Genomic DNA, 72,089 nt, shown 5'->3' on the forward strand with positions numbered 1-72,089 from the left:
ATACAGGTGATTGTATGACCCTATGGCAGGAAAACAAACTGTTTAGACAGTAAGCACATACCGTAAAGGATAATGTTCATAAATTTCACTACATTAGTGCTGAAAATATTTGTACAACTATAGATCACATTGTAAGCTAAGTCACACACTGGAGAGGTTTGAATGATTTATATCAGAATTTACAAAATAAAAATTAAAACAGTAAAACAGATCAGAAATTTAAGATGAAAAAAAGACAAAATATATAAACAGGCAATTCATGGACAAAGGAAGCTTAGTGGCCAAGCACTATAAGCAAAGACACCGAGTCTTGTTGGTAATTAGGGAAATGCAAATAAAACTACAATGACATACAATTCCCATCAGAGTGGCAAAAAGTACAAAGTCTCATAATGCCACGTATTGTCAAGATAATGGAGTGATGGGTGTACCGGTGTATTTATAAATTGGTTCATTCCCTTTATAATGCTAATCGTTGAAGATGCCTCTTTTCTACAGCAAGTACTTTCATGTCTGTGTTTTAATCCTGGAGAAACTCTCTCACATGTGCTCAAGTACACACATTTTCTCCTTGAAGCATTTAATTTTTTGTTGTTATCCAGGGCTTAAAATGAATTGACTAGAGCTATAATGTCAACTCAGACAAACCTCAGCAGTAGAATAAAGCAAGTTTTAGAATGACATTTTATGTGTGTATGTATATACATATGTATGTGTATACATATATTTATATAGAGGGATATCACTTAGATAGAATTTGAAAGATATTAAATATTACTGTATTGTTTATAGATCTATACATATGAGTAAAGCTATAAAAATGCGGAGAAGTGATTCAAGGTAAATTCAATATGGTTGTTCGTTCTGGGGAGAGAGGGAAGGAGATAGGATTTGGGAAGATCACACAAGTGATTCAACAGTATTTTTGAAGTTTTTGTATTGTTTGATTTACTTTGCTCTAATTTGCTTTGTTTTAATATTTAAAGCAGCATGGCAAAACATGAAGATTATTAAAGTTAGTTGGTCCATGAGTATTTATTTTATTACTTTAGGGTTTTCTGGATGTTTAAAATATTTCACGATAAAACTATAATTTATTTTAAAGCACTGACCTAAAATAAAATGAGGAACAAAGCAAACTTTCAAGCTAGGTGCCAAAAGTAGATTCAAGAGACTGGCTGACTTAAGAGTTCAACTGAAAGAGTCTCATGGCATTTAATTAACTGTACATCTCTAGAGATCAAAACTAAAATAAATGCAGTCAACTCAGTAGAGATAGATTTTGGGGTCAAAAAAGAAAGAATTTGATTGTCCATACTGGATGGCTAAGGGCAGGAAGTGACCTCCTCATTCTCAGAAGTGTTCAAACACAGCCCATGACACAGTCAGTTGTTAGGGGTCGTGGTGGTATGTTGGGTGCAATAGTGAATGAGATGAGTATTAAGGTCTCTTCCAACAATTACTGATAAAAATGATCTTTTTTTCTTTGCTGATTAAACAGGAACTCTTATAGGGTTTTAGGGTCATCTCTTTCCACATGAATTAGTCATTATTCTGTGACTGCAAACTTTTTATATTGTTATTTTAGAGGGTCTCAAGTTTTGACCAAGCTTTGTAGCAGTCAAACATTATTCTTTTTTAAATAAGAGGCTTAATTCTTTTTTTTTTTAATTTTTATTGGGGAATATTGGGGAACAGTGTGTTTCTCCAGGGCCCATCAGCTCCCAATTATTGTCCTTCAATCCAGTTGTGGAGGGTGCAGCTCAGCTCCAAGTCCAGTTGCCGTTTTCAATCTTTAGTTGCAAGGGGCGCAGCCCACCATCCCATGTGGGAATTGAACTGGCAACCTTGTTGTTCAGAGCTCGCACTCTAACCAACTGAGCCATTTGGCTGCCCCACATTATTCTTTCTTTAATGAGCAGATTTTGGCTTTAGAAAAGTCTGGTAAAATCATTACTATTTATTCAATAAAATTTAATAAGCACTTACTGAGTGTCATACTCTATGATACTATACTGCTACTCTCCAAGCTTTGTCTAAGTTATCTCCAAAATTAGAGTTTTTAAGTCAGGCATATTCAAGTTTTATTCATTTATATTATTGTTCAATTGTTAAATCAAGTTATTTAATGGTATTAAAAATTAGCAGTATCAATATTATTGAATTGTTTTAGAGATAGAAGTACAACACTTAGCATTGCTTGTAGCTTAACCTGCAATTTATTTTTCTATTTGGGTTAGAAATAGAGAAGCTGACCTTGGCCTCTGTCTCGAGAGAGCACTTCAAAGAAACAAAGGCTTGGTCTGCTAAGGTCACCCTAAAAATCCATTAAAAATTTATTAAAGACTTGAGTCAGTAGTAGGCAGATGGAAAATATAAGTATCCAAATAGAAAATAGAATATTGTGGTGCAGCAGGAAACATAGGTGTATAGCCATGAGAAATCAATGGAAGTAACTTAAAAAGGTAATAAATCTCTCTTAAGGAATATTGTCATGTTGTCTGAGCCTGCAACTATAAACTTTTTATCTGACGAGTTAAAAGTTCCTTGCACTTTCACATCTAGTAACAAATTAAGAGTATTTTTTTTCCTTTTCAGTGATTGAGTGATAAGATGGAATTTTTTTTTTTTTTAAGAAAAATCATTGATTGAAGCCCTGTGTAATTGTTCTGATACTATCTTCGCTGCAGCAAAAACAGGAAGAACTATGTAATTGGTTTCTAGCTTTTATGAGCAAGGATATAGTGAGTGACCCCACTGGTCATATCCTCTTTACATTCCATGATTCAGAAGGAATGTCTGTCTATTCCATAGCCCATATCTCCAGATCATAAATGCATAATTAGAGAAGTATTACCTGCTTGTTTGAATCAGAAAACATAAAAATGGTGGTAGGGTAAGGTGATGAAAGTGGAGTGGATGTCAATGTATACTACAGAGTGAACTCTAAATAAAAAGGAGAAATAATTTTTGGAATGTCTGAAAATTAGGTCCTTTTTCATACAAGGTCCAAAAAGAGGTTTATTCATTTTGCTTGATGGTATTGGTCGGTGTTTTTTATTCCAGCCAAGAATTACAAACACATTTTCCACTAGAAACAATTTTAGAATTTGTATCTAAATGAGAAACTAGAGTCTTTAGGAGTCACACTCCCTAGACTGTACAACATTTGTGTCTGTAAGTTTTGGTGCTTGTATTTGCAATGGTGACTTACCTACTCAGAGAGCTACTACACTACAGACTTTTTGTTAGTGATTTTAAAATTTATTTTATAAAATGTGATATCTTAAGAGAACTCACCACTTCAGAACCATACTTTGTGTCTAGAATTTCCAGGTGGCTCTAAGCTGTTTCTAAATTGCTTTGGATTACTAAAAACCTGGTGGCTTTTTTGAAAGTAATGGAGTGAAACCTTCCAAATAGTTTGACAAAATTGGCAGTGCTTCAGAAAGAAGAGAACCAAATGGAAATGCTCCTGTGGAAAATGTTCTGCTCAGACAGTTGGAATATAGTGGATCAGGGCAGGACAATGCATATCATGTTTTCCTTATGTATCAAGACCAGGGAAAGAAATGTTTTTTTGTGATCTTTTGTTATGAACCAAATTTGTACTGTATATTGACACTTCTAATGTAGATACCTGGACATAATAGATTCATTACCCTTTCAGTTTCCTACTCTGAAAATAATCTAAACATTTTTTCTTCAATATTATTGGAATTAGGTTGCTTGTGAATAAAATATATGTTGGTTTTACATGTATACCTTGTTTTGGCAAATACAGCTATGATTCATAACTGAGATTTTGACACTGAAATGTAACAACTATATTTCTATTGTGTCCAGAAGTTATTCTAGACAAGCAAATGTTATGAAAAGGTACTTTCTATTTTATCCATTTGTGACAGAAAATTTATCAAAATTTTATTATTTTATATTATGTTTTGGCATGTCATTCTCAAGAAACTTTTTCCTGTTGATCTTAATATCATTAAAGGTGAGAGAGACTTTCTAGTTGTCTTATGATATTTAATACATCATTCATGACCTGCTCTTTGGAGCAAAACTGCCAGTTTTTTGTTTGTTTGTTTGTTTGTTTGTTTGTTTGTTTTATTTTGTTTTTTACCTGTATGTGTAAGTGGAAAACAAAAACACGTACTTTGTTTTAATTCTTCTACAGCCCATGGAAGTCAAATTATGGAGTGGTCTGGGATTGAATTTCTAGCACTAAAATAAAATTTGGTAGAAATTTAACATCTTGTAATTCAGAGGACAGATTCCATACTAGTGTATGAAGTGCTTTAAAAAAAACAATTTGTGTTTTTTTCAAAAAATTCTTGGGCAGGAGAAAGAGGCAGGCATAGAAGTGACCACAGAGGATAGATTTGATTTGACTTTGTCCCCAACATGGCCAAAGAGTGTGATTCTCTGCCTTTAGGAAAACTTACTTTAGGGGAGACTGGCCTCTGTATCTGAGTAGAAATAAGCATGAAACAGATTAGTCATTTTTTTCCTATTTGGTCTTGTTTACGTTTTTGAATTATATTTTGTAGTGTATACTAACAGACTTTGGTATTCCCTTTGATGGTTATGGAAAGAAGATAAACTTCATGATGGCTTCCTTTTCATAAATTTCTCCTCTTTCTTTTAAAGAGAAAGTTACATCAACATATGTACACACAAATACACACTAAATACTAGAGCAGTGCTTACAGTAGACAGATAGTCTCCTACCTTATACCTCCTCGCTTCTACTCTCAGAGCTCCAGAGACAATGACTTCTGGCTCTTTGTAACTTCTTTGGGTGGTTATTTTCACCTCATTAATAAATGTTTATGGACCTATTTCTAGATTTAGACATTAAGCTTCCTATTATGCTAAAAATTTAGCTTCACTATACTTTCTATCACTTCTTTTCCCTCCTCTTCTTGGTGTAGTTATAAAACTGTTCAGTTGCTTTGTTAGTTTTATATCTTCAAATGTATAATTTAACTTCTATGTCTTGTTTCACCAACTACAGAAAATATTTCTCCTCTTATGTGTGTTCATTTTTATAATCATAGTTGACTTATTACCCAGGGTCAAAAGGGAAGGTTCAAAACAAATTTATTTAGCAGGTGTCTCTACTAATGTCAGCCTTCTCAGTATGCTGATTTTCACATGGCATTCTGTGGATCACTGGGAACACTTTTCGGGGTTTCACAAAGAAAATGAACCTTTTATTCTGCCATTCAGCAGATCATCCATCTTTTTGTTTTTCTGTGTCACACATTTGAATTTTTGTTTAAGAATGGGATCAGTTTCCAGGCGACTTGAGTTTTAGCCCAGCTCTTCTAGTAGCTTGCTTCTCTCTTGGTTAGCCTCTATTTTTACCCCCTAGCTTGTATGCTCACTGAAAATCATAAACTTTCAGTCATAGATTAGCATACAAGACTATCATATGTTGGGTGGTTAAATTCTAATATGAACCAAGGACAATTGGAAACCCAGCCCAGGTTTGTCCAACATGAAAAAAATTCTTGGAATGAACGTTTGGGATGGCAATGGATCATAATTTTATACTGTAAATATAAACAAGTGATTAAAGAAAGACTAACTTACCATATTTAACTCACCAGACTTAGAATATGATCCTGAATTTTACTCTGTCCTAGGCAAACTTTAATATCCTCTCCTTAAAATTATAGAGCTAGTTATCTTTTAAATACACCCTGAAAATATAAGACAAACTGTCTATTAAATTTGTGGGCATAGATCTCTTGCTATAATTGCATATCCAACGCGAAGAAGCGTTCAGATATATAAAAGGTACCTTCCCCATTGTTTTATATTAAATCTTTTGCATATTTATAAAAGATCTTATTTTTATTTAGTCTGATAATTTTAAGTGGGATATTTAGCTCATTAACATTTAATGTAATTATTAATATAATGCAGTTGAGTTTAAGTTGACTCTATTTGTCCCAATGTTTGCTCTTTTGTTCCTCCTTTCTTGAGGGCTAACCAAATAACTTTGAGTATTCAATTTTATCTGTTGGCTTTGTAGCTATACTTCTTTTGTATTTTTTTAAGAAGTCGTTGTAGGGATAACAATATCACATATAATTTAACACAGTTTATTTTGAGTAAATATACTACTTTACATATCATATAGCAAAACAGTATAATTTCATTCATCTTCTTCCCTCATTTGTGCTAGAAGTTATGTATTTCACTTCTAGATTTATGTTCCATATAGTGTAATACTCACAGGTGTTGGAGAATAGGGCTCAGATATATCTTCTGGGGGCCACCATTTAGCCCACCATACCACGTCTCTGTTTAAACCCCTCCTGTTCCTTCATACTCATATGTAACTCAGAGTAAAAGGCAAAGTCTTTAGAATGCACTGCGTGTTTTTGTACACTATGCCTTCTCCCTGTCTTTCTTAGTTGACTCATGTCTAATTTTCTTTTTTCTCTCTCTACTCCAGGCACACTAGCATCTTTGGTTTTGGAACACAGCAGTCATGTTCCTCTCAGAACAATAAATTTCATGGAAGACTTCTGCTTCAAATTCCAAGTTCACTCCCGCATTTCAGAGCTTAAATCAAAAGTTTCCTTCTCATTCAGGTTTTTCCTGACTTTTTTTTTTAAATTAAAGTATATTTGGGTGACAATTATTAGTAAAGTTATATAGGTTTCAGGTGTACAATTCTGTATTACATCATCTATTTATCACATTGTGTGTTCACCATCTAGAGTCAGTTCTCCTTCCATCACCATACGTTTGATCCCTGTACCTTCATCTACCACACCCCTCCCTCTTTCCCCGCTGGTAACCACTAAACTATTGTCTGTGTCTGTGATGTGGAGGTTCCTCAAAAAATTAAGGCTAGAATTACCATATGACCTAGCAATCCCTCTCCTGAGTATATGCCCCAAAAATCTGAAAACATTTATCCGTAAAGGTATATGTGCTCCGATGTACATTGCAGCTTTGTTTACGGTGGCCAAGACATGGAAACAGCCAAAGTGTCCTTCAATAGATGATTGGATAAAGAAGATGTGGTATATATACACAATGGAATGCTATTCTTCCATAAGAAAAGATGAAATAGTGCCATTTGGGACAACATGGATAGATCTTGAGATTATTATGCTAAGCGAAATGAGTCATACAGAAAGAGTAGAGAACCATATGATTTCACTCATATGTGGAATATAAAACTGAAAGCAACAAAAGAATAAGACAAACAAAGGAAGGAACAAAAACTCATAGACATAGACAATAGTTTAGGGGTTACCAGAGGGTAAGGGGGAGAGAGGCTCAAGAAGAGGACAAACAGGGTCTAATACATAGTGATGGAAAGAGAACTGACTCTGGGTGGTGAACACGCAATGTGAGATATAGATGATATAATACAGAATTGTGCACCTGAAATCTATGTAACTTTACTAACAATTGTCACCCCAATAAACTTTAATTTTAAAAAAAGCAAAAAAACCCCAAAAAACCCAAACAATAAAAAGCACTGAAAGCAACAAAGAAACAAGACAAATGCAGAAACAAAAACTCATAGACTTTCTTTTTAAAATTGCAACTTCTCCAAGCATCCTTCCCTATTTTCCACAATCAGCCACTGTCTTTTCCATCTCTTCAAAAAATTTTTCTACAATATATCTCTTATAACTATTAATAATATATGTTTTATTTTTTTGCTTATTTTCAGCCTCCAATCATTAAAATGTAAGTTCTGCGAAGGCAGAAATTTTTGTTTATTTTGTTTAATGTTTAATCTATAGCACATATCAAATACTAAAGAAATACTTGTTGAATGGATGAATAGATGTCTTATGGCTTCTAGTTTAGCTGTTGAAAAATCTGTCAGTTTGGTTGTTTTTATTTTTTGGAAAATACTTTCCAATTATTTATTTCTATATATTCTGATTAGTACAGGTTATACTTCCTCACTTCTGGATTCATTTCTTTCTTCAGCCCTAGAAAATTTGTAGCCATTATTGCTCTAAATGTAGCTTCTCATCTGTTCTATCTCTTCTCACCTCTGGAATTCTGAATGGTATCCTCTTTCCATTCATTAATTTTCTCCACAGCAACTATCATCATCTGATCTACTTTCCGTCTATTTGCTACTTAATTTATATCTTTTCTCTCTCGTTTTTCCTGAGACTAGAAAATGCCTAATGCACAATTGACACTTAATGAATGCATGTTGAATGTTTAAAGAATGAATGAATTAATAAATGCCAGCTCTTCTCTTTCTATCCTCCGTATATCTTAACCTCCCTTTCAAATTTTCCATCTGCTCTTCTCTCTGTGATACATTTGGAATAATTTGTTTAGCAATGTCTCTGCATTAATGACTTTTGCCTATTCTGATATTGACCTATTAGTATTTTTATTTCATCTAGGTTTTTTCATTTCTTTTTTTCTTAAAAGCAGCTGTATTGAAATATAAGTGATATACATAAACTTCACATATTTAATGTATAGAATTTGATGAGTTTGGATATATACATATACCCATGAAACCATCACCACAATCAAGGTAATAAACATATCTATCACCTCCAAAGTTTCCTTGAGTTTAACTATGAGTTTAACTATTTTAGGTGCCTTATATAAAGGGAATCATGCAGTATTTGTCCTTCTGTGACTACTTTTTTTTACTAATGTCCTTTATGTTCACCTATGTTGTTGCAAACGACAGGATTTCCTTTTTTCTTAAGGCTGAATAGTATTCTACTGTATGTATATACTATATTTTCTTTATATATTCATCTGTTTGTGGACATTTGTGTTGTTTCTATATATATTTTTATTTCTATGTAGTTACTTTTTGTTCAGGTTTGCCTACTTCTGATAGGATTTTATAGCTTGCTCGTTCTAAAAATTCAATTATTTCTTTAAAGATTTAATTATAGGTATTTTACAATCTCTAGTTGACAATTACAATACTTCAAGTTCTTGGATATCTAAAACTGTTGCCTATACTTTTGTTGATTTACATTCATGTAGGCTTGTGTTTTTGCACGTGTGGTGATTCTGATTGTGTGTATATATAATGGTTTATGATCTATCAAAATGTATGACGTAAAACCTGTAAACCTGATGTAGAAACTTTCCTCATAGAGGATTTGCATTTGTTCAACCTGGCAGCAGGAAATGTGCAAATCTTTAGCCCTCTTTCAGGGTCCCTGGCGTAATCCAGGAATCTTGTGTTAGTTCTCCCTTTTCCTTTCTCTACTAAGGCTCAGCGTCTTAATTGCAATGCTGATATTGACATTTCAGAGCAATTTTGACTTTCACGTTTACTTCCTACTTTCAGCTTTGGTTTTAGTTCTCTTTTTTGTTTTTGTCTCCTTGATGTATCCTTTATCTCCTCCAAGGCCACGAATGTAATACGCATTATGGATAAATGTATTTATCTATCTATTTCTGTGTCTCTCTCTGTGTGTATTTATCTTTGTTCTCTCATGGGCTTCTATTTAGCTAGAAAAATGGATCGGTGTGCTTTCTCTACTTTTGAATTTCTTATGGAATTGATAAGGGTTTCAAGTCAGGAGATATCAATACTCAGATAAATATAGTTGAAATAATAAATGTTGAAGCATTACTCTGCAAGTCTATCAGTTATTTGCATCATTAATGGTCAATACCCATGTGCTTCATGATTTCATGTCTACCACTATAAGAACATTATAGTTCCATTTGTATACCCACAGAATATTCTTGACAAGGAAATTAAAATTTATTTTTCTGTTAAACTTCTTTTTAGTGAGATGTGTTTAATTATTTTTCTTTGGTGGGAAAAATTATCAGTATGTCCCCCTTGAAAAGCACTCTGGATCTAATACCTATGATGCTACTTGTTGCTATGGAAACATGATCCTGTAACTTTGTGATATTAGTTGAGGCTAGGTATTTCCTCCTCATATTTCTATTTTTTTTCTGTCTATTGTCTGAAAATGCATCCTAATTTAGCAGCACTTAACAACCTAGTGCAGATTTTAGACTTGGGAAAAACTTTGGGATAAATTCTTGCTATGCACTAGTAAAAGGGGTTAAGACCTGTAGAGGAAGTCAATGGATTTTTATGCAGCAGAATGCCTCATGTTGAAAATAGAGGCCCTGGTAGTTGCTGGTGGTGTCACAGTCATGGGTCTTATACCAATTTCACATGAAGCATTTTGTACAGTTTTGGTAAAATTATGCTGATAGGCTTCCTGACCTAAAATCAATCTCTCTTCCATCATCTAAGAAATTCACTGACATTTAATTTTATTTTTATTAAATAAGAGCAAGCAATTATTTAGGATATAGTGTATGAAGTCTTTAGAAATCTTTTAAGCTTTACCTATAAAAATCTTTGACCTGAGAGTGCTTACTGCTAGAATTCAAATGTTTCCATTTTCTCTGTGTTGTACTTGGAGATGATTAACAGTGTGGGGGTTAGGGATGGCAGAGGGTTGAAGAGCAGGATAGAAGGAACTGCACAATATCATACTGAGGAAAGAAGAGCCTGCACTCAGAAACATCTGGAGAAAAAGTGGAAAAACAAAATCTGGCGTCTCCAATCTTGTGCATATTAGAAACGTTCGATTAAAATGGTGAAATAAATGACAATATTTTTCCATTTTTTTAGTCAGATGCGCTATGTGTTTAAGTGAACAATCTTAATTTTTATTTAGAACTGTTAGAGTGTGCTATCATCAAAACCTTTCAAGTAACACATTTAAAGATGAATGTTTACTTTTAAATCATGGAGATTTGGCTTTTTTGCTTAAGACTGTCATTCCCCAACATAATACCTAATTTCATCCCACAGTATGTAATTTAAAATGCCAGATAACACCTACAGGTGTTACCCAGAAGGAAGAAGTTTTGAATCTGTTTTTTTACACATGAAGAGGAACTCAAGAAAGTTGATGAAGAGGATAGGAAAAGAAATGCAAGATTATGATTCTTGAAAGGGTCAGTGATGAAAACTATTCTCCTCCTACAATCCAAAAGTTGATACCATTTTGGGCTTGTAGAAAATGTAGTCAGGGCGAGGGTTGGGGCCTTTAGCATACTCTAAGGAAACGTTGTTCTCTTTGGAATTCCAAAGGCAGAAATTATCTGGTAAATCTGGGCATATTGGTTCTTATTGATGTGTTCACTGTTTGCATAAAAGTAACTAAAATTCTCAATTTATGGTTCCAATCTCTAATTACAATTCATTTCTGAACTCATGAAAACTTTCCCAAACCTGTTCTCCTTTCATTATTTCTTCTCACTTCCTTTTCCTCTATCTACCTTCTGGGTTTTGTTGTTGTTTGTTTCCATTATAGTCAGTGACTTGGAGGTTGTAGTCAAAGGCAGGGAAATAGCAGGCAACGGAATGGGGAAACTCAGATTCTTTTCTCTTCTTAAGCTTGAATTTGTATTCAACTTTGGGGAGCTTTTATAAAAATAGGGTCAGTAATGCCTCAAAGACCACTTATTGGGATCTTCTTTTAATATTTCTTCTTATTTTTATGAAATTTATTGGGGGTGACATGGGTTAGTAAAATTATATAGGTTTTAAGTGTACAATTCAATAATACATCATCTATATATTGCATTGTGTGTTCAGCACCCAGAATCAGTTCTCCTTCCATCATTATATATTTGACCCCCTTTACCCTCTTCTACCACCTCCCACCCCCCTCTTAACCTCTGGTAACTACTGAACTGTTGTTTGTATCTATGAGTTTTTCTTGTTTGTTTGTTGCTTTCAGTTTTATATCCCATATATGAGTGAAATCATATGGTTCTCGACTTTTTCTGTCTGACTTATTTCGCTTAGCATAATAATCTCAAGATCCAACCATGTTGTTGCAAATGCCAATATTTCCTCTTATGACTGAGCAGTATTCCATTGTTCATACTTATCACATCTTCTTTATCTAATCATCTATCAAAGGACACTTTTGGCTGTTTCCCTTTCTTGGCCACTGAGAATAATACTGCAATAAACATAGGAGTATATATATCTTTACAGATAAATGTTTTCAGATGTTTGGGTAGATAATCAGAAGAGGGATTGTTGGTCATATGGTAATTCTATTTTTAATTTTCTTTAAAAAGTCATCTTTATTCAGCATCATGATCAGACTATTACATTTAGCAATCAACAGCATGGGTGCAAAAAAAAACAACAACAAAAAAAACTACATTAAAACCCTTTGTTGAAGTGCTTTATACTTTCCACAGAACAGAAACTAAAATAACCTGTTATACAATTAGTCACAGATACAGTCCTTGAGTTCTTTGCCCATACACATGAGTATTGTCTAAAACGTATCTCCTTTATAGCAGCTAGACCCTGCCACCACTTTGCTTGGCTGAGTTCACAAATCTCTGTAACCTGTATCTTCCCTGTCACTTCTCTGGCTCTCCTCTCCCGCTGAGCTTTGTTTCCTGGCAGTAATTAAAACCTTCTGCCACTAGTATAGCTGCTCCTGCCACTGGAACCGCCATAGCCACCTTGGTTTGGCAAAGTATTGGCCTTCACCATCATAAGAGCCAGAGCTTCTGCCTCCAAAGTCTCCTCCTTTCATGGGTCCAAAATTTGAAGACTGATTGTTGTAGTTGCCAAAATCGTTGTAGCTTCCGCCACCTCCACAATTGCTTCCATCATTACCAAACCCATTATCGCCATCCCCACTGCCACCATACCCTCCACCATCACGACTGACCAAAGCCACCTCGACCACTGACGTTTCCTTCATGACCAAAGTTGTCATTCCCACCAAAACCACCTCTTCAACCACCACCGAGTTTCCAGAACAACTTCGACCTCTTTGGCTGGATGAAGCACTAGCCATGTCTTGCTTAGACAGGGCTTTCCTCATGTCACAGTTGTGGCCATTCACAGTGTGGTATTTCTGAATGACAGTCTTGTCTACAGAGTCATGGTCATCAAAGGTGAGAAAAGCAGAGCCTCTCTCCTTGCCACGCCTCGGTCAGTCATGATTTCAGTCACTTTCGTTTTCCCACTGTTCAAAATCATCTCTTAGGTGATGTTCTTTAGAGTCTTCTTTAATACCACCCACAAAAATCTTTTCCACAGTGCAGTGGGCACCAGGTCTTTGAGAGTCTTCTCCTGAGACAGCCCTCTGTTCCCACAACTCTTCATCTACCTGTGTGGCCTTGTATTCACGGCTGCATCCACCTCCTCCATGATAGCACAACGTGACAAACCCAAAGCCTCTGGAGCACTGGTGTTTGGGTCTCTCATCACCACACAGTCTGTGAATGTATCCTGTTGTTCTCCAGACTCTCATCGATTGTCTCAAAGCTCAAACCTCCAAAAAAGAGCTTCTGCATCTGTTCAGGCTCCTTGGGAGACTCTGACTTAGACAGGATGACCGGGGGAGGGGAGACTTCAACAATGCTTACTCGGCGGCGTCCACCGACAGAAAGGAGTGATCTAATGAACGTATCTCTATTTTCAATTTTTTGAGGAACCACCATACTGTTCTCCATAGTGGCTAAACCAATTTACATTCTCACCAGAGTGTGTGAGTGTTCCTTTTTCTCTACAACTTCTCCAACACTCATTATTGCTTGTCTTGTTCATAATAGCCAGTCTAATAGGTGTGAGGTAGTATTTCAGTGTGGTTTTAATTTGCATTTCCTCAGTAACTAGTGAAGTTGAGCTTTTTTTTTCATGTATCTGTTGGTCATTTGTCTTCTTGGGAGAAATGTCTCTTCAGGTCCTCTGCCCATTTTTTAATTGGATTGTTTTTGTTGTTGTTATTGTTATGTGAGTTCTTTATGTATTTTGGATATTAGTTCCTTATTGGAGGTGTTGTTTGCAAGTATCTTCTCCCATTCAGTTGGTTGCCTCTTTGTTTTATTGATGGTTTCTTTTGCTGTGCATAAAATTTTTAGTTTGGTATAGGCCCATTCATTTATTTTTGCTTTTATTTCCCTTGCCTTTGAGGTCAAATTCATAAAATCTTCTCTGAACCCAAGGTCCATAAGATTAGTACCTATGCTTTTTTTTCTATGCAATTTATTATTTCAGGTCTTCGATCTATTGCTTAGGCCTTTGATCCCTTTTGAGTTAATTTTGGCACCTGGTGACAGACAACACTGTAGTTTCATTCTTTTGCACATGGCTTTCCAATATTCCCAGCACCATTTATTGAAGAGGCTTTCTTTTCTCCATTGTATGTTTTTGGCTCCTTTGTTGAAATTTATCTTCCCATGTATTTGTGGGTTTATTTCTGGGTTCTCAATTCTATTCCATTAATCTGTGTGCCTGCTTTTCTGCCAATACTATCCTGTTTTGATTGTTGTTGCTTTGTAGTATAAATTGAAGTCAGGGAGTGTGATACCTCCAGCCTTGTTCTTTTTTCTCAGGATTGCTTTGGTTGTTCTGGGTCTTTTGTAATTCCATACAAATCTGATGACTTTTTGGTCTATTTCTTTAAAAAATGCCATTGGGATTTTGATGGGGATTGCATTAAATCTGTATATTGCTTTGGGTAATATGGCCATTTTAATTATGTTAATTTTTCTAATCCATGAACATGGAATATCTTCCAATTTCTTTGTGTTTTCTTCAATTTCTTTTAATAATGTCTTACAGTTTTCAGTGTATAAGTTCTTTACATCCTTTTTCAAGTTTATTCTAGGTGTTTAAGGCTTTTTGTTGTATTTGCAGAAGGAATTTATTTTTTCATTTCTCTTTCTGAAATTTCATTGTTAGTATATAGGAACGCAATGGATTTTTGTACCTTGATTTTGTATTCTGCAACTTCACTGTATTTGTCTATTGTTTCTAATAGTTTATTTGATGGAGTCTTTAGAGTTTTCTATATAAAGAATCACGTCATTGGCCAAAAATTACAATTTGACTTCTTCATTCCCAATTTGGATGCCTTTTATTTTTTTCTTTTGCCTGATTGTTCTGGCTAAAACTTCCAATACTATGCTGAATAACAGTGGTGAAAGGAGACATCCTTGCCTTGTTCCTAATCATAGAGGAAAAGCTTTCAGTTTTTCACCATTTACTATGATATTAGCTAAGGGCTTGGCATATAAACCCTTTATTATGTTGAGGTAATTTCCTTCATTACCCATTTTATTAAGAGTTTTAATCATCAATGGATGTTGTATCTTGTCAAATGTCTTTTCTGGATCTGTTGCTATGATCATATGATTTCTATCCTTTATTTTGTCTATGTGGTGTATGACATTGATCTATTTGCATATGTTGAACAATTCTTGCGCCCCTGGAATGAACCCCACTTGATCATGATATATAGTCTTTTTAATGTATTGTTATATTCTATATGCTAGTCTTTTGTTTAGGACTTTTGCGTCTGTATTCATCTGAGATATTGATCTGTAGTTTTATTATTTTGTATTATCCTTACTAGGTTTAAATTTCAGAGTAATGTTGGCCCACCTTTGGGTGTTTCAATGTGTGGATCTCTCAGTCGTGTTTGTGTGGTGCACAGGGAGCTCTTTGTTGAATTATAACTGTTCAAGTTGTAACTTCAAGGGGAGAAATCAAGAGGGACCCCTCATACTGCCGTGTTTCTGATGTCACCCTACAACTTCAGATCTCCCCTTGATAAGAATACATTGAAGGTGAGAACAAAAGGCAAAGTGGGCTCTCCATAATTTGGAAGGTGGTGCCTGATGTCGTAAATTGTATGTAGAAAATATATTTGTCCTCCCTCATTAAATGGTAACAGCATTACCAAAGAATTATGTCATGGACCTCAACTTCCCGGGCATCCTCCCTTTTGGAGATGGTATTTCTATATTATTTTAAGCATTGAAGTTATGTAAATACTTGGTTATTAAAAGGTCATTGTCTTTGGAGTCAGAACAGGGTAAAGTTAGTTTTCATCTTTATGAATGAAGTTACTGGACAAGTTAGTTTTCATCTTTATACCTTAGTGGTGATCTGTAAAATCAGGATGAAAATCCCCAACTTATAAGATTTTGGGGGATGTTAAATGAAAATAAGTATTTATAACACATAATACAGTTTAATAAATTAGTTTTATTCTTCTTAATAAGGGCCTGATAAGGGATGAGCTATACTAACCCATAAGTGGAATGAGCAAAGTCATAGAGTACAATTTCCTATAAAAAGCCATGTTTGGGAAGGGCAAACTTTGTTTTGTTTTAGCTATGAGAACGCAATTATGTACCTTCCTCACATTAGTGATATGGGATGTAAGTATGCCTGTATTTGCCTGTATTAGTCTGCTTAGGTCTCCTTAAGCTTAAATGTATCTGTATCTGTCCATACATAGTGCACAATGTCTAGATGAAAAGGTGGAAAAGTTTAATGAAAGAACTGGGTATTTACAAAGCTTAGACATTGGGATAATAAAGTCATAGTCTTTTTGGCTAATGTTTTTCATTTTAATGTGGAGGTGTCCATGACCACAGCTGTGTGAGGTCCTGTCTATGCAAAGGATGGTCACAGCATTGGTGGTGATCTGACTGACTTGTCTTAGTATGTTTCTAAATCTTTGGATTTACCAAACTTCTTAAATGTGTTTAATTGAAAAGAAATAAAATCTGTACGTTTGCTTTTTTTTTTTTTTTTTTTTTTGGCAATACACTTGATAGACATTTAACCTCTGAGTGTTCTTTCTAGTGTCAAAACTATGTGAACTGCCTTTTCATGTGCTTTCAAAATCTTGACTCATTGGTTGACAGTGTTGGTCTTTTTCTAAAAATTTCCTAGACTTGCTGAAAGTTCAAAATGACTGAAATTAACTTTATCCATTGAAAACTCCCTCTAGAGATATAATTTCATGCAGACGAATGTCAAATCTCATGCCAACAGTAAATTAGAGGTGGTGCGAACCTACTCCATTATTAAATCCATCCAAGTAGCGAGGAAGGTATGTACCTGACAGTGCATTATTTTAGTATATGATTTACCTCATAACAACACTTGGAAGAACTTCCAGTGCTTCTGCAAAATTGTCATGTGTCAGGGTGACTTTATTTTTAATATATTTTTTAACAGTTATCTAAAGTGAAGAATGTGAATGTGTAAATTAGTTAATTTAAGTTGACACATGCAGAGTAAAAGGGAAGGAGCACCGGCACAGACAGTGGGCTGAGAAAAAGAAGCCATGTGAGATCCTACAACCTGTATTCAGTTCTATACCTTGTCACTTAATAGTCAGATTAACACAGATGAAACTGATGAACCCATAACAAGCACTCAATTAATGTAGCTCTTGATATACGTTTACGAGGTCTGACAATTAAATTCACAAACTCATCCTGGAAAAAGTACTACATTCCTCATTGCTGAATATCACCACAGTCACCTTCGAAGTACTTTCCTTGGGAAGCTATGCACCAATGCCAGCACCTAGTCCACCCTTGAAAGCAATTTTGGAACTCTTTTTCTGGAGTGGCCATCAGAGCTGTCGTCGTATTACCCTGATGTCCTTAATGTCATCAAAATATCTTCCTTTTAATATTCCCTTTATCTTTGTTTGAGTAGAGAAAGAAGTCATTGGGAGCCAGATCAGGTGAGTAGGGAGTGTGTTCCAATACAGTGATTTATTTACTGGCTAAAATCTCCCTCATGAACAGTGCCATGTGAACTGGGGCATTGTTGTGATGCAAGAGCCATGAATTGTTGGCAAAAAGTTCAGGTCATCTAACTTTCAGGCAGTCTTGTCAGCACTTCCAAATAGTAACTTGGTTAATTTAACTGTCCAGTTGGTACAAATTCATAATGAATAATCCCTCTGATGTCAAAAAAGGTTAGCAATATCGTTGCATCAAGTTTGCAAACTTAATTGTTATACCTTATATATGGTAAGGTAATCACAGTAGTGACTTCCTATCACCTTTGCCATATAACGTAATCTAGTTCCGGGGTGACATTTCATCACCAGTGCCATGTTCTATTGGTTAGAAGCAATAGGTTCCACAGCCAAAAAAAGAGATTATACAAAGGTGTAAATTACCACGTGCTGGAGTCATTGAGAGATACCTCAAGGACTGTCTGCCACAACTGTCATCACTTGCCTAGATTTTCGAAATAGCCTCCTGACTTATTCCTGCTTCTACCTTCTCTGGTCTTCACTCATTAGTTAGAATGATCTTTTAAAAAATTAAGCCACCTCACATCATTCCTGGGCTGAAAACATTAAATGGCTTTTATTTTAATCACAGTAAAGGACAGGTCTTTCTAAGGTCATGCGTGATCTGAACATTTACCTGTCTGAACTCATCTTCAGAGGACACTGGTTATTCTCAGTTGAAGTGTTTTTTCCAAGTGAGCTATATGTATTACTCTTTTATTTATTTCAAGTCTTTGCTTAAACGCTATCCTTTCAGTGAGGACTTACGAGAACCCCTATTCCTTATTTAAAATTGTGAGCTCCTCTTCCTTCTCTTCCCCACTCAGCCATTTCTTTTCTTTGTTCCATTTTCCTCCTTTGTCACCATCTGATATCATATATAAAGTTTGCCTTTTAAATTTATGTTGCCCACTGCTCCCACTTGAATATAAAATTGACGCAGCATGGCTCCATGAGAACTGTTCTAGTCCCTGCTGTATCTCTAGCATCTAATTAGTACCTTTCACAGAGTGGACACACAACAAATATATGTTGAAGAAGTGAATTAATACATTTCATCAGGAATCAATTCCTTGATATAGACTTATTTTCTAAACCCATGGAAATACTCACCTCATAAAATTCTACTGAAACCCATTTTCTGTTCTAATTTTTCTTTCATTGTATGAGTTTTTATAGATGTGGCATGATGTGTGGTACCATATATATGGATGGTTTTATTTCTAATCTTTTGGGGAGTTCTTGAGGGTTGGAATAATGGCTCTGTTGGTTTTCAGTCACTATTTATTGCTTCATTTTGAAAATCACACATTAAGGACTGATCAAGTGATATTTTAATATGCAAACATATGAACTTCTTTGTAGAAGTCCAATTTGGTTATATAAAAATCTAAGTTACCTCAATCTGTGCTTTTAGAGGTTTACTTAACACTCTCGTTGGCCTTGTTGGGTGATCAAGGGATTTTGCTACTATCTGGCAGTTAAGGAGGGGTCAAATAAAGTTCTAGGTTTAATCTTAAAAATATAAAAGCTTTGATGTGGCTTTTGTAGAAAATCTTTTATTTTTTAAACTGCTTTGAGACATAATTGATATACAATAACCTTCACATATTTAAAGTGAACAGTTTTTTTTTTTCATTTTTGACATATGTATGCATCCATAAAATCTTGACCACAATTGATATAGCAAACATATCCATAAACCCCAAAGTTTCCTACCGGCCCTTGGTAATCCCTCTGTCCAACACCTCCTAAGTGTCTCTTTGCTCCATGGTTCCCCAGTAACTACTGATGCTTCCGTTACTATAGATTTGCTTGCATTATTTGAGGTTTTATATCAATGGAGTCATACAGTAGGGACTCTTCAGTCTGGCTTTCTTTACTCAGCAAAATTATTTTCAGATTCATTCATCATATGTGCATCATCTCCTTTGACTGCCGAGTAGTATTCCATTGCATGGATATACTACAATTTGTTTTCCCATCTACCTGTTGATGGACATTTGGGTGGTTTCCATTTTGGGGCTTTTACAAATAAATATTCTATGTGTATTTGTTACGTCTAAGTCTTTGTATAGACATACATCAAAATGTTTTTGAAAGTGATTATTAATAGCGATGTATGGGCGATCCGTTTGCTCCACATCCTCTCCAATGCTTTACTGGTCAGTCTTTGTCATTGCAGACATTCTAAAAGGTGTATATTGATATCTCATTATGATTTTAATTTGCATTTCCTTCTTTGCTAATGATGTTGATATCTTATTTGACATCTGTATATCTTCTTTGGTGAATTATCTTTTCAAATCTTTTGCACGTTAAAAATTTTTTTTCTTATCACTGAACTTTGAGAGTTCTTTATGTGTTCTGGATACAACTCCTTTATAAGATATATGCTTTACAAATATATTCTTCCAATTTTTGGGTTGTCTTTTCATTTTCTTAACAGTGTCTTTTGAAGAGCAAAACTTTTAATTTCAATGAAGTCCAATATATCAATTTTTTTATATAGATCATGTTTTTGGTGTTGTATCAGGACAATAGTTTTAATCTTAAAGTGACATGATGATGTGTTTAAGGAACACCTTAACATGGAAATATTCTACAAATTGAGAATTGAACTACAGCCCAGTTAGTTCTAGGTGCCTTTGTCCTCTAAACAAATCTCATTAAATTTAATTAATATTTTGTGCACTTAACTTTAAGCTGCCTATTATTTATATACGTATATATTCCCCTAGTCCAGGGTTTCTCAGCTTTGGTCCTATTGATATATTGGGCCAGATAATTCTTTGTCATAGAGGCTGTCCTGTGTATTGTAGGATGTTTAGCAGCATCCCCAGCTGCTACCCACTAGATTCCGGTAGAAGCCTCCAGTTGTAACAATCAAAGAAGACTCCAGACATTGCCGAATGTCCCCTGGTGGGTAAAATCACCTCTGATTACAAACTATTTTAGTGTATTGCACTGATGGACTTGATTCTGGTTCTGGCTGTCGCAGACTGTCTGATTTGTTCTTAAAGCTAGATGATAAACCCACAAAAATAACATTGTTCCTTTCTCCCTTGATTTGGCCACTGATAATACAAAGAGAGACAGATGTCCCTCTCTGAGCCTATGCCTATGTGAATGGACCCTGCAAACTGCCCACTAAGTTCCTCTCCAATGGGATCCTTTTCGCATTCTCTACTTGAATGGAATTGGATATAGGAAATATACATGAGTCCTTTTCTTGTGGTGGACACAAAGAATGCTAGGTGTCCTATTACTCCTAATTCTGGAGATGGTGACTTTCTACCTTATAAGTTACCCAGTTCTCTTGCTTTCTATTAGCAGTTACATTTGATACTAATTTGGATGTGATTTTTTCTGACCCTTTACTTCAGATAGAGTGTAGGCTGTCAGTTAAACTGACCCCTAATTAATAACATTTGTGCAGTTTTAGCTCAAAGGATAAATACGTTTTTCTAAATTATGAAGAAATAATACAGAAAAATTTGGAGGTCAAGCAGAGGCAGGAAATCACTTGCAAAATAATCACCATCGTAGATATCATTTAGTGTTATTTTCAGTTTATGATATCCATGGCAGTAATTTTTTCAAAAATATCCACTTCCTATTTCAGACCACTTATAAGTTTTAGAACATAACTTAGTATTTTAAAGGATTTTTATTTCTCTATTGCTAGGGTTCGGGTTCCCTTGGAGAAGATTGGGAGTATCTTCTCCTTATATGACAAGGAGATGATATTTCTACCGTTACAATTTTAGAAAACAGCTAAGCTTCCTGTGTTATATTGTAAAACTGTAGGATATGAATTTCATTTTTTTTTTCCTTTTGGGAATACAATTTACAAGTGACATAGGATGGAGTTTGTAAGCAAGACAAATGTCAATAATGGGAGAAAATTTTTTCAACAGGATTCTGCAGGAAATTGATGGCTAAGATTGAACATGCCTTTCAGGCCAATATACCACATTAAAAGATTGTTAGTGAAGTTAAAGGAGCTCAAAGGAAGATAGTATTATGAGATCTACTATGTACAGTAATGATTCAAATAGTGGTAGTTAGGTCCTTCTGAAACAATAAACTTGGTGGCAAACCATTTATTTTCAGGGCAGGGAAGCAAGTGAATGGTGCTTTTAAGCCTTTAGGTCACCAACAGGCATTGCATTATTTTACTGGGTGAGCCAATTGTCATTCACCCAAATTGCAAGGCAAGTTGCTGAAAGTCATTTTATTGTAACCGTCATGCTGAATGTGGGATGGCATTTTTCATTTCAGGCTGAGAAAGTTAGAAAAGAATGGTGATTAAATGCTGGGAGTCATTGAGAATGTGATCTGATTCTGCACATTGACAGAATTCAGAAGGAAGGCTCCTGTCATCACCCCTTCCTCTATTTTAATTTTTTTTTTCTAGAGTGGACGGTTCTCTCCATCCCTCGCTTCCTACTTCCTTTCTCCATTTTATTATTCAGTGCATCAAAGAATGGAAATTCTGTTCTCTCTCTTTGGCTTTAATTTGTTTCCTACTTTCTGTCTCTTTACAACCTCTTTTCTTTTCCTCTATTTCTCTCTGCCTTGTCTCCTTCTCTACTTCCTCTTTGATCCTCTGCATATCGTTTCTTGCTATGTCATATTTGCAGTTTGTGATAGAAACACAAGGAACTATAGTTCTGTTTCTGTCCCAAGGAATTAGCTCCTATATCCCAGGAGCAGTATTGACTATTTCTCTTCCTGGTTAGCTACTCTGTACTTTTCTTTCAAATTGTTTTCTTAATTATCAAAACTAGTCCTGCTTAGGCCCCATGGGTCCAGTGTCAGAAATGGGAAATCATTAGTCACAGGCTGCCATGGAAAGAAAGCCAGAAACAAATACAAGTTTCTTCTCAATTCTTATTTGAGGAACAGGGAATCACTTTGTATTCTGGGACAAATAGGTCATGTGGCTCAGTATAGCATGTTTTGTTCACCAAGTTTGTATAAACAAGGATGTTAATTTATTTCAGTGGACTTGTGTATAGTAAAAGATAAAAAAAGGTACTGGTTTCTCCTATGAAATGGAGGCAGTGTAGTATAGCTGGCAGAAGCGTGGGCTACTCCTACCTCTGTGACCCTGCACATATGATTTAACTTCTTCAGGGCTCATTTTTCTCATAGAGGGTAGAAATAATAGTTCCTCTCTTGCAAGTCTCTAAGATCAAATGAGGTAATGCATGAAAGACAGACTACTCTATATGCTCTGGAATCAGAACTTTGTTTATTTTTGGTTTTGTCACTTGTAGTACATTATTTAACCTTTCTATGCCTGACTATAAAATAGGGATGGTTTCCAAGAATGAATGAGATTATAACATATTAAGTACGTGAAAGCCTTCTGGTACATATGTGATTATAAATGTTACTGCATAATGTTATCCTTTTTTAAAAAAATGCTTTTAGTATAAAATATATGTAAAGAAAAATTTGAAGTATTAATGGATTTTCCTAATAAGTGTTCTTTTTGTGTAGGGCTCCTTTGCTCAATGTTAGTTTGTAAGAGTCATCCATGTTTTTACATATAACTATTATCTATGCATTATTGCTGTTATAGTGTTCTATTGAATTCATGTAATAAAATTAAGTTATCCAATCAACTATGAATGGACACTTAGGCTATTAATAATGCGATTGCTGTGAACATTCTTTTATCTATCTCTTGGTGCATGTGAATGAATTTTGTTTGAGTCTCTACATAGGAAGGAAATTGCTGTGTCATAGAGGGTGAGTCATCAGCTTTGGTAGATCATGCCAGACTTTGTGAGAGTACCCATTTTTCCTCATCCAAAGACTTACATTGTCAGTCTTTCAATCTTAGATATTCTAGTAGATGTTTAGAGTTTTTATCATTATGGTTTTCACTTGCATTTCTCTCATGATTAGGATCAACTTTTCATCTGACTGTGAGCCTTTTGAATATATTAGGTTGGTGCAAAAGTAATTACGGTTTTAGCAATTTTTTTTTAACCTTTTAAACCGCAATTACTTTTGCACCAACCTAATATCATACTGTGTGGTATCTTCATTCTACATTTATATCTCCTTTATTAATTCTATGAATTGCAAACATCATCTCCATTCTATGAGTTTTCTTTCAACTCTCTTGATACCCTTGGAGAAAAAGAATTTAATTTTAACACAGTCAAAAATATCAGTCTTTATCTTTATGGTTAATGCTTTCAGTGTTTCGTTAAAAACAAAATCCTTTCCTTCCCTGAGGATTTTATAATATTCCTCTCTATTCTGAAAGCTTCATCATTTTGGTTCAAAAATCCATGTGGAATTAATTTTTCTGTATGGTAGAAGTCTTATTTTCTTCTCACATAGATATCCAACTATCCTAGCATAATTTATTGAAACGACTATCCTTTTGCCATGGTTCTATAGTGTCACTTGTGTCATCTATCAATGTAGAGTCCATGTATCTGTATGTCTATTTCTAGGATCTTTATTTTGTTCCATTGGTATATTTTCTTTTTCTGCCAACAGCACACTGTTTTCATAATTGCCACTTTATAACAAATAGAGCAGGTCATCACTCCCTTGTCATTTTAAAATTGTCTTGGCTAGTGCTTCCCAAAGTGTGTCTGAGGCCCATGAGGTCCCCAGAATCCTTTCCAGGGACACATTATCCCAGCTACACATATATGTGTGAGGCTGGATTTTCTTCATATACTTCAAACAAACAGATTTATTTCTGAAGAAGTTATGAGAAAGCAGTGTAGGTTAGTAAATATGCAAAACAGGGCCACTGTTTTTACCAATTATTTGTTTTGAACAAACATAGTATTATTATGTTAAAACATGTTCTTTTAAAACATAATGTATTCATTGTTATTTTAAAAGTAATTAATCTTAAATATTTTAATGTGTTCCCAGTTTTAACATCTAATATAGTAAATATCAATATATGTTATCCATGTAAATTAAAACTCTGTAAGGTCTTCAAAAATTTTTCAGAGCACAAAACAATTGAAAATAGGTAGTCTTGGCTATTCTTGATCTTTTACATATTCATATAAGTGATAGAAACAGCTTGTCAAATTCCACAAAAACAAAAATTCATTGAATTGTGATTGCATCGAGCCTATAGTTCAGTTTGGAGAAATTGATTTTTTTATATTAAGTCATTTGGTCAATTAAATGTTACTTATCAATTTATATAAGATTTCTTACATTTCTCTCAACAATGTTTTTCTAGAGAACATATATTTAGAGTTTGTTTTAGTTTGTGCTAATATAAATAGTATCTTTTATTTTCTGCTTTTTGTTGCTAGGATATATGAATATAGTTGAATTTTATATATTGATCAATAATTAAGTCTAATAGTTTTTCTGCATTTTGGTTTGGATTTTCTACTTAGATCATCAAGTCCTCTGCCAATAATGGCATTTTATTAATTTATTAATTTCCAATTCTTATACTTCTATTTCTTGCATATATTTCTATTTCTGCTGGATTCTGCAGTAAAAACGGTTGGATAGAAATGTTCATAGCAGACATATTTTTCTTGAACCTATTTACAAAGAAAATTTTCAACTTTCACCACTAAGTGAAAGCAAGTTTAAATTTTATAGGTTTCCTGTAATTATCCTTTCTTCCATTAAAAAGGTTCTTTCTATTCCTAGTTTGCTAAGAGTTATAATCATGAAAATGAATATTGAATTTTACCTCATGCTTTATCTGTATCTATTGAGATGATTATGTATTTTTTTCTTTTGTTAATGTGGCATACTATATTGATTGGTTTTCAAATGTTAATCCAACATTTTATTACTGAAGTAATGTGTCCTTGTTATTTTAATATATTTCTAAATTAGTTTTGAAACATTCTATAAATTTTCTTTCCCAAAATATCCTTAATATTTGTATTCTAGTTGAGCTGATATTAAATGTTTGGTAGAAGTCATTCTTGAGGCTCCTGGGGCTGGTTTTCCTTGTATAAATGTTTCAAATTATGGATGCAATTTCTTTAAAAGTTATAGGACTATTTACATTTTGGTAAATTTACATTTATTGGCATAATTTTCATAATACATTTTACATATATATTTAATATCTCTAGAATATTGGGGTTTCCTTTTCTCTTTCTGAAATTGATTTAAAAAATATTTTTCTTATTTCTTATTTTCTTGAATTCTCCTTAGGGATTTATTAATTTATTGTTCCTTTCAAAGAATCAACTTCTCTCTTTGCCAATTCTTTCTATTGTATGTTGGTGTCTATTTCATTAATTTGTGTCTTTGATGTTATTATTTCTTTTCTATCTAAGTTTTTACCCCTTTTCTAACATCTTGAGATGGATGCAGAGTTTATACATTTTTCCATCCTATTCCTTTGTCATGTATAAAAGTAAGGCTGTAAATTTCTCAATACAGATTTAGCTGCTTCTCATAACTTTGATATGTAGAATTTTAGCTGTCATTAATTAAAAAAAAATTAAATTCCCTTGTACTTCTTTCCTTGGATTCTAAAGAATTATATTTCTTAATTTCCAAACATCATGGAAACATATTATTGATTTCTCTCTTAATTCTATTGTGATCAGACATTTTCTGTATCATTCTAATAATTAGAGATTGAGATTTACTTGGGTCAGTAATTTACTTGGGTCAATCTCAAAACATTGAGATTTACTTGGATCAGTTTTTGTAAATGTTCCAAGTATCTTTTAAAAGAATTCGCATTCTATGATTGTGGGGTGCAACATTCCATCTGTATTTATCAGGTCAAATTTGTTAATTGCTCTGATGTTCTATACCCTTACTATGTTTTCCCTAGCTTTTCTGTGTGATTGAGAAAGTTTTGAGAAGTTAAAAATTCCTACTACTACTGTGATTTGCCAAGTGCTTCTTTTTTTTTTTTTTAAGAATTTGTGGATGTATTCTTTTTTTTTTTTTTAAAGATTTTATTGGGGAAGGGGAACAGGACTTTATTGGGGAACAGTGTGTACTTCCAGGACTGTTTTCCAAGTCAAGTTGTTGTCCTTTCAATCTTAGTTGTGGAGGGTGCCATTCAGATTCAAGTTGTCCTTTCAGTCTTAGTTGTGGAGGGCGCAGCTCAGCTCCAGGTCCAATTGCCCTTGCTAGTTGCAGGGGGCGCAGCCCACCATCCCTTGTGGGAGTCGAACTGGCAACCTTGTGGTTGAAAGGACGCGCTCCAACCAACTGAGCCATTCGGGAGCTCAGCGGCAGCTCAGCTCAAGGTGCCATGTTCAATCTTAGTTGCAGGGGGCATAGCCCATGATCCCTTGTGGTACTTGAGGAATTGAACTGGCAACCTTGTGGTTGAGAGCCCACTGGCCCATGTAGGAATCGAACCGGCAGCCTTCAGAGTTAGGAGCATGGAGCTCTAACCGCCTGAGCCACCAGGCTGGCCTGCCAATTGCTTCTTGTAGTCATGTCAGTTTTGTTTTATGTATTTTGAAACCATTGTATTGTTGCATACACATTTAGAATTATTTTATCCTACTGGTAATTTGGACATTTATTCTAAAGATGTGTTTCACTTTGTTCCTTTTAATGCCTGTTGCCCTTAAGTTTACTCAGTTTGAATTAATTTAGCTACTTCAGTTTTAGTATTGATTTTTTACATAGTGCATTTAAAATTTTCATCTTTTTACTTTCAACTAACCATTCTGTATCTTTATATTTTATAGGCATCTCTTGTGAGAAGCAGGCATGTGGGTTCTTTTTTATTATAATCTTATAATCTTTGTCTTTTCATTGAAGATTTTAGTTCAATTACATTTAATGTAATTACTAATCTCTTTGTAATTACTATTTTTGTGTGTGTTACTTATTTTCTACACCTCTTTTTGTTCTCTTTCTGTTTGTGTCTTCTTTTCCTTATATGAATCTATTAGTTTATATTATTCCGCTTTGTTCACTATTTATTTGGAATCTATACATTACTGTACCTTTTCTTATGGTTATGCTAGAGATCATTAAATGCACATTTGACTTACCAAGTCTAACATTAATTAAATTAGTAATTTTGTCCTTTTCCCATACAATGTAAAGACCTTAGAACACATTAAATCAATTAATCTATCCATCTTTCATCCAAATACATGTATGTCTATATATGTGAAGATGTTAATATATATATTTATTTGCATGTATATGCATATATTTTTCTTCTTAGTGAGAGCTTGCTTTTAATGAATTCTGTTTTCAGTTATATAAAATTGTCTTTATTTTACTTGCATTCTTATTTTCACAGAATATGCAATTTAACATTGGTAGTTATTTTCTCTCTGCACAATGAAAATATTAATCCATTTTCCCTTAGTTCCATTATTTCTGTTAAGAAGTCAGTATAAAGAAAATTTGGCTTTTTCTTTTTTTTTTGGCTGTTCATTCTCTCTTTCTCTCGGATTCTGCAGTTTTACTGTGAGGTATCTGTGTGCAGATTTCTTTAAATTTAGTGTGCTTTGAGATAAATTGAATGTCTGAATCAATGAACTGATGTCTTGAATCAGCTTTGGAAAACTCTTGGTTATTATATCTTTAAATATTGCTTTTGTCCCATATGTTCCTCTCCTTCTGGGGTTATAAGTATACGTATGTTAGAACTTCTCATTGTATTCAATATGTCTCTTACCTATTCTTATTTTTGCTTTCCCACTATGCTTAATTCTCAATAATTTTTTTGCTCACTTAACTTCCAGTTCTCTCATTCTCTCTTCAACTTTGTCTAATTTAGTGTTAAATATATCTGAGTTCAAAATTTTAATATTTGTATTTTTAAAATATGGAGATTTTTGGATCTTTTTCATATCTGCAAAGTGATTTTTTGTAGTTTCCAATTTTCTGCTAAAAATTTTCAGCTTCTTTTGATTCTTGAATAGAATAAGTAGCTATTTAAAAATCTGAGTTTGATAATTACAACATATTAAGTCCCTCTTTAAATCTGATATTTGTGTTTCTGCTAATTTTCCTTTTTTTATTCTATTTTCATATTTTCTGGATATGAGTTTGAAAAATTGTTTGTGGAAACAATTAGAGGCCTAGAACATTTTTTCTTTCAGAGAGGATTTTATTGGCTTTTTCCATGATATTTTTCCAATTTTTCTATTTGTTCCCACAGGAGGGTTTTAGTCTGTATCACTTAGTTATTCTTTGTAGGAAGTGTGCCCAATTTCATCCTTTTTGAATATTGGAATGACATTTGTCTGTGTCTACCTGCTAACAGTTACCAAATCTTAGCAGTTTTTAAAAAACTCCAACAATGGTCTAATGAAATTATCAGTGATTTCCTTTGTACAATATTTAGGTATTCTGGAATGTAATTTATCCAAAGGTCCAGGGGTAGTATTGTTTTATTGTTGTTCAACTAATTTTTAAATGTAGTAGCCAAGAAATATTTTTATTTGAACTCAATTACAGAGTTCTTTATGCTAGTAGTGGATAATGTTTCTTTAAGCCATTTTTAGGTGACACTATTGAGGCCATATCATAAACACTAAAGACAATGTTTATATTCCTTTCAGCTTTGAGACACAATTCATCTACAAACTTAGTTCAGGGTTTCTAACTCCATAACTTCCACACTAGGAAGGTTACGTATTGCAGTGATAAGAAAATAGGCATTGGAGTATTAAAAGTGGCTGTAAGTCCTGAATTACCCCCTTCTAGATTTGTGGCACTGGACATTTTAATTAACCTCTCTAAGCCTCAGTTTTCGAGGTTGTTAAATAAAGGTGGACAGTTTTTAACTCACAAATTTAATGTGAGAATTAAATGAGATTATGCATGTAAACTGCTTATCACATTGCCTCGGACTCTTTGAATACTTCATAGATCTTGGCTATTTGTTTTATTGTGAGGATATACTATTACTGTATTTCATTTAAGAATGCAGTTTGATTAAGGAAGACCTCATTCTCTCTGGCTCGGATTCTTTGGGTATCATTCATCTGAGCACGTATTTCTATAAGCAGATATAGAGCCAGCTCTAGCTGGAGCTGCTCCTCATGGTAATTTTCACTAGAATTACTTTCAAGGCATGTTCTCTGACCACATATATGTACACTTGTTCTTGAATCCAGTACAGATCATACATTTATGCATGTTTGATTTTATGAGTTTGGATTCTTTTGTTACTATATCTACCTTTCATTATTTTATCTATTATAATGGTTATCATGTTTGTCCATGAATAACTGTTCATTCAGGTCATTGATAAACATGTTACACTCAGCAGAACGAAGATAATATTGCAATTAATTATGTGTAATAAAATCTGACCTGAAAATCATAGACAGTTCAGGAAAAAAATAACAAATTGAATTGAGCAGGAGTGTCACTCTGGTGGATTATACAAATGACTATAGTCTTTTCTAAGGGTGAATAGACTTTTGTGTTCAGTAATTTCTCCAGATTTTTCCTGGACAACAAGTCAATGAATTAGCATGTAGTTTCTATCATTTGAAGACTAAGACATCATTTTCAAAATTTAATTCCAGAATTTTGCTTGAATTTTCCCACATATTATTGCCATGAAGTCACTCTTATGTTTTCCATAATATGGTCACTTATGGCTGGGAGAAATATACTTATTTGAAAGGGTCACTTGCTTATTCTTACAACTTCATGAATAACTCGAAGTTTAGTCTTCTTAAAAATAGCAATAGTTATCCTATATTTTTTAAATACTAAGCACTTCTTATAACTTTTGTGACCTAGTTTTATTGATGCTATCATATACTTCCTTATGTGTTGTTTTTACTACTAAAGATGTCTCGATCTTCCTCCCTCCCTTTGTGTGACAAATGAATTATTTTGATGGCAAGAAATAATAGGTTTTGGGTGTATGTGTGCATGTTTGCTTGTGTGTATGAGAGAGATTCTTGCAATAGATTGTTATACCTTCTACTTTAGTAGAGCAATTAAGCCATAACTATTCTTATAAAAGCAAAGTAGAATCAAGTGCATTTAAAAATCATCAGTAAAGTGTTAAGATTACAATATATGCTGTGTTTAGATATATATTAAATACATTAAATATGCACATATATAAAGTGCTAAGTCAAATAATTGAATAAGATGACTATTCAAAAATCATTATTTTTTTAGTGTACCATATGGTTACTTACAGAATAATATAATTTTATAAATACAAGGGACATTAGCAAGAACTTAATTAAGAATTCTTATTATTCTATGGACAAAACAGAAACACATAAATGGGAAATAACTTGCCTTAAATGACATGGTTTTGGAGGTGAGAGGGACTATATCTATCTCCTGACTTCCACTATGTTTTGACCACTTGCTCTTATAATCCAAATGTTTACCACATGAAAAGAACTGATTTCCTGGTGTGGCGGGATTTAGTAAGTGTGTACTGTTCCGTCATTCTGTGCAAGAAAAAAAGGGCAAAATGGAACTTGTGAAATAATTGCTACAGTAAGAAAAAGAATCCACCAGTGAGTTTCTCCTTTCCTTTGATGTCTGAATTTGCAGAAGTAACCTTTGGGATCAAAGAAATAAAAGATACATTCCAGTATCACCATGTGTAGAGGAAGCAGGATCGGGCTTGTGGCAATAATATGAAGTTCTCAGGCCTTAAAGGTTTCTTCATTAATTATCTTTGAAAAGTTCAGTTGTTTGCTCTGAACAAAATGAAAACATGGGCTGCAGGAACAGAATAAAATATCTAAGTCCTGGGAACTGCTCAAAATATTCCTCATAACCTTTACACTGGGCACAGTAAAATGTTAACAGCATTACTAGGTAGTGAATTTCACTTTCTTTTCCTCTCTATTTAAACCATCTTTGTATTCTGTCTCTCTCTGTTTCCGTGTCTGTCTGTTTCTGTCTGTCTGTCTCTTTCTCACTGTTCAGTGTATCTTCAAAATCCATCTCTGACTTTTTATCTGCATTACTGTAAACCCCTTGCTCACACTTAGTCTGTTCCCGTTTTTCACAGACACAGCCTCAAAATTGATTTCTCAAAATTCTTCCTGAGAAACTCTCTCAGTATTCTGGAGGAACAGGGAGGAGGTATTAGAGCATTCAAGAGCTGTGTCACTGCTCTCAAATGTTTTTCTCTCCTAGAATGTTTACCCTCTCAGTTTTATAAGTGGCAAGTGAGAAAAATGCAGTTTTAAGTCAATTGGAATATTCCAAGTTATAAACAAAATGCTGTTTCATAAGGCATCATATAAAATGAATAATCTTTATAGCCTCATTAGCAAGTAGGTAGTAAAATTTCAAGGTGGTTTTTATCTATATGCAAATATATTGAGTGTTTCTTTTGGAATCTGTTTCAGAAGTAATTATATTTGGGATGTTGAATGTATGTACCCCCTTTCTTTTTAAATGTATATGTCATCCATAAATAGCATTGACAATTGCGCTGAAGTTACAGATAATAGTGAAGGCCCAAGTGTTTTTCTTTTTTCTTTTTGACATATTTAACAAAGCAATAACATTGGGTATATTGTAAACAGCAATACTTTAGTTTAATTATATATATTGTTTTTCATATCTGTGTGGTCAAATAATCGATAATGCCTCTGTGGCTTATGTATTTTGCAGCAATATGTCTTTCAATTATCACATAAATAACTAAGGCCTTCCTGAGCAAAAGGTCATAAAAGCTAAAGGAAGAACATACCCAGTAGATTTTATTGTTCATACCTTCTCATCAATTGCCTATTTTATATACAGAAATGAATACTATTTTAATTTTAGCTCATATGTTCTTTAGCCAAGTTGGGCAAAAAACTTACAGTAAAATGATAATGATGAAAAATGACTCTCAGATAGTATTTTCTACTTTCACAAAAGCCTTCAATATCTTGATCCAACGGAACAGTTCAAATCTTGTTCTGTTTTTGGGTCAAAATGTGTTTGTTGCTACTTGTATTGTTTTACATGAAGGCTTCTGCTGTGCCTCAAATCACAGAAAATACAAAATCATCTATTTTGGTTGTAAAAATGGTTAAAATGAGAGACCTTTCCCAGGATGTCCAAGTCCAGCTGTTGTGTAATTATAGGCTCTTCAGCTGCTCTCTGAACTTTTGGGTGAGCAGAAATTCACGGCTTCATGAGGAGATTGTTCTTTTCCTTTTTTTTCCCAACTATATTGAGATATAATTGACATATTACACTGTATAAGTTTAAGGTATACAGTGTGATAACTTGCAAGACATATGTATTGCAAAATGATTAGCACAATAAGATTAATTAACACATTCATTACCTCACAGAATTGCCTTTTTTTGTAGTGAGAACATTTAAGATTTACTCTCAACTTTGAATCACATATACTCTATTAATTAGAGACACTATGCTGTACATTAGATCTCCGGGATGTATTCATCGTATAAGTGGAAGTTTGTACCCTTTGACCAACATCTCTCCGTTCCCGACCCCCACCCCCTGACAACCACTAATATACTCTCTGTTTCTATGAGCTTGACTTCTTTTAGATTCCATATATAAGTGAAATCATACACTAGTTGTCTTTCTTTGTCTGGCTTATTTCCCTTAGCATAATGCCCTCAAGATTCATCTATGTTGTTAAACATTGCAACATTTTCTTCTTTTTCCATTCATATATTGGTGGTACCTAGGTCGTTTCCATGTCTTAGGTATTGTGAATAATACTTCAATGAAAATGGAAGTAGAGATATCTCTTTAAAGCAGTGATTTCATTTCCTTAAAGCAGTGATTTCATTTCCTTCAGATAAATACCCAGAAGTGGGATTGCTGGATCATATGGTAGTTCTATTTTTAATTGTTTGAGAAACCTTCATACTGTTTGTCACAGTAACTGCACCAAGGTACATTACCACCAACAGTGTGCAGGGTTCCCTTTTCAAAGAGACTATTCTTAATTCCAGACAGTTTAGGTTAAAAACTATTTATTTTTTTTAATCCAAATATCTTCTTTGTAACTTCTCCATTCATGCTTCTTGTTTCCCGCCAAGCTGCACAGACCTGGTTTAACCTGAATGACTTTGGTGGTCTTGAAAATAGCTCGTTTTGCTCCTCAGTACTACTTCTCCTGCCCGAGCCCAGCAGCCTCCATTTACAGAGCTGCCATTCTCGCTTCCCACTTCCAGCCTTCACCAGTTAGTCTTTGCTTTCTCTTTGATGCACGCAAGAATGCTGAGTTTTCCTCTATAGAGACAGAAAAGAAGCATCATAGAAAGAGATAGAGAGGAAGATAGGGAGAGAAAGATGTATAAGAAAGATGCACATAGAGAAACAAAGAAAGAGACAGAGTTAGCAGATGGCAGATGTACCAGAAAGGAAAAGTGTAGCCAAGGGCTGGCTGGGCACGTGCCTACATTCCCACAGACTTTTCAGTCTTGATATTTTACTTCTTTTAATGAGGACCCTGGTCAATGTATTTTGGCACTCTCTTAACACTGTTGATTCATATTGAGCTTTCAGCCAAAAAAATGCCCCCTCCCCAATTTTTAAAACAAACACAATAGTACTTTAACATTCATTGAGATCTAACTCTGTGCATGAATATCCTTTAAACTCATTTAACACTACAACATTCATCAAAGTTCAGTACCGTGTTTATTATATTCATTTTACAGTTAAAGACATTGCAATACACAGAGGCTAAGCAACTTGCTTCCGTGTATACCAGGAAAAATCGGCACGGTGAAGAGTCCAGCCTATCCTGCGCCTGGCCTTACACAGTTTTGGTAAAGGGTACTTTTTATAAAATCCAGACTACATTTTACTGTATTGATTTTCTTTTTGATAAATTTGGTTCATTGTGTCATCCTGTCATTTTTAATCCTACCTTGCCCCATTGTGTTGGCTATTTCTGTTTCTTTTAATGAGCAAATAATAAGCATATCACTTTTTCCTCATCCAAAGTATTCATGACCTGAACAGAATGGTCACCTACCATTGGGATGCAATGGTGTCTGCTCTGAGCCTTTTCTCCAAATGATCAGAACGTTAACCGTGTTTCCCCCGAAAATAAGATGTGGTCTTATACTAAGTTTTGCTCCAAAAGATGCATTAGGGCTTATGCTCAGGGGATGTCATCCTGAAAAATCATGCTAGGGCTTATTTTCTGGTTAGGTCTTATTTTTCAGGGAAACACGGTACTTATTTTAATCTAGAATTACTTAGTATCCAGATATATTTTTCCTTTTTATTATCAAGAATAGTAAGATAGACTATTTCTAATACTTGGCTATAATTCATTTATACCAAGTGGTTCTGTTCAAATGGTTTTACCAGTAGCCCTATCAAATGATTGAGTAAAATTATCTACACTTGAATATCTCCCAAGTAGTTTCAATGGGATAATTTTCAAAGGTAATTGGCATTTCAACGATTTTGAATTATGTAAAGTAGTTTTCTACAATTAGAGATTCTTCATCTGATCCTTAAAATACAGACATAAAAATATAAAGACCTGTGTGTATGTATGTCTGTATGTGTACACAGTCATACACATGTATATGTGTGTGCATGTATAAAAACTTAGATGTATACACTCAATCCAGCTTTATAAAATTTGAATTTTACAAATAGAAATTTGGCTATCTATAGTATTAATGATAATTCCAATCCTGGCAGATTTTCAGAACTCAAGTAGTGAAAGTAGCTCAAGTAGTGAAGCACAGTATCCCTGTCACTTTTCTGTCTTTTAGAATCATCCAAGTTCTAATCTTGTATCATAGTGAATATACATGGCCCTTTTGTCTTTGAGAAAAGCTTAGGTAGCTAGGAAGGAAGCTGAATTTCCAAATCAAAGTATAGGCTGTTTTAACCTTCTACCTTCACCTCTCAATTTCTTTCCAAATGGACTCTTAAAAAGTAGAATTAAAAGTTATTTACATTGCAAGCAATATTAAATCCTTGGCTTTCAGTGGGCGTGTTTATACAACTTGTGGTCAGTAAGACAGGTGGTCAACTTTGCCAAGGGTCTTTGATTAAATTCCTGGCCATGACGAGTACTCAGTGAGAAATGCTTGAGCAAGTGGTGCCTGTTTGGTGTCCACTGGCAACTGCATAAATTGTCCAACTTCCTTATCTTTGTTTCTGCACCTTCTTTCTCTGATCGGAAAGGGAAAGGCCTATCCATTTTACAAGCAGAAGATGGTCAGAGGGTGAAACAAAATTAGCATGTACTTAGGTAATTGCTCAATCATCTCCTCCCAAAATCACTGCAAATGACTCTTTTTCTTTGCAGGAATAATTGCCCACCTGCTTTTCAAAACACAAAAGCTGGTTTTGCCTTTGTGCATAAAATGTGATTTGGAGAGTTTGGGGAACATACAACCACATATTTACATAATCAAATGGCAAACTGCAATTTATTTTAAGCTCATGGATTCTTTGTTTTTCTTTACCCAACAATCATGTAAACAATGCCAAAAGCACGGGTGCCTGTCTGACACTTGGAGGGTTAGGTTTAATTCATATAACACTGTATCGAGGACACATGGCAGAATAATGGATACAAATGATTCTAGGACATTCTACTGAAAATACCTCTTATTTTCTGGTACATGCCAAATCCATTTTTAGAATTTTTTTCCATCCACCCAACCTTGTGCACATTACAATTTGTGTTCCCTGGAGGGAAAAGGAGTATAAGGTTTCTTGTTGATAATCTAAGAAATGTGAATAAAGTTGTTGGCAGATGGTTCACACATTTCATTCTGAAATATCTTATAGTGACAAATAACAAAGTGTATATAATTAGCTCTGTGCAGATGGCATGCCAAGTGTTGATATTCATCTCTGCAGACTTTTTACAAAGGCACTATTTAAGAGTCAAGATGCAAAGACATCCCATAAACCTTCTAAAGAGGACCTTAGCAAGGTTTTACCATGGCTCTCCCATAAGCCTTTTCTAGACCAAGTTTCCCATCCTAGACCCATTTTGTAGGCCATGGGGAGGAAACTCCGCAGTGAGCTGTGTCTGTACACAACTGATTGAACTGTTTTGATGGAAATGGCAGAGGCCTGCACCATGAATATTGGGACCTGTGTTTATTGCATTAAGCCTTAGTCCCTTTCTTTCTTTCCTCCATCGCGCTGAGCCTTTGCTCTTGCAGTTCTCTTTAGTGAGAATGTTCTTGGCTGTCACCTCTTGACAATCAGGTTTTAGCTTAAATGTCAACTCCTTAAAAAGGCTTTCCCTGACCACCCACACACTTGTATTCCTTCCTGCTATTAATTCCTCTGATATTATCCCAGTTTATTTTTCTTTTAGTTTTTATTGCTGTATTTTAGAGAAGTGGTAGGTGTGGACCTTGACCATCTGGTGCACTGCCATATCCCTGACCCCAATTACAGTGCAGAGGTACGAGAGGTCCTAAAATAGTATTCACACGAATGGCTTTTGTAACTCTCTCCTCACTGATCAAAACGTTGAAACTAATACCTTATCTGCATTGATCAGGAATTAGTATATATGGCCAACGTTAACACATTGAGCTAATATTATCTCTGCCATAAAGATTTTATTCCTTTTTTTTCAGCGCTTTCCTTTAGTTTGATAGCTACATATGGTAGAGAATGTGGAAGCAGAACAGCACTGCATATAAATAGAAACCAGAGTTTGACATACTTGTTTATTTTCTTTTATAGTTTTCCAATAAATAGGTATTAAGTCTGCTTAACTTATTTCTATATTGTCTACTATGAGGCCACGTGCCTAACAGATACTTTATGGTATTAATGACATACTGGATACACTGGAAAGGAAAAAATGTTGGCTTATTGAAGAGACTGGATGCCCAGCTTTTCCTTTTGGTTCCTTCATCAATTTACTATTATAATTAAAACAATATTCTGTGTCTGGACTCAATATTTTATATATATGAAAATATTTATAGTATATGTCTCTGGATTTGGTGGGGCTAATGAAGAGAATGTAATCCAAGGAAATAGAACTAGGCATTATTCTGCTTTTATTTTGAATTATTCTTTTAAAGAATAGCATCTCTGAGTTTCCATCTGGGTAATATGGTATTTTGCTTATAAATTGTGGTATGTATCATGGTGTGAATCACTACTTAAAATAATTTTTCCCCCATCTCAGTCCACTGAACTTTTGAGAATTCTGTTTCTTTGAAGTACTTTGAGTGTTTGTCTTGCTTCATAATCTTGTTCCAGGTCTCAAATATTTGCTCCTCTGGTTTTAAGCAGGAACAGCTGAAAATTTTGAGAACTCACTCAGTGAAACATAAACAACAGGTTTAAAGTACCGAAATGGAACATTACCTTCTTCCCCAGTGTCTTCTTAATTGTTAAATTTAAAAGCTTTAGACTGGGTATCATAAAATGCAATGATTGCCCCAGCTGGGATTCTGCTGTTTTCCAGTTTCTTCATATATTTTTTAAAAATGCAACTGTTTTGTTCTTAAAAATTTTGCAGTTTCTGTATATTTTCTCTATTCCCAAAGCTTTTAGTGCACATGGGGATCCTTATAATAGCCTTATTTTAAACTCTCAGTGCAAAAAGTTGGGCACATTCAAGTCACCAAATCTCTAAACTCTTAATCTACATGGACTCCATGGGCATCAAACTGCTGTGAATGGAGAACAGCTGATCCCTAATTGCTCCCTAATGGAAGGGCTTCCTGGAAAGCAGGTTTCTACTTCAGAAGCCATAGGAAGCGCAGCAACTGGAGGTGAAAACAATAGCAGCCATATCTAAAGTCTCATACACTACAGTGACACAAGTCCATTTCCAGGTCATGGGCTACTTTGAGGTAGTAAATGGTGGTCTTGGCTGTGTGTTCTAGCATGATGAAAGACACATGTATATACTAGACCGGAACTTAACAGTAAATGTTTGGCTTTAGTTGAAAAATAAAACGATAAAAGAAAACATGAGTAAATTACTAATTTCTTCTCTTATCTGTATGGATATCTATTTAATTCATTTTCTTCTCATTTCTGTCATAATTTTGGGTTCAACTGCAAGGTCATTGTTTCTAGAGACTCATAAGCCAATCATGATGAAAATAAGATGAATTTAATAGTCTGCCTGCTTCTTCCACTGATGAGCTTAGAAATTAATGGAGGCTTCAGAGGATCCAGTTGAATGATAAAATGGAGACTGTCATTTAGGGTTTCTTAAAATTGCATAGCTGGTATACAATATTAGATTAGTTTCAGGTGTACAATATAGTGATTTGACAGTTATATACCTTAATGTGATCACCGTGCAAGCTTATCACAATATTATTGACTATATTCCCCTTCACCCTTTTCACTGATCCCCTCACACCTCTCTCTGGCAACCACCAGTTTTCTCTCTGTTACTATGATTCTGTTTTTGTTTGCTTCAGTTGTTTTGTGTTTTAGATTCCACATATAAGTGAAATCATAGAGTATTTGTCTTTCTCTGTTGGATATATTTAACTTAGCATAATACTCTTTAGGTTCACCCATATTGTTGCAAATGGTAAGATTTCATTGCTTTTTATTGCTGAATAATATTCCATTGTCTCTATATATACCATATATTCTTCACCTACTCATCTATCAATAGATACCTAGGTTGCTTCCATATCTTCCCTGTTGTATATGATGATGCAGTGACGTAGGGCTGCATAGATCTTTTTGAATTAGTGTTTTCATTTTCTTTGAATAAATACCCAGAAAAGGGGTTGCTGGGTCATATGGTAGATCTATTTTCAGTTCTTTGCAGAATCTCCATACCGTTCTCCATAGTGGCTGCAGCAATTTGCAGTACTCACAACAGTGTATAAGCGTTCCCTTTTCTCCACATCCTTGCCAATATATATTATTTGTTGCCTTTTCGATAATAACCATTCTTACTGGTGTGAGATGGTATCTCATTGTGCTTTTGATTTGCATATCCCCGATGATTAGTGACACTGAGTGTATTTTCATATGTCTGTTGGCAATCTGTATGTCCTCTTTGGAGAAATGATGCAATCAGAAGACAGGTAAACACGAGATGTATGAGGCTGATCCCAGTGTAACATGACATACTTTTTAGAATGATTATACTGTAAGGTAACAATAAAACTAAAATATAGTAAATACATAAGCCAGTAACAGTCATTTATTACTATCATCAACTATTATGTGCTTGATATAGCTGTATGTGCTATACTTTTATACAACTTGCAGAGTAGTAGGTTGTTTAACACCAGCATCACCACAAATGCATGAGTAATGAATTGTGCTATGACGTTATGACAGCTACATCTCTAGGCAATAGGCATTTTCCAGCTCCATTATAATCGTATGGGACCACTGTCATATATGCAGTCTGTCTTTGACTAAAACATTGTTACGCAGCACATAACTGTACATAGTCCAATCACAGATAAATGGTAACCCATAGATGAACAAATATTGCTGACTATCCAACACCTAAAATTATGCCTGGTATATAATTATGATTCAATAAAAGCTTTTGAATAAATGCATGGATTAAACAATGAAATGTTTCCCCAAAAATGTGCTATGAAATCTGGGCAGCCCCGTAACGTGGTTTTTGAACAACTATAGCAAAGTGGCCAGAAGAGAGAAAATCCATTTCCTAGAAACTCTAGGTTGAGAGTCAAGGCTCTTAAAACAAAGTGAAATATTTCATTCTCCTGGTGTAGGAGCAGGCAGAAGTACCATTTCTTTCCTGAGTTTTGACAGCCACAGTTGTGTCAAAACTGCACCAGAATCTACAAGGTTCTACTGAGACTGTTTTTAAGACCTTGGCTTAGCAAGATTACAGAGATTACTCAGAGCAAAAGGTGTTCTAATTGGGCCCTTTGTGACGAAATTCTATATTTTGGGCCTCATGAGTCAGTCTCAACAGCACTCTGAGTTCCAACTAGTTCCACTGAGCTCTTATTGCAGAATTTACCTTTATCCTGGGATAAGTAACCAAATAGGGTTTTGCATAAGATCATTGCAGCAATTCTTTGTGTAATTAAGCCCAGTCTTTGTATAAGGTATTTATACAAATGTACAATTTCCTATGGTAAATACTTAGACTTAGGTTTTTGTATAAGGTCATTAGACCTTTAGGTTTGGAAGTATGCCATTTGGTAAATATTTTTTTTCCCCATTAACCTGTTTATTGCCTGCTACTTGCTTTGCTTTAGTTGTTGTCTGTATAAATGTACAGTCTGGTTTTATATATTTTTGTTGTTTCCCAGATTTTATTCTTTCTGTTGAATCTATAAGAGGATCTTTCACAGGGAATAAATGGAGGGATATGCCAAATAAGTCTCAATTCCAATGCAAGTCAGCTGTGAGGGTTAATGGTTTGTTAGACTGGTGACTGATTCATACAAAGTTAGTTGGTCAAACTTGGCCTTGGGTACCCTATCAGTCTTTCATGAGACCACTCCTTGTTTGCGAAAGAAGTCAATTTGTGAAAGAAGTTTCCTTTGTTTAGTCTGCATTCCAGCATTACTGCAGTCAGGTTGTTGATCATATGGCCCCTTCATGGCCTCTGCTTGGTCTGGGAACTCAAGACACTATTTGCAAGCACATACTGTTGACCAATCATAGTGACCTTTATTTCTTGTCTGCTTTTGGTTTGTCTATGTCAAAGCCACAACCTCTTATTGGAAGAACTCTTTGCTCCCCTCAAATCACTATATAAAATCCACAGTTTGTTGTTCCTGATCAGCATAGCTTTCCTTGATTATAAAAATCAATAATTTGCCTTTTTATTTCAGATGTTGACAGGTAGTCTCATAATCCTGTGACAATTCTGGGTTTGTCACTATTTGGAATATAAAGATGAAGATAAATTTACTGCTTCCCAGACTAAGGCAGAACTATATTGCTAAGGCACAGTCTACCCAAGGAAATAAATCTGTTAATTTTATATTTTTGAGAAGCAAAGAGTTCGGGGATAGGCAGATTTTCAGAGGTGGAAATGGTTTGATTATATCTATATACTCGTATGTGTAGTGACTATTGATTATTTGGCTTGAGTATTTATTGGAATGAGTTCATTCCTGATTGTCCGACTTTCAAAAACAAAAGGCTATCACTGATTGTTTTGAGTTGTAAAAGTGTGTTCACAGATTTTTAGTGGTGGATAAGTGGATTTAAAACTGGTTCTGGTGGCTACTTGTTAACATGGATGCAGAACAATTAGTCATTTCTTAGAAGTGTGGGAATCTCTCTTTATTTTCAGTACCCTATTTTCTTTCTCATTCAGCCAAAGCTGCTTCTATCAAGAGAAGGGTTTCGTGACTTCAGCATTAGTGATATTTTGGATCAGATATTTTTTTTGTGTGTCTATGTTTGTAGTGGGGACGTTCTTCTGTGCATTGTAGGATGTTTAACATTTCTGGCCTCTACATAATAGATGTCAGTGGCACCACCTTTTTCCAGTCATGACAATCATAAATGTCTCCAGACTGCCAAATGCCTCCAGTGGTGTCAAAGAGGCAATGCAAAATCACCCCAGTAAAAAAACATTGATGTAGAGAGATAAGTGTCTCTAGTGAACCCTGGCCTTAAGCAGGAACCAATATAGGCTAAACCTGAAGAGCCAAATTTTGAATAAGGAAAGTATGAAGACAAGAATAAAATGGAAGAATATGCAAAAGATTGTGGAAATATAGGAAATCTTGCCATCAGCAGCTTGTTACAATGTTCTTGCGTAAGCAGTAAATTTCTACAGAATGTCTGCTTCTGGAGGTTCACTGAAACCTTTTTTTTTTTTTTTTTTTAATTCTAAAGGGAGTAACTTTCCAGTTCTGCTACAGGTCCCTTCTATTCCCGCCCCCCCCCCCCCAAGAATTGGATCTGATAAGGACAGTAATGCTTCTGAGTAAGAGGCAAAGCCTTGCATAATTCAAAATTATGAATAAGTGTTCCAGTTAAATATATCCTTTTATCACTAGATAAATATGTTGAAATGTTCTGGGTAGGGAAAACAAATCTAAAAGGATTTTTTGTTTTGTTTTGTTTTTTCCTGTATTAATATTGCGGATTTTTATAGGGACATGATTCAACCAATCTAGAAAATAAGCAATAGTTATATATTTATAGATGGTAGAGGCAATTAAATAAAATCCACTTGGAGATACTCAAACATTCTTTATGTTATGGTTCTAATCCATGCTATACCATTACAAATATTATATATAAAAAGTATATAAATTATGTAAAGTTTAAAAAATATTAAGTTACCTGAGACACTGCCATTCAGATAAAATCCTGCTAACATTTGATTATGATTCTTTCTGTCCTTTCTCTATGTTCAAACACATACATAAATACATTAAATTACATATAAATGGCATCATGTCTTGGACAACTTCTCTTGTTAATAAGTGTACGTGTGTGTATAATCATAGTATCTAAGTATTTTTCCATTACATATTTATCCATAATTTAAATGATTAGTTACCTATCAATGGGCATGTAGGTTGTTTAAAATATTTTGTTTTACTCAAATAAATATCCATTTATCTGTGCCTTTTTATAGTTATTACAGTAGGGCCAAATTATCTAGGTATTGAAATTTTGATTGAGTGACAAAATGGCCTTCAAAGTGCCAAAACAGCCTTCAGAATTTCCTATCTGAGTTAGTTCTCCTAAAAAGAGGCAAGTTGCTAAACGTATGCCATGGGTGATTAAGGGCAGCTTGACTTACTCAGAGAAGATACTTGGAGAATGGAATAGATTAATTCAAAAGGAAAGAAACATCAATATGATTTGTAGGAATCCTTCTGAAGTCCCATAACAGAAACCACCATGTATGCCATGTAGGAAAGTGATACATTTATATGGGCTGAGAAACATGGTGTTAGTGTAAAGTTGAAAGAGTTAGCTAATGATTTCTTTTTTTCACTGGTACAATTTCCCCAAGGAATTAGTTAGGGCCTTTGATTGCTAGCTTCTATTGTAATTACAGGGATAAGAAGAGGACATAAAATGATTCAGGCACTCCGAATACATAAAACCCTTTTTTAAAACAATAATTTACATATTTAAACTTTAATTTTACCTTGATATAATGCTTATATAGCCAGACACCACTTGATTAGCCCCTGGGGGAAATCCAAAAAAGAAACCATTACTATGAGGTGAAAAAAAAAAAAAAAAAAAAAAAAAAAGGAGAGCATAAAAAGAGAGTTGTTTTCTGTGGGGATGGGGTAAAAAGTCAGAAAGGAATTGGTTAAAGAAAAAGAAAACTTGCTGGATTTTACCGGAAGAAATTACACATTTATTACAGAAATCCGAATGAAAAATTAAAATTTGACTCTCTGATCACTGTAATTATCAGTAATGGTCAATGGTAATTATTATAATTTAGAAAAATGAAGGAATCTGGCTGGCATTCAGGCATTTAATCACCATGTTATGACCACACCATTTGGAAAGCTTTCATTTACATTCATGGAGATGAATAATTTCTTTCTGATGTAATGAGAAGAAAACAAATTTCCTCTGCTTTACATATATCTTATAATCAGCTAGAGAAATCTCTCATTCAGATTCCTCTTATGCAAATGATCTACATTATTATCACAGAGGTTTACCAACGTTTTCTCTCCTTTGTTGTAAATTCTTTCTTGAGGAAACCATTTACAGTTTTAACTTAGTGGCCTATAGCTCACCACTGAATAGCGAGCTCTAACTACACACCACTCACTAAAGTGAAGCAACTCATTGATTAAAAACATAATAATATTTCTGTTTTTCGTTTATGGATGACTTTATCTTGTTCTTGTGATAAGAGCTTTCACATTCATTAAGTCACAGCTTTACTGTGATAGTTTATATAGCCTTACTTTTCAGATAAGAAACTTGTTAGAGAATTGAAGTTTTTTTTTCCTATTTTTCTCCTTTTTTCATTCTTAATCCAATATTCATTTCTATCATATGTTGCAAGTGTCTAAGTTTATTTTCTTAGAGATTATTCTTTATACTAGTGATACATTAAATAAACCATCTTTCCTCTTGGAGTTGAAATATCACTTTATTACATATTAATTTCTCCTATGCATCTGGATCTATCTACCTATCCATCCAATTCAATATGCAGATATTCTTTATGGACTCTCTACTTGTACTCTTTTTTCAACACTATCCTATTTTGATCACAAATATATAGTCAATTTAAGTATCACATAAAATAGATATTCTTCTAACACACCGATATGAATAATACAGAAGAATTTCTAAAGAACAGTATAAAAATTTAAATATGTAATAGATGATGGATAAGGTTATAAAATGATAAATCACAGAGGGAGAATTGCCATAACCTCAGTAACAGTGAAATAACTGTGAGTTAAAATTCAATATGAGACTCATTTTTATGAATTAATGAAAGAATGGAAAGAAGAAAGCAAACATTGGAAAAAAAAAAAGGATGGCATAGGAATTTCTAGTGCTAATCCTCTCCCTGGACTCATCAATTTGAATAACTGTCCAAGTACGAAAATACTTTCACAAAAACTAAGGATTCTAGGGGAAGGACTACAGCATCTGGGTGAAACACAGAAATAAGAAAAGATGCATTGAGATGGGTAGGAAAGGTAGATTCATATTACCCCAGCTCTCTACTCCTAAACTGTGGCAGCCCAGGGCAAAGGAAAACTTCCTTCCCGTGGCAAAGGAGAGTGAAGTGAACAGCCACCTTCCCTGTAGACCCCAGAGTCAGCCCATCCTAGCACCAGGACTATTCTTGCAGCCCTAGGTGGCTCCCTGCAGACCCCAGCTAACCACAGTGCCTGCTCATTCAATGATCAAAATTCTCGCAACAAAGAAAAGTCCAGGACAAGATGGTTTCACAGTGATTTCTACCACACACTTAAGAAGAATTAACACCAGTCTTCTCAAAGTCTTCGAAAAATTGAAAAGGAAGAAACATTCCTAAGCTCATTTCATGAGATCAGCCTTACACTGATTCCAAAGGCAGATAAAGACACTACAAGAAAAGAAAACTATAGGCCAATATTTTTGGTGAATATATATGCAAAAATTCTCAGCAAATTATTAGCAAACTTAATTTAACAGTATGTTTAAAAGGATCAGACACCATGATCAAGTAGGATTTATCCCTGGGATGCAAGGATAGTTCAACATATGCAAATCAATAAAAGTGATATGCTATATTAATAGAATGAAAGATAAAAGTCATGTGATTAACTCCATAGATACATAAAAGCATTTGACAAAATCCAATATCCTTTAATAATTAAACATTCAACAAATTGGATACAGAAGTTATGTACCTCAACATAATAAAGGCCATATATGAAAAGCCAACAGCTAACATATTCAATAGTGAAAGGTTGAAAACGTTTCTTCTAGAATCAGGAACAAGATTAGGGTGCTCACTCTAACCACTCCTAATCAACATAGTACTTGAAGTTCTAGCTAGAGCAATTAGGCAAGAAAAAGAAATAAAATATATCTAAATTGGAAATGAAGAAGTAAAATTGTTTCCATTTGCAGATGACATGTTTTTATATACAGAAATTCCTAAAGATTTCAAAAAATGGTTAGACCTAATCAGCAAGTTTAGTAAAGTTGCAGGATGCAAAATCAATATACAGAAATCAGTTGTGTTTCAGATTAATAGCAGAAAACAATAAGGAAAGCAATCCCATTTACAATAGCATCAAAACCAGTAAAATACTTAGGAATAAATTTAACCAAAAAGGTGAAATATTTGTACACTGAAAAGTATAAGACATTGATGAAAGAAATTGAAAAAGGCACAAATAAATAGAAAGATATTCCATATTCATGGATTGAAAGAATTAACATTTTTAAAATGTTCATATTACCCAAAGCTTCCTATACCAGTAGATCGAATGCAATCCTATCAAAATTCCAATGGCCTTTCTTATAGAAATAGAAAAAAACACCTAAATTTTGTATGGAACCACAAAAGACCCCAAATAGCTAAAGCAATCTGGAGAAAGAAGAACAAAGTTAGAGGCATCATACATCCTGATTTTAAACCATGCTACATATCTGAAACAATCAAATCAGTGTGGTACTAGAGCAGCCGATGGCTTGGTTAGAGCACAAGCTCTTAACAAGGTTGCCAGTTCAATTCCCACATGGGATGGTGGGTTGTGCCCCCTGCAACTAAGATTGAAAACGACAGCTAGACTAGGAGCTGAGCTGCGCCCTCTACAACTAGATTGAAGGACAATGACTTGGAGCTGATGGGCCCTGGAAAAACACACTGTTCCCCAATATAAAATTAAAAAAAATCAGTGTGGTACTGACATAAAAACACATAAACCAATGGAACAGAATTGATTGCCCAGAAATAAACCCATGTGTATATGATCAACAAATATTTGTCAAGGAAGCCTAGATACTCAACGGGGAAATGGTAGTCTCTCCAATTAACGGTGTTGGGAAAACTGGGTATCCACAAGCAAAAGAATGAAATTGGACCCCTGTGTTGCACAACTCACAAAAATTAACTCAAAATGGATTAAAGATGTAAATGTAAACACTGATGAAGTTCGGAAGTTTGGATCATTCTCATTTTGTAGATAAGAAAGCTGACTCACAGAAGTTACATGTATGTCAACCTCACATGGCTAGGTGAGTGAAAAACTTGGATTCAATTACAGATCTATCGAATTCAAAACTCAGGCCCTTAACCTCTGCTTTCTTCCCAGTAAATCTTGCTATTGATATAATTTTCATATGCTGTTATCACATTTTACATACTGGCTAATATGATTTGCTTCTCTTGCATTAAAAACAATCCCACTTTGATAATAATGGCTTTTGCTTATAATTATTATTTACTTTGATGATAATAACAGCATTGAGTTTAGAGTAATTCTCTATTTCTGAACCTTTGTGTTATATATGGTGCTATAAAAATCATCAATTACAAATGAGGGGAAAAAAGACAATGGGGGTAAATTGCCCATTTTTACACACTTATTATGGAGTAAACTGTCAGTTGTGATTCACTTCATTTGTTCTTTGCACTAATATATGCTGTCTCTTGACACATTTTCTTCTTGCCTATGAAATGTCAGTGTGACTAAATGATATATGACAACTCTGGCAACTATGACTTGTCACCTTCTGATCCATCCTTCATTCATTACCCCTTTAATTTGCTAAGCAATCACATATTTACACTTACAATGTGGCAATAGAATTCGTGCCAACTTCTCTTCTTAGGGCTGGTGTGACCTTAGTGCCTAATACAGCATCTATCTGTTCCATTTCTCCCATTCTTCTCTAGTCCAAAACCTCCTTCCTCAGCTATTACTGCATGACCTCAGGTCCCCTTGCATAGCCCATTGGCCATAGGGAGTGCATTTTAGTTACCCACAAAGTCAGAGTTTAAAATACATTTTCATTGCCCTCCCTCCCCTACACTCTACCACAGCATCACCACCTGCCTGCTACTCAGAGACCCTCTTCTGATCTCTGAGATGTGAATGTCCTGGGGAGAAGGTAAACCATACCTCTTCATTCTAGCCAGCCCTCTGAGGCCCAGTTCCCAGACATTAAAAACCTCAGCTTCATCTAGTATATCTATTAGGCATAAGGCACTGTGGGAGTCTTTAGAGAACATCTCACATCGACTCATTTGCTCCCCAGGCAACCAAAGAACCAGAGCAAAGTTATATATTGTCATGGCATTTATTGAGCCTGATTCTGTCCTCAGTTTGCAGGAGAGTATCATTTATGGTTAAGAATACCCCAAAGTTGCTATTTATCTTATCCTTTCTCTAAGAACTCTCATTGCTTCTGCTTGAGTTTTGTGGAATTGTTACACTTTTCAAAAATTATTTTCTACCCCACCCCCTTTATCCCTGTGTCCACTAGCTATCTATTATTTACCAACTGAAACTGCACCCAGCACAATCAGGGCATCTAAGGCATACATTGAATACCAAATGCTTCATCCTTCAGCTATCTGTGCAAGCCTGAAGGTCTGATTTATTGTCCTCTTATTTCTCTAGTCTCCAAACATATAGCTTCATATTTTAATAACATTGAGTGTACCTGTTCAGGTTAAAGCTGGTATGGGTGCAGTTCTGTTTTTTATTTTTAAAGAACAGCTATAAAAATAAGCTGCATCCCAGCATTGCCATTCCCTAGGACAATGAGCAGAGGATATATATTCCCCTTACGTTAAAGGGCTCAATGTACCTCTGTAAAGAATATAATGTAGCCATTGTAATTTTCATCTGGCAAATCAAACTGCAATGTTTTTCTTAGGGGCAGTGTCAAACAACTTTGGGACTAATAGATGTTTGGCTCTTACAAAAGAGAGCTTGTCCACATCACTAATCACTATTAATTTCTATCAAGTTTACCAACTGGATTTACTTCATTTTTATCTTGATGTATTATCTTCTTATTGAGGATGTGACACGAATGAGTATAGACCAATGCAGTCTCCTAGTGTTCCATTTCTGGAAGAGGATCTCCTGCTCCCTGCTGGCAGCCATGGGCAAGTTGAATAGGCTTCTCTAAGCCTATTCAGTTTGCTCACATAAGAAAACAAAATGATAGTACTTTCTTCAACATTGTTGTGAAGATTAAATAAGCTCAATTAAATAAAGTGCCAAGTACAAAATTTATATAGTGCCACAATTAAGTGCTCCGAATATATGACAGCTCTTATGGATAATAATGGAGAAGAGAGGAACAGTGGAAAGTTTCTCATTCTCTTAAAATCTCTATTTAGGGTAGATTATGCCCTCTGAGGAAATACTGGGAACATCCCAGCCTCTATTGGTCTGTATATCCAAGCAGTACCTGTGTCCCTCTGTGCCTGTACTTTACAACAAGTTGCAGATCAGATCGAGTCTTGGCTGCAGTGGAATCTGCCAGTGGGTACGCGCTCCTAGTTTGCATCAGGGAAAAGGAACAACTTCTCCAGTAGGTTCCAATCTAATCAAATTGTTCTACTAGATACTTTATATCATTGCCTGTCTTCCTAGAGCAGAATAGCAGGGAAATGCACCATTAAACAACCTTAGGAGTAAGCATGCCAAATCTCTTGACCAAATCAAGCACATATGATTCTATATCTTGAAACGCTCACTAGGTGGGTTTCATGGACTTGTTTTCACTGGAGCGCTGTAGGTACCCTTGACATCCAGAAGCAGGCTATATCCCCTAAGAAGCCCTTCTGAAAAGAGCTCAAGAAGCAGGAGATATGGGTCACCAGAGGCTTCTTGAACTGAAATGAGAGACAGCAGGATAGAATGAAAAGTGCTGCGCTGGGCACCAGCTTAACCACTAATAACTTGCATGATCTTGACCAGCTTAACCATTAATAACCTGCGTGATCTTGACCAGCTTAACCATTAATAACCTGCGTGATCTTGACCAACTTAACCACTAATAACCTGCATGATCTTGACCAGTCACAAGGGCTCTGAGCTTCCAGTTGCTTTACCTGTAATATGAGAAGAATGGGCTAGATCAGCATTTTTTAAAGTGTGTTTTATGGAACACCAGCCCAAAGGATGAGCCAGAAAATGAGGTTTCTGTGGATAAGTTCATTTGGGAGATACTGCATACATATCAAGTAAGGTTAGAGCAGGGGTGTCCACACTGCGGCCCGCGGCCAACTGCGGCCCATGATCCATTGTTAATTGGCCCGCAGCAAATTCCAAAAATATATTTAGTTTAGTTAAATAAACCAGGTGAGGCAATGCGTACTTCACCTCAAGTGAGTGGCCCGGCTGTTTGTGTATTTTACTGCATATGGCCCTTGGTGAAAAACGTGTAAAAAAGTTTGGACACCACTGGTTTAGAGAAAGCCATTTTCGGAAATCTACTGTGTTTATTAGGGCACAGTCCTTTAAGCTCTTTAAGCTTCTTTGAATCAGTATTTTTTTTTTTAACCTGTTTGACTACTGTTCCTTTCTGTTTTTCCTCCTATGTGCTGCTGGCAACACACCTCATACCTGGTACCCACAGACCATTTCAGTGAGAGACACAGGTCATCTCTCGAGTGTCATCCAATCATGACTCCAAATCAGCCCCCGCTTTATGAGATTTCAAGTTCTGATTTAAACTAATTTCCAGACCAAAGAATATGCCGCCGAGGCAGGTTCAGTCAATGCTCTGGCAGTTATTTCTACCTGTCTGAAAACTGCTTGCTGGGGAACAATTGGCTCTTTACATGAAGGCTTTCTTCTTTTCTTTTCTTTCTTTTCTTTTCTTTTCTTTTCTTTTCTTTTCTTTCTTTTCTTTTCTTTTCTTTTCTTTTCTTTTCTTTTCTTTTCTTTTCTTTTCTTTCTTTCTCTCCTTCGTTCCTTGCTTCCTTCCTTCCTCCCTCTCTCCCTCCCTCCCTCCCTCTCTCCCTCCCTCCCTCCCTCCCTCTCTCCCTCCCTCCCTCCCTCCCTCCCTTCCTTCCTTCCTTTTCTTTTTCTCTTCTCTTCTCTTCTCTTCTCTTCTCTTCTCTTCTCTTCTCTTCTCTTCTCTTCTCTTCTCTTCTCTTCTCTTCTCTTCTCTTCTCTTCTCCTCTCTTTTTTTTTCAGTTATGGGAGCAGAACCACAAAAACAGGGCAAGCCAGAAGGGGCCGAGTTAGTGTCTCTGGAGTCAGCTCATGACAAATGACAGAAGAGGATTTGGTGGGTAAATGTCGAGCTTTGTTACCTTTAGGAGAGAAGATGCTGAGGCATATTTTGCACTGAACCCCAGAATTTCCTAGTGGGATTAAACTCCAGTTGTCCTCAGCAGTAACTTTATAGAAGAAGAATAGTGTTATGGCTGTGGCCGGTTAGCTCATTTGGTTAGAGCACGATGCTCTTAACACCAGGGTTGCCAGTTCGATCCTCACATGGGTCAGTGTGAGCTGCACCTTCTACAACTAGATTGAAACAACTACTTGACTTGGAGCTGATGGGTCCTGGAAAAACACACTTAAAATAAATAGGAAAAGAATAGTGTTATGTTTTTCCTCACTTACCCTCTCCCCTAATGGTGTTTTCTGGGATCACCTCCGAAATGAACATTGTACTAGAATTCTTGTCACCATGTCTCTGGGGAAAACCAAACTAAGAAAACCACCCTCCATGCTGACTAATGTTCCCCGATTATAGCACTCCATTGACAAAAGTACGAAAAACAAGTCTTCAGTAGCCTGAAATTGTAAACTGAGTTCAAAAGTCAGGTTCTAAAAGCTACCAACACCATTAGCATTACCCCAAATAGAAGTTAGTACAGAGAAAAGGTTCTTGGCAGGTTTTTAAACATCCTGTTAAACTGATGGACCTCAAGAGAGCATACAACAGAACTCATGGGAATGCACTGCCACATATCTAACCCTTCTTCTTCTCATAAGTGTACACAAGTATTGGAGGGAGGGTTGCCAGAATGAATTAAAAGGGAAGTTTTAATTACGTATGAAATTCTGATCATAGCAGAAGTTAAAAAGACTAGGAGGCAATGAGATAAATTTTTGGTTTTAAGTAAACAGCTCTTAGTTTTGTTGATCCTTTCTATTGTTTTTTCTTGTCTCATTTATTTCTACTCTGATCCTTATTGTTTTCTTGCCTCTGCTATTGGGATTAATTTAGTCTTCATTTTCTAGTTCCTTGAGATGTAGAGTTAGGTTGAGATCTTTCTAATTTCTTGACATATGCATTTATACCTATAAACTTTTCTCTCAACATCCCATAGTCTTTAGTATGTTGTGTTTCCACTTTCCATTTATGTTGAGATTTTTTTGAATTTCTCTTTTGATTTCTTCTTTGACTCATTGCTTGTTCAGAAGTGTGTTATTTTTTACATATTTGTAGATTTTCCAGACTTCCTCTTACTGATTTATAGTTTTATATTGTTGTGGTTAGAAAAGATAGTTGGTATGATTTCATTCTTAAACTTGCTAAGACTTGTTTTGTGTCCTGTCATATGATCTATCCTACAGAATGTTCCATATGCATTTGAGAAGAATATATGTTTTTCTCTTGGATTGAATGTTCTATGTATATCTGTTAAATCCATTTGGTCTAATGTATGGCTAAATTCCAGTGTTTCTTTGTTCATTTTCTGTTTGGATGATGTATCCATTGCTGAAAGTAGAGTATTGAAGTCCCCTATTATTATTGTAATGTATATTTCTCCCTTCAGATCTATATTTGCTTCATATATTTATGTGCTCTATTGGTGGGTGTATATATATTTATGATTGTTATAGCTTCCTAATGTATTAACCCTTGTATCTTTATATTATGGCCTTCTTTGTATCTTATTACCATGTCTGCCTTGAAGGCTATTATGTCTGATATAAGTATGGCTACCCTGCATTCTTTGGTTTCCACTTGCATGGAATACATGAGGACTGACAATTAAGTTTGAGAACTCAGCTTAGAAAGTGCTATATACCTCATTGCTGAATATCATTATGGTCACCTTTGAAGTACTTCCCTTGGGAAGCTATGCACTGACACCAGTGTCTAGTCCACCCTTCAAAGCAATTTTGGAACTCTTTATCTGGAATGGCCATCAGAGCTGTCATTATATTACCCTCAATGTCCTGAATGTCATCCAAATGTCTTCCTTTGAATATTTCCTTTATCTTTAGGTAAAGAAAGATGTCATTGGGGGCCAGATTAGGTGAGTAGGGAGGGTGTTCCAATACAATTATTTGTTTATTGGCTAAAAATTCCTTCACAGACAGTGCCCTATGAACTGATACATTCATGAATTTTTGGCGAAAAGTTCAGGTCGTCTAACTTTTCGATGAATCCTTTTCAGCACTTCCAAATAGTAAACTTGGTTGTTTGTCCAGTTGGTACAAATTCATAATGAATAATCCCTCTGATATCAAAAAAAGTTAGTAATATTGGTGCAACAAGTTCGTGAACTTAATTGTCAGACCATCACTTTTACTCAGTCATCCCAATTAATCTACCATCCCTTCACTTTGAGCCGATGCATGTCTTTAAAGCTGAAACAGGTCTCTTTTAGGCAGCATATAGTTTTTTATTTTTATTTATTTATTTATTTTTGCTTGTTTTAATTCATCTAGCCACTCTGTGCCTTTCGTTGGTGAATTCAATCCATTTACATTTAGAGTGATTTTTGATATGTAAGGACTTACTACTGCCGCATTATTAATTGCTTTCTAGTTTTGTGTTTCTAGTGTATTTCCCTTTTGTTTCGCCTACATTTGTAAATAAGTGGTTTTCCATGGTGCTATGCTCTGCTTTTTTTTTTTAATTTTTTATATTATGTTTGTTATTCTACACCAGATTTTTACATAAAACATCTCAGAAATAAAACAGACCGTTTTATGGTGATAGCAACCTATCTTTGTTCAACTATAAAGGCTTCACCCTTTTAAAAGTCCTTTTATATTTTGATGTCACACTGCACTTCTTTTAACCTTACTGCATACTTGCTAACATGATATAGTAGCTATAATTATTCCTATTGCATTTTCATTTCATTCATTGTGTTCCTCAGCTCAAGAATCCTTTTTATATTTACTATATCTGTCTCTTTGTAATATTTTCTTTAGTTCATATAGTTTTCCTTATTTCATTGAATTTTCTTACTGTGTTTCCTTCCCACTGAGGTTCTTTAAAACAGCTATTTTGAATTCTTTATTATACAACTTGCAGATTTCCAAGCCTTTGAGATTTGTTCTGGAAGACTTTTTTAATCCTATGGTGTTGTTATGTCACTTTTATTTTTCATGTTTCTGAAGTTTTGCACTTATGTCTTCAATTTTGAAGTAGCACTCACCTGCTCCCGTCTTTACTGTCTTTGGAAGAGAAATACCTTCCATCAGCCCTCTAGGATTAAGGATTCTGAGGCTTTCTTAGACCTATGGATAAATCTGCTTGACACTTATTAATAACATTATGTACATTTCAGGCATACAACATTGTCATTTTATATCTGTATACTCTATTGCTTGCCCACCACTGAAAATCTAGTTTCCTTCCATTACCATATATTGGACCCCCTCTACCCAATTTGCCATCCCCTCAACCACCTTCCCTTCTGGTAACCACCATTCTGTTGTCTGTATCTGAGTTTTTGTTTGTTTGCTTTGTTAGTTTGTTAGTTTTTTGTTTTATATTCCACATATGAATGAAATCATCTTCTTTTGTTCTTTTACATGGACTTACTTCACTTAGCATAATACCATCAAGATCCATCCATGTTGCTGCAAATGGCAATATTTCATCTTTTTTCACGGCTGAGTAGTATTCTATTGTATGTATATACCATTTCTTCTTTATCCACTTATTTATTGATAGACACTTAGGTTTTTCCATGTGTTGGTTATTGTAAATAATGCTGCAATACATATAGGAGAATATACATCTTTACAAATTAGTGTTTTTATTTTGGGGGGTAAATACCCAGAATAGGACTTGCTGGATCATATGGTAATTCTATTAATTTTTAAGAACCTCCATATTGTTTTTCATAGTTGGTGCAACAATTTACAATCCTACCAACAGTGTATGAGGGCTCCCTTTTCCCTGCATCCCCTCCAACACTTGTTAACTTCTTGTGTTTTCAATAATAGCCATTCTAACAGGTGTGAGGTGATGTCTCATTGTAGTTTTGATTTCCATTTCCCTAATAACTAGTGATGTTGAACATATTTTCATGTGTCTGTGGGCTATTTGTATATATTCTTTGGGAAATGTCTATTCAGATCCTTTGTTCATTTTTTAATCATTTTTTTGTTGTTGTTGAGATGCATGTGTTCTTTATATACTTTGGATATTAACCCCTTATCATAAGTATCATTTGCATATGTCTTCTCCCATTCAGTTGGTTGCCATTTTATTTTGATGATGGTTTCTTCTGCTGTGCAGAAACTTTTTAGTTTCATGGAGTACCAATTCATTTTTGCTTTTATTTCCCTTTGGTGTCAAATTCACAAAAACACCTCTGAGACCAACGTCCAGAAGCTCAGTGCCTGTGTTTTCTTCTATGTATTTTATTGTTTCAGGTCTTACATTCAAGTCTTTAATCTATTTTGAGTTAATTTTTTGTGTATGGTGTAAGATAATGGTCTAGTTTCTCATTCTTTTGCATATGGCTGTACAGTTTTCCCAACACTATTTTTGAAGAGAATTTCCTTTCCTTACTGTATATTCTTGGCTTTCTTGTTGCAAGTTAGTTACTGACATATGTCTGGGTTTATTTCTGTGTTTTCAATTCTGTTTCATTGGTTTTTGTGTCTTTTTTTTTTTCCTGCCAGTATCATGCTGTTTTGATTACTATAGCTTTTGTAATACAGTTTGAAATCAGGGAGTATGATAACTCTGACTTTGTTCTTTTTTGTTAGGATTGCTTTGGCTATTCAGGATCTTTCATGGTTCCCTACAAAGTTGAGCACGTTTTGTTCTATTTTTGTGAAAAAAAAACAAAAATGCCATGGGGATTTTGATAGGGATTGCCTTGAAACTTTAGATGGCTTTAGGTAATATGGACATTTTAACAATGTTAATTCTTCCAGTACGTGAACAGAGAGTATCTTTACATTTTTTTGTGTCTTCTGCATTTTTTTTTTCTATAAGGTTTTGTAGTTATCCATACGTACCTCTTTTGTTAAGTTTATTCCTAGGTGTTTTACTTTATTCTTTTTGTTGCAATTGTAAAATGGGATTGTTTTCTTCATTTCTCTTCCTGAGAGTTCATTGTTAGTATATAAAAATACAACAGATTTTTGTATATTGATTTTTTTCTTCTGCAACTTTATTATTTCTAATAGTTTGTTGATGACGTCTCTAGGGTCTACTGTATATACAATTATGTCATCCACAAATAATGACAGTTTTACTTCTCCCTTTCTAATTTGGATGCTTTTTATTTATTTGTTTTTAATTGCCTGATTGCTCTGGCTAGGACTTCTAATACTCTGTTGAATAACAATAGTGAGACTGGGCATCCTTGTCTTGTTCCTGATCTTACAGGAAAAGCTTTCAGTTTTTCACCATTGAGTGTGATGCTAGCTGAGGCTATTATTATTATTATTATTATTATTATTATTATTATTATGCCATTATGTTGAGGTTCTTCACATCTGTATCCATTTTATTGAGAGTTTTTATAATAAATGAATGTTGCATATTGTCAAATCCTTTTTCTGCATCTATTGAGAAGATCATATGATTTTTATCTTTTATCTTTTATTTTTATCTTTTGTTTCTGTGGTGTATCATATTGATTGATTTACAGATGTTGAACTAGTCTTGCATCCCTGGAATGAATGCCACTCGATTGTGGGGTATGATCTTTTTAATGTATTGCTGTATTCAATTTGCTATAATTTGTTATGTATTTTTGTATCTATATTCATCAGAGATATCGACCTGTAATTTTTTTTTGTGAATGTTCTTGATGAGTTTTTGTATCATGGTAATGTTGGCCTCATAAAATCAGTTAGGAAGCATCCCTTCCTCTTCAGTTTTTGGGAAGAGTTTGAGAACGATAGGTATTAAATATTCTTTAAATATTTGATAGAATTAATCAGTGAAGCCATCTATTCCTGGACTTGTGTTTTTTGGGAGGTTTTTGATTATTGTTTTAATTTCCTCACTAGTGATTACTCAGGTTTTTTATTTCTTCATGATTCAGTCTAGGAAAGTTTGCTCGCTTCTAGAATTTGTCTGTTACTTCTAGGTTGTCCAACTTCGTGGCATATAGACTTTAATAGTATTCTTATATAATCCTTTGTATTTCTGTGGTGTCTGTTATAATTTCTCCTCTTTATTTTCTGATTTCATTTGAGTCTTCTCTCTTCTTTTAGTGACGCTAGCTAGAACTTTGTCAATTTTTAAAGAGCCAGCTCTTTATTTTATTAATTTTTTCCTATTGTCTTTTTATTCCCAATTTCATTATTTCTGCTCTGATTTTTATTTCCTTCCTTTTGACTGGGTTTCATTTATCTTCTTTTTCTAGTTCTTTAAGGTGTAATGTTAGATTGTTTATTTGAGATTTTTCCTGTTTCTTATATAGGCCTGCATTGCAATAAACTTTCCTCTTAGTTGCTTCATTCCTTGGATTTTGGTATGATGTATTTTCCTTTTTCTCTATATATCTTTTGATTGCTTCTTTGATTCAATAATTGTTCAGTAGTATGTTGTTTAATCTACACATATTTGTGACTTTTTTTAAAGCTTTCTTCTTGTAGTTGATTTCTAGTATTATACCATTGTGGTTAAAAAAGATGCTTAGTATGATGTCACTCTTCTTAAATTTATTAAAATTACTTGTTTTGTTTCCCAACATATAGTTTATGCTTGAGGATATTCCATGTGTACTTGAGATAAGTGTGTATTGTGTTGTTTGGAGATGGGAAGTTCTATAAATATCAGTTAAGTCCATCTGGCCTCATGTATCATTTAAGGCCGACATTTCCTTGTCTTTCTGTCCGGATGACCTATCCATTCACATACAAGGGGTATTACGATCCCCTCCTATTATTGTAGTTTCTCCCTTGAGATCTATTAATAATTACTTTATATATGTTGGTGCTTCTAGGTTGAGTTCACATATATTCATAAATGTTATGTATTCTTGATGCATTGTCTCCTTTATCATTATAAAATGTCCACCTTTGTCTCTTGTTACCTTATTTGCCTTGAAATCTATTTTGTCTGATATAAGTATGGTTATACCCACTTTTCTCTGGATAGCATTTGTTTGGAGTATTGTCTTGCACCCCTTCACTTTAAGCCTATGTTTCTTTGGAACTGAGATAGATCTCCTGAAAGCAGTATATAGTTAATCTGTCCAGCTACCTTGTGCCTTTTGATTGGTGAATTCAGTCCATTACATTTAAGGTGATTATTGATATATGAGGACTTACTATAGCAATTTTATCTTTTGTTTTCTGATTGCTCTGTTTCTCCATTATTTCTTTTTCCTGGTATTTCTGTCTGCTATTTTAGTTTGGTGGTTTTCAATGATGTTTTTCTCTGCTTTTTTTTTTTTAATGTTTCATGTCTCAACTCTGGATTTGTTTTGTGGTTACCATAAGATTTGTGTAGAATGTCTCATAGACAATATAGTCCATTTTCTTTTGATTGCATCTTATCTTCATTTGCCTATACAAGTTTAGTCCTTTTCCTAATCTCCTTTTATGCTTATAATATCACAAATTATCCCTACTTATGTTGTGTGTTCATTACCAAATTGTGGTAACTATAGGTATTTTAATACTTTTTCCCAATCTTTAACCTTTATGTTATAATTAAGAGTTTGTACCCTATTCTGAGATAGAGATGCAATTTACTTTTGCAGATGCTTTTGTCTGTCACCTTACTCAAAGCTTTGCATATTTTTCTCTTTTTCTTTCAAGTAGAAGAGCTCCCTTAAACATATTGTGTAATGCAGGTCTTATGGTGATAATTCCCTCAGCTTTTGTCTGGGAAAACCTTTCTTTCTCCTTCATATCTAAAGAATAACTTTGTTAAATGTATTATTCTTGGCTGGTGGTTTCTCCCTCTCAATATTTTGACTATATAATTCAACTCTTTCCTGGCCTGTAGGGTTTCTACTGAGAATATGATGATAATTTGATGAGGTTTCCTTTGTAGTTTACTATCTATTTTCCCCTTGGCTGTCTTGAGAATTCTTTCTTTACCATTAATGTTTGACAATTTTAATACAATGTGTCTTGGAAAAGGTCTTTTTGCGTTGAGATAATTAGGTGTTGTTAGCTTCTTAGACATGAATGACCAGTTTCTTCCCTGGGCTTGGGAAGTGTTCATCAATTATTTCTTTTAACAGGCTCAGTCTCCGTTCCCTTCTCCCTCTCTTCTCCTTCTGGGATACCCATTATCCATATGTTGCTCTTTTTAATGGAGTCAGATAATTCTTGTAGAGTTCTCTCATTTTTTAACTCTTTTCTCTCTTGTTCCACCTGAATTATTTCTACATTTCTAATTTTGAGCTCTCTAATTTTCTCTTCCATCTGATTTGTTCTATTTCCAAAGCTCTCTAAGGCATTCTTCATCTCATTTAGTGAGTAGTTTAGCTCTAGAGTTTCTGTTTGGTTTGTTTTTAGTTTCAATCTCTTTGGTAAAGTGCTCCTTTCTTTCATTAATTTTACTCCTGAGCTCATTGAACTGCCTTTCTGAGACTTCTTGTATCTCGTTGTATTTCTTCATTATTGTAGTCTTGTATTCTCTGTCATTTAAATCAGTCCTTATTGACTTTGAAATTGGTTTCTGGAGACTTGTAATTTTCTTTCTGTGTTACTATGTTAGCTGGTTATTCATGGCAGTTAATGGATTGTTCCTCTGCTTGTAGACTCTTTTCTTATTTAGATACTATTTTGAGCTTAACCATTCAGCAGGTTGATAATTAGAGGTCTTTGTGGTTTTCCAGTGGATGGTGTTTTCCTTTTCTCTTCCTTGCATTACATGCATCTCCACGGTCACAGTGGGGGTATGGTGGTGGTATTACTGTTTTCATGGAAACTGAGTCCTGGTTGAATGGGGTGGTGGGTGTGTCCACTATGTCAGAGGTGCCTCAGTCTTGGAGCACCACTATTGAGGTGGGGGGATGTGGCAGGTGGGGGGAAGCTGGGTTGATTAGCTTATGGAACTGCCTCTTTGTTACTAATGGTCTCTGGCATCTCAGTTCTGTTAGATGCATCCCTGATGCTGCTACCAGGATTCACCATATTGGGTGGGGGGCTGGCTTCCTGACCACTGAAGCTGCTTCTGCATCTCTTACCTTCTGCCACACTGTAGTGTGGGGGCTCCAACTCCTCTGCCACCACCATGTTAACTAGGGCTACAGCAGCTGCCAAACTGCATCTGTTGACACTGTTCCTATCTTTCTCCCACCCCACCTCCCCTATGCGTTCCAATATACCTTCAGATCTCTCAGGCATGTTTGTATGTTCAGCAGAGGACCCTCTGTTGGATTATAGATGTCTAACTTGTAACTTTAAGGGAAAATACAAATGGGTCTTCTCACCCTGCTATGATGCTGATGTTCTGCTTCATGCTTTCTAGTCCTTTTTTGGGCAGAATTCTTGAGCTTGTATGCCCCCTCTTGATCCTGCAACACAATAGGCTAGGTGCTGACAGCCCTGTTTTTGTTTTCCCCAAGGTGGTGCTAAAGCTGAAATGTATGGTTTGTATCTGCCCTGTAAATATGGGTCATATTTCTGTGTATTTTCACAAGCTGTCAGCCAAAGCTTGCTGCTGTTGGGAGCATACACAGTGAAATGGCCAAATGTTTGGCGTTTGTATTGATAAGTTGTGCAGAGCACTGAGGGTGCCCATTGGCCAGCTGGGGGAATCCGCAGTTAAGGCATTCCCATTGGCTCAAATGCAAACTTCTTGTTAAAATACTGGTTCTGATTGAGGAAGCCTACATTGTGCCCAGGAATCTAAATTTTGAACAAAAATTAGGTCCATGGACCACACTGTAACTATCAAGGTCCTTTTTACACTCAAATAAAGGACTAAAAAGTTAAGATTCTTATAAAATTTACTAATGTTTTCCCTTTTTCAATTCTATTGAGATGTAACTGACATACAATACTGTAGGATGTTAAGGTGTACGGCATAGTGACTTATATTATGAAATGATTACCAGAATAAGGTTAAATGTTACTAATTTACTAAATACTTTATATAGCAGTTTGGTAAGCTCCACTTAAAACATATTAAATTTGCATAAGTTGAAATGGGCTGTGAAACCCCCAATATTGTTTGATGTTCTGAAAGTTTTACACACACTGCTCCTGAGGTAGTGCTGATTTACAGGACAAATCCTGCTCCCTTCATCTTCCTCCTCTTCCATCCAACAGTCACCTCAAAGACATGTTAGACTGCAGGCTGAGTCTTTTCTACCATAGGGGTCACTCTTCTCAGAGGAGGAGACCAGAAAGTCCTTATAGAGAACGTGGACTGGGACATGAGTCAGTATCACTCAGACTTTTAAGATGGGAGGCCTCTGACTACTAGGGAGGATGAGGTGAGGGAGCTGTTCTGGACCTAGACCTTTGCCATCCCTTGTCTCATCTCATTAGGTCAATTCTGAAGGGCTGGCCTGGAGCATGCCTCGATAGTGGGGTTGGCGAACAGTACAGGACAGGACTGGGCTCAGGGGAGGTGAGTTGGATGGAGGCTGGGTATCAATGCTTGGCATGAGGGCAGGTGTCCTCATGGTCATTTGATGTGCCTATTTGTGTCCAAGTCCAGTTGTACTGGGGAGAGGATGGAAATTATGGACAACCCCTCATATCAGGTCTCTGAGTGTTCTTCTCAGAAGATGGAAAGGGCAGGGGTCTTGCTTCTTTTGCAGGGGGTTGCAGTGGGGAAGTTCTGGCAAGCCTGGATGGAGACCTAGGCAGATCTCTTGCCTGATGCCTGAGTTTGGAGTCCTAGTATCATTTATGTTTGACAGGCTCGGGGCTGGGCATCGAATTAACTTCAGGACACTTGGCTTGTGCCTTGTGGTTGAGGACATGGCACATGCCACCAGTGTCTTGGTGGCAGGCTGGGGAACATCATGAGAAAAGATATTAGGCCAGTTGTTTGTCAGCTTAACAATGATGCTTGAGGGTTTGCCAATGTGTTTGTGTGTAGGGTGTGAGGTAACAATGATACCCACATTCTGTCCTATGTTTGGTTCACATATTAATAGCAAGGAGCTCAGTTCACGTCTTTTGATCAGAGGCTGTGCAAGGCAGATAGGCCTCTATCAGGTGTCCTGAAGGGTGGATGGCCTTTGAAAACAAGGTCCTTGACAGATTTTTTTATTGACTGAACAGAAATTGGCTTGGAAGATGCTGTGGAAGTCTATACCACATACCAGCGTATATAACAATTATTTGAACTGCCTCTCAATTAAGAGAAAAGAAACAAAACTAAATAAAAAATACTTGGAACATATGACATTAAATTTCACTGTAGAAGAAATACAAATGGTCATTTTACATATGAAAAGGCACCCAACCTCACTGATGGTTAGGGGAAAACAAATTAATGCCAATGTGATCTTTTTTTTCCTATTATATTGGAAATTTAAAGGGACTTTGCAGCGTCTTCTTGTCAAAATCAGTGGAAACAAGCCCCTTGATATACTCTTGGGAGTATACATGGTTAATGTCCTTTTTAAGACAGTTTGCTCCTCTATTTCTTCTTCAGGTTCTGGGCTTTAGGGGTTCTGTAGGGCTGATGTTTTGTATAATGACCTTGATACCTGCTTCATGTCCTTGGGCCTCTGGTCAGTTTCCTTCAGGCATTGATCATTGGGTTTCCTGAGGTACAAAAAAAAGCCAAAAAATATCATATAGACCCAGAGAGAAAAGCCCCTCACATGCCTATTTCTTCGAGTGGGGATGAGAGAGGATACTTAACCACTAAGCAACACTCACAACCTTCTGCCTTTCCTCCCAGTTAATGTGCATTTTGTGTACATGTCAATATACATTTTGTTTCATTTTACATCTTATGTTTTCAGTCAAATACTTGTTTCTGAAAAACCACCATGTTGACCCATGTATCTCTAGGTCACTGAGTTTCACTGTTTTTTAATCTTTATATAGATACACTGGTGGTCATTTCCCTTTACTGGTGACGATGCTATAAATATCGTGGGGCACGTCTCCTGGTGGTTACAAACAGAAGGTTAAGAATGGAGTTGCTGCGCTACCATTTTTGTGCATGTTCATGGGACCATTTTGTCTGTCCTCCAAAATGGTTACATCCACTGCACCCTCCCTAACCCTGAAAGAGTCTCCATTTCCCCACATCAACCCCATACTGGGAGTGTCTGTATTTTTGTGAATTCTATGTATGTGATACGGTTACTGTTAATTTTATTTATTTGCATTTCTTGGACTATTGAGGATGCTGTTTATAATGCAATATGTTGTCTACCACATGAGCTTACTTATCTATAAATTGTCTGGTTATAGTCATAATTCTATTTCTGCGTTATTTTTGTTTTGTTTATGGAATGGTATTTTAAAAAATCTATTCTGGTTGCCCTTTTGTTCTGGGTGATGAGCGTTGAAAAAATATCCTTCCATTTTATAGATTATTTTAACTTCTATTTTCAGGTAGCATTTAGTGTTTGTAAGATGTCAGAGTTTTAATCTATTCCTTAGGAGATTGTATGTTATATTTTCCTAAAGCAATCTTTCCCTGCTCTGAAATCATACAGTTTTTATTTTAGAATAACAATGGAATGTTTTCCAATTTCATGTTTGTCATGTGATCCATCTAGCATTTATTCATATAAATCATTTAAGGTGGGAATATATTAAAGTTGTATCCATTCGTGATTATTTAATAATCCATCATGTCCTTACTGATGAGAAAACCACCTCAGATATTTCAGTACTCTATATGAATGTCAGTTTAGGGGCTACACATTCTGTTTCATTAATCTTAGGGTTAATATTATTCCATCACAACCTTTTAAATTACTATTTCATTACAACAGATCATGGTATCTGGTAGGGTGAGTCTCTTCCACTGCTATATTTCTTCAATTTTCTCATCCCTGTATTTGTCCCTGTACTTTTGTTAAATTGTCAATGATCTGGTTATGTTTCCAGAAAAATTCATTGATATGTTGATTGGAACAGATTGAATCACACATTAGTTCAAGGAGGATTTATATAGTTTTGACATTTTTCCAAATATGGATTTTGGTCACTCTCTACTTTGTTTAATATTTAAGTCTTTCAGAAATACAATTTTCTTTATAATGCTTTGCGCAGCTTTTCTGAGGTTTATTCGCAAAATATTTAAATACTGTTGCTAAATCATTTAAATCGATTAGAAATATATGTGATTTTTATAGATTGATCTTGCACCCCACAATTTTGCTAAAATATCTGTTCTAACAGGTTTTGTATCACTTTTCCTTAGATTTGTTATATAGACAATCAGACCATCTGCCAATAATGAAACCATTTCCTCTTGACTTCTAAAATGACATGCTATAATTTTTTTATTCTGAGAACACTGTGTCTGCCAAAACAATGCTAATGAGAAACAATGATTTGAGATCTATTTATCTGCATTTAAAAGCACTAAATTTTACCATGAAGATTCATGCCTGCTTTAAAAGGTTTTATTATGGTGAATACACAGTGTTCTAGCAGTTTGTTTTCTATTTCTTTCAGAATTATATTTAACTCTCAAATTTTAAAACTTTGCGTGTAGTAATTTGATATGCCCCCCCTTTAAACAACACGAATATTACATTAACAGATTTTATGCTATAATAGTATAAACATTCCCCATATGTCTTTCTGGTGATATACTTTTTATTTCTATTAGGTTGGTGCAAAAGTAATTGCGGTGTTTGCAATTTTTTTTAAACATTTTAAACCGCAATTACTTTTGCACCAACCTAATATGTATAAATATTTGAGGTATTCTTATAATTTTTAAAAATCGACATATAACAATCATGTGCCGCATGATGATGCTTTGGTTATCAACAGGCCGTGCACATGGCTTTTTGATTGCGCCCCCAGAAGTTTATAATGGATTATAGGCAAAAAAGTTTGTGATGTTGAATGAAAAAGCTGGACCCGACTATGATGTTAAATTTACAGCTAGCTCTGGGTTGTTTAATAGATGAGGAAGCTCTGCATGCTATCTGGCCATCTGTGCCCCCTGGGGCCAAGAGTTGGTGAGGGAGCAAGAAGAACAGCCTGGGAAAAGGGGGAGCCCGCCCCTGCACACACACTCCTGTGCACAAACTTACTTCCCTTTTCTCTGTTTCTCTTCATCTCTCTTTCCTCCCAGTCTGTTATTCCCTCTCAACTACTCCCCCTTCCTCTATCCCTCTCTTGTTGTTATTTCTCAGCTCAAGCTTTATCTCTCTGGATTTCTTTTGATGTCTGCTCCCTTTGTCCTCCTCCCCTCCTCCTGATGTCTACTCGTCCCTCCACAGTTCTCCTCCTGTCCCCCAACATGCATGGGCCCACACACTTTATCTTTTATATCTTTTCTATGTTTAGAAACACAAATACAATTGTGTTACAATTGCCTATAATAGTCTGTCTAATAACATGCAATACAGGTTTGTAACTGAGAAGCAATAGGCTGTATCATACAGCGTAGGCATCTGGTAGGCTATACCATGTAGGTTTCTGTAAGTACACTGTATGAATTCACACATACAGTGTGTGAAATAGCCTAATTTTGCATTTCTCAGAATGTATCTCCGTTGTGACATAATGGAGTGACACATGATTGTATTAGTTTGAGGTATACAACATAATAATTTGACATATGTATATATTACAAGTTATTACCACCATAAGTTAACATACATCACCCCACATGGTTACATTTTTCTTGTGATAGGAAATTTTTAGATCACTCTCTTTGCAATTTTCAAATATACAATACAGTATTGTTAAAAAATAGTTAACCATGCCATACATATGCATTCCATGTCATATTTTATAAACAGAAGTCATACATTTTGACTTCCTTCACCCATTTTGTGCTCACAACTGCCTCTGGCAATCACCAATCTGTTCTCTGTATCTATGACTTTAATTTTATTTAAGATTCCACATATGAGATCATACAGTATTTGTCTTTGTCGGACTTCTGTCTGATACATTTTATTTAGCATAATACTCTCAATATCCATCCATGTTCTTGTAAATGATAGGGTTTCCTTCTTTTTTAATGGCTAAATAATATTCCATTGTGTGTATGTATTTTCTTTAACTATTCACCCATTAATGGAAATTTAGGTTGTTTTCATGTCTCGACTATTGTAGACAGCACTGCAATAAACATAGGTGTGCAGATACATTTCCAAGATAGTGATCTTATTACCTTCAGATAAATACTCAGAAGAATTGCTGGGTCATATGGTAATATGATCTTTAATTTTTTGAGGAACCTCCATACAGTTTTTCATAGTGGCTGCACCAATTTACATTGGTTGGTGCACATGTGTTCCCCTTTCTCTACAGCCTTTCCAACACTTATTTCTTGTCTTTTTTTTTTTTGTCTTTTTATCTTTGCTTTATTTATTTATTTATTTATTTTAATTAAAGTTTATTGGGTTGACAATTGTTAGTAAAGTTACATAGATTTCAGGTATACAATTCTGTATTACATCATCTATAAATCCCATTGTGTGTTCACCACCCAGAGTCAGTTCTCCTTCCATCACCATATATTTGATCCCCCTTACCCTCATCTCCCACCCCCCACCCCCTTTACCCCCTGGTAACCACTAAACTATTGTCTGTGTCTATGAGTTTTTGTTTCTCATTTGTTTGTCTTGTTCTTTTGTTGTTTTTGGTTTATATACCACATATCAGTGAAATCATATGGTTCTCTGCTTTTACTGTCTGAATTATTTTGCTTAGCATTATATTCTCAAGATCCATCCATGTTGTCACAAATGGTCCTATTTCATCTTTTCTTACCGCCAAATAGTATTCCATTGTGTATATATACCACAACTTTTTTATCCATTCAGCTATCGAAAGACATTTTGGTTGTTTCCATGTCTTGGACACCGTAAACAAAGCTGCAATGAACATTGGAGCACACGTGTCTTTATGGATAAATGCTTTCAGATTTTTTGGGTAGATACCCAGGAGAGGGATTGCTGGGTCATATTATAATACTATTATTAATTTTTTGAGGAACCTCCACACTGCCTTCCATAATGGCTGCACCAGTCTGCATTTCCACCAACAGTGTATGAGGGTTCCTTTTTCTCCACAGGCTCTCCAACACTTGTTACTATTTGTCTTATTGATGATAGCTATTCTGACTGGGGTGAGGTGATATCTCATTGTGGTTTTTATTTGCATTTCTCTGATGATTAGTGACGTTGAGCATTTTTTCATATGTCTATTTACCATTTGTATGTCCTCTTTGGAGAAATGTCTCTTCAGGTCGTCTGCCCATTTATCTATTGGGTTGTTTGTTTTTTTGTTGTTGAGTTGCATGAGTTCCTTGTATATTTTGGATATTAGCCCCTTATCGGAGGCACTGTTTGCAAAAAACTCCCATTCAGTTAGTTGCCTCTTTATTTTGTCGATGGTTTCTTTTGCTGTGCAGAAGCTTTTAAGTTTCACATAGTCCCATTCGTTTATTTTAGCTTTTACTTCCCTTGCCTTTGGAGACAAATTCATAAAATTTTCTTTGAACCCAAGGTCCATAAGTTTAGTACCTATGTTTTCTTCTGTGAAGTTTATTGTTTCAGGTCTTATGCTTAAATCTTTGATCCATTTTGAATTAATTTTGGTACAAGGTGACAGATAGCAGTCCAGTTTCATTCTTTTGCATGTGGCTTTCCAATTCTCCCAGCACCATTTATTGAAGAGGCTGTCTTTTCTCCATTGTATGTTTTTTGCTTCTTTGTCAAAAATTATCTGTCCCTATTTATGGGGGTTTATTTCTGGGTTCTCAATTCTATTCCATTGGTCTACGTGTCTGTTTTTCTGCCAATACCATGCTGTTTTGATTATTGTTACCCTGTAGTACAAGCTAAAGTAAGGGAGTGTGATACCTCCAGCATTGTTCTTCTTCCTTAAGATTGCTTTGGATATTCGGGGTCTTTTTGGTTCCAAACAAATCTGATGATTTTTTTGTTCTATTTCTTTAAAAAATGTCATTGGGATGTTGATGGGGATTGCATTAAATCTGTATATTGCTTTGGGTAATATGGCCATTTTCACTATGTTGATTCTTCCAATCCATGAGCATGGAATGTTTTTCCATTTCTTTGTGTCTATAATTTCTTTTAAAAATGTCTTATAGTTTTCAGCATATAAGTCTTTCACATCCTTGGTTAAGTTTATTCCTAGGTATTTTATTCTTTTTGCTACAATTACAAAAGGAATTGTTTTTTTTATTATTATTTCTTTTTCTGAGATTTCATTGTTAGTATATAGGAATGCAATGGACTTTTGTACGTTGATTTTGTAGCCGGCAACTTTACTGTATTCGTTTATTGTTTCTAATAGCTTTTTGGTGGAGTCATGAGGGTTTTCTATATATAGCATCATGTCATCTGCAAAGAGTGACAATTTAACTTCTTCATTCCCAAATTGGATGCCTTTTATTTCTTTCTCTTGCCTGATTGCTCTGGCGAGGACTTCCAACACTATGTTGAAAAGCAGAGGTGACAGGGGACAGCCCTGTCATGTTCCCGAACGTAGAGCAAAGGGCTTCAGCTTTTCACCATTAATTATGAGATTAGCTGAGGGTTTGTCATACATGGACTTTATTATGTTAATGTATTTTCTTTCTATACCTATTTTATTAAGTGTTTTAATCATAAATGGATGTTGTATCTTGTCAAATGCTTTTTCTGCATCAATTGATATAATCATATAATTTTTGTCCTTTATTTTCTTTATGTGATGTATCAAATTGATGGATTTGCAGATGTTGAACCACCCTTGTGCCCCGAGATGAACCCCACTTGGTTGTGATGAATAATCTTTTTAATGCATTGTTGCATTCGATTTGCTAGAATTTTGTTTAGGATTTTTGCATCTGTATTCATCAGATATATTGGTCTGTAGTTCTCTTTTTTTGTGTTATCCTTGCCAGGTTTTGGTATCAGGGTAATGTTGGCCTCATAAAATGAGTTAGGGAGTTCTGTCTCTTCTTCAATTTTTTGGAAGAGTTTGAGCAAGATTGGCATTAGATCCTCTTTGAAGGTTTGGTAGAATTCACTAGTGAAGCCATCTATCTGGTCCCAGACTTTTGCTTTTGGGGAGGTTTTGGATGACTGATTCAATTTCCTTACTGGTGATCGGTCTGTTTAGATTTTCCAGTTCGTCATAGTTCAGCCTAGGAAGGCTATATGTTCCTAAGAACTTCTCCATTTCTTCTAGGTTATTAAATTTGGTGGCATATAGTCCTTCATAGTATTCTTGGATGATCCTTTGAATTTTTGTGGCATCTGTGATAAGTTCCCCTTTTTCTGGTTTTGTTTATTAGTGTCTTCTCTCTTTTTATCTTAGTGAGCCTAGCCAAGGGTTTGTCAATTTTGTTAATCTTTTCAAAGAACCAGCTCTTTGTCACATTAATTTTTTCTGTTGTCTTTTTGTTCTCTATTTCATTTAGTTCTGCTCTGATTTTTATTATTTCCTTTCTCCTGCTGACCTTAGGTTTCATTTGTTCTTCTTTTTCTAGTTCTTTAAGGTGTAACGTGAGGTTATTTATTTGGGATTTTTCTTGTTTCTTGAGATAGGCCTGTAATGATATAAATTTCCCTCTTAAAACTGCTTTCACTGCATCCCAAAAATTTTGGTAGGATGTATTTTCATTGTCATTTGTTTCTATGTATCTTCTGATCTCTCCTCTAATTTCTTCTTTGACCCAGTCATTCTTTAAAAGTATGTTGTTGACTCTCCATGTATTTGTGGATTTTCCTGCTTTCTTTTTGCAGTTGATATCCTATTCCAAAGCCTTGTGATCAGAGAATATGCTTGGTATGATTTCAATCTTCTTAAATTTGCTGAGGTTAGTTTTATGTCCCAATATATGGTCTATCCTTGAGAATGTTCCATGTACACTAGAAAAAAATATATAGTCTGATGTTTTAGGATGAAGTGCTCTATAAATGTCAATTATGTCCATTTCATTTAATGTGTCATTTAGGGCTGCTATTTCTTTATTTATTTTCTGATTGGATGATCTATCCACAGCTGTCAATGATGTATTTAAGTCCCCTAGTATAATTGTGTTTTGGTCAATTTCTCCCTTTAGTTCTGTTAGTAGTTGCTTGGTATATTTCAGTGTTCCCTAATTGGGGGCATAAATATTGATGACTGTTATATCTTCTTGTTGTATAGTCCCCTTTACCATTATGAAATGTCCATCTTTGTCTCTTGTTACCTTTTTCACCCTGAAGTCTGTTTCATCTGATATCAGTATGACTACACCTGATTTTCTGTGGGTACCATTTGCTTGGAGTGTCAATGTCCACCCTTTCACTTTGAGTCTATACTTGTCCTTGTAGCTGAGATGTGTCTCTTGGAGACAGCATATGGTTAGGTTTTGTTTTTTGATCCAATCTGCTACTCTGTGCCTTTTTTTATTGGTGAGTTCAGTCCATTTACATTTAGGGTGATTATTGATATGTGAGGATTTCCTATCATTCTATCTTTAGTTTTCTGGTAAGATTGTGTCCCCATGGTTTCTTTGCCTTTTTGTTGTTGTCTATTATTTCTGTCTGGTGGTATTCTATGATGTTTCCCTCTGTTTCTTCTTTTATTAGAGTATATATTTCAGTTATGGATTTTTTTTTTGAGTGGTTACCATTAAGTTTATGTAAAAGAAAGTTTGATATTTAGAGTATTCCATTTTCTTCAGCACGCTTACTTTCTCCATTCCCATATTCCAGTTCAGGCCTTTACTCTCCCCCTTTTTATGTTTTGGTTGCCACAAATTGTCCCTGTTGATGGTGGTCGAATAGCTTTCTTTAGTATTTCTTGTAGTGCAGGTCGTGTATTAGAAAATTCCCTCAGCTTCTGTATGTCTGGAAAGGTCTTTATTCCTCCTTCATATCTAAAGGATATCTTTGCTGGGTATATTATTCTTGGCTCATAATTTCTCTCTTTCAATAGTTTGAATATTTGGTTCCACCCCCTCCTGGCTTGTAGAGTTTCTGCTGAGAAATCTGATGGTAATCTAATGGGCTTTCCTTTGTAGGTTACCGTATTCTTTTCCTGGCTTCCTTGAGGATTCTTTCTTTGTCGTTGATTTTTGACAGCTTCAATAAAATGTGCCTTGGCGAAGGCCTGTTGGGGTAATTAGGTGTTCTATTTGTTTCTTGGATTTGAGGTTCCAGTTCTTTCCACAAGTTTGGAAAGTTCTCATCAACTATTTGTTTGAAAATACTCTGTTCTCATCTCTCTTTCTTCTCCTTCTGGTATGCCCATTGTTTTTTTTTTTTTTTCTTTCTTTCTTTTTTTTTTTTTTAAATTTATTTTTAATTTATTGGGGTGACAATTGTTAGTAAAATTACATAGATTTCAGGTGTGCAATTCTGTATCACATCATCCATAAATCACATTGTGTGTTCACCACCCAGAGTCAGCTCCCCTTCCATCACCATACATTTGATCCCCCTCACCCTCATCCCCCACCCCCCAACCCCTTTACCTTCTGGTAACCACCAAATTACGTTCCCCAGATTAATTTTCAAGCCCGTGGCCATCCTATGGTCACCGATTGCCCTCCAATCCCCTCACCCTCCCCCCCACCCCCCATCCCTCCCGCCCATCTAGCAACCCTCAGTTTTTCCTCATTGTCTCCCAAACTGTTTCTGATTAGTTCATTCACTTATTCTTTTCTTTAGAATCCGCAAATAAGTGAGATCATATGGTACTTATCTTTCTCTGTCTGACTTATTTCACTTAACATAATGTTCTCTAGATCCATCCATGTTGTTGCCCATTGTTCTTATATTGCTCTTTCTGATGGAGTCAGAAAGTTCTTGTAGAGTTCTTTCATTTCTTTTAAGTCTCAAGTCTCTTTCTTTTTCCATCC

At 35.1% G+C, this 72,089-nt stretch overlaps 1 pseudogene; it reads right to left on the reverse strand.

The window, feature by feature from the left end:
* Nucleotides 1-12,400: 12,400 nt before the first annotated feature.
* LOC117032800 (heterogeneous nuclear ribonucleoprotein A1-like) lies at nt 12,401-49,475 on the reverse strand (annotated as a pseudogene).
* Between the last annotated feature and the right edge of the window lie 22,614 nt (nt 49,476-72,089).

This window comes from Rhinolophus ferrumequinum, chromosome 13 (genome assembly GCF_004115265.2).
Source record: "Rhinolophus ferrumequinum isolate MPI-CBG mRhiFer1 chromosome 13, mRhiFer1_v1.p, whole genome shotgun sequence".
In the NCBI taxonomy this organism is placed as follows: Eukaryota; Metazoa; Chordata; class Mammalia; order Chiroptera; family Rhinolophidae; genus Rhinolophus; species Rhinolophus ferrumequinum.